The 72,089-nt window shown below is 45.2% G+C and overlaps 1 protein-coding gene and 1 long non-coding RNA gene across 3 annotated transcripts; both read right to left on the bottom strand.

Moving 5' to 3' along the window:
- Window positions 1–7,883: 7,883 nt before the first annotated feature.
- LOC140208172 (NACHT, LRR and PYD domains-containing protein 3-like) lies at window positions 7,884–36,647 on the bottom strand. Its single transcript, XM_072276661.1, has 8 exons — window positions 36,597–36,647; window positions 32,776–32,942; window positions 21,296–21,467; window positions 21,123–21,188; window positions 9,850–11,575; window positions 8,806–8,892; window positions 8,157–8,324; window positions 7,884–7,992 (listed from the first exon to the last, which is right to left on the bottom strand). Exons 1-8 carry the CDS (start codon window positions 36,604–36,606, stop codon window positions 7,884–7,886), a joined length of 2,505 nt encoding a protein of 834 aa, XP_072132762.1. The 5' UTR covers window positions 36,607–36,647.
- A 2,794-nt stretch (window positions 36,648–39,441) lies between these two features.
- On the bottom strand, window positions 39,442–58,567 carry LOC140208177 (uncharacterized). Of its 2 annotated transcripts, none has more exons than XR_011888681.1 (3): window positions 58,280–58,567; window positions 57,416–57,605; window positions 39,442–39,558 (listed from the first exon to the last, which is right to left on the bottom strand). It is a non-coding gene; the product is annotated as an uncharacterized lncRNA (long non-coding RNA). The 2 variants fall into 2 exon arrangements; XR_011888680.1 differs by lacking the exon at window positions 39,442–39,558 and adding an exon at window positions 50,674–50,791.
- Between the last annotated feature and the right edge of the window lie 13,522 nt (window positions 58,568–72,089).

Raw genomic sequence — 72,089 nt, forward strand, 5'->3', positions numbered from 1 at the left:
TGCAGGTACAGCAGGCGGTGAAAAAGGCGAATGGTATGCTGGCATTTATAGCGAGAGGATTCGAGTACAGGAGCAGGGAGGTACTACTGCAGTTGTACAAGGCCTTGGTGAGACCACAGCTGGAGTATTGTGTGCAGTTTTGGTCCCCTAATTTGAGGAAAGACATCCTTGCCATAGAGGGAGTAAAAAGATGGTTCACCAGATTGATTCCTGGGATGGCAGGAGTTTCATATGATGAAAGACTGGATGAACTAGGCTTATACTCGTTGGAATTTAGAAGATTGGTGGGGGGGGGGGATCTTATTGAAACGTATAAAATCCTAAAGGGATTCGACAGGCTAGATGCAGGAAGATTGTTCCCAATTTTGGGGAAGTCCGGAACGAGGGGTCACAGTTTGTGGATAAAGGGGAAGCCTTTTAGGACCGAAATGAGGAAACACTTCTTCACACAGAGAGTGGTGAGTCTGTGGAATTCTCTGACACAGGAAACTGTGAGGCCAGTTCATTGGCTATATTTAAGAGGGAGTTAGATATGGCCCTTGTGGCTAAAGGGATCAGGGGGTATGGAGGGAAGGCTGGTACAGAGTTCTGAGTTGGATGATCAGCCATGATCATACTGAATGGCGGTGCAGGCTCGAAGGGCCGAATGGCCTACTCCTGCACCCATTTTCGATGTTTTTCTATGTTTTCTATGTTTTTTTTGCCTGCTGCCACAACATCCGCATTCCTGTCTATGTTTCACCTATATCAGGACCATAAGACTATGAGATATAGGAGAGTAATTGGGCTTTTATGCCTATTGGCTTTACTTCACCACTTCACCGTAGAAGACACAATTTTCCTCTCAGTCCCATTCCTCGGCCTTCTCCCTGTATCCCTTCAAGCCCGGATCAATCAGGAATCTATCAGCCTGGGCCCTAAATACACATAAAGACGGCCTCTACAACTACTTGAGGCAACAAATTCCTAGACTCAGCATCCTCTGCCTGAAGAATTTACTCCTCGTCTCCGTTCTAGAAGGACGCCCCTCTATTCCGAGGCTGGGCCCTCTGGCCTTAGAGTCACCCAATTCAGCGAGCGCGTCTCCTCCACCGCGACTCCAAAGAGTTTCGATTCCCACGCCTGACTTGAGATAATATTTCACACAATTTGGGAACTTTGATATATTTCCATGAATGTGGCATAATTCATTTTTCTGCTGGACTATTTAAAACTTCATTATGAAGAAAGATGAAGGCAAATATTAACTTAATTCGTCAGTATCACTGAACATAGAAAGATACACACAGGAAATGTACTTTGTCCCACCCAGTCTGTGCTGAACGATATCAATCTAAACATTTCATGTGAACATATGAATAAAAATATGTGAACACGCAGCAGCAGTTGTTCAGTAAGGAGCTGGTTGATCTGACCGTGATCCCCATTCCCCATTCCTTCACCCGACCCCCGCCACTCCCATTGCTCTTCACTCCATTTCATATCAACAGGCCAGACAAAGTGCCTCCTTGGGTGTGTGCGGGGTCTTCGTTCCTGGAACGTCGTTCTGTGTATCAAACTGAGCAGTAAAGACCTGAGAGCTGTCTCATTCAGCCGATATGACGGCAGCATCCCGATCTCTCAACCGTGCTCCGACTTCTGTTCGCCAGGGAAAGCAGGATCTCCCAGTGGCCACACATTTTATTTCCACATCCCATTCCCATTCTGACATGTCTATCCACGGCCTCCTCTACTGTAAAGATGAAGCCACACTCAGGTTGGAGGAACAACACCTTATATTGCGTCTGGGTAGCCTCCAACCTGATGGCATGAACATCGACTTCTCTAACTTCCGCTAATGCCCCACCTCCCCCTCGTACCCCATCTGTTACTTATTTTTATGCACACATTCTTTCTCTCACTCTCCTTTTTCTCCCTCTGTCCCTCTGAATATACCTCTTGCCCATCCTCTGGGTCCCCCCCCCTGTCTTTCTTCCTCCCAGACCTCCGGTCCCATGATCCTCTCGTATCCCCTTTTACTCATCACCTGTCCAGCTCTTGGCTCTATCCCTCCCCGTCCTGTCTTCTCCTATCATTTTGGATCTCCCCCTCCCCCTCCCACTTTCAAATCCCTTACTCACTCTTCCCTCAGTTAGTCCTGACGAAGGGTCTCGGCCTGAAACGTCGACTGCACCTCTTCCTACAGACGCTGCCTGGCCTGCTGCGTTCACCAGCAACTTTGATGTGTGTTGCTTGAATTTCCAGCATCTGCAGAATTCCTGTTGTTTCCGACTTCTGTTGCCAGCCATCAGCCAAGATTTGTTCTCACGTAGATACTGTTAAGAATGGCGACGTTCTCAATGCACATCAGAGGCCTCGCATATTCAACGATTTAGTGTGGCAGTAAAAGGCAGCCGCCTCTCGGAAGATGATCCAGTCCGTGTTTTCAAAGCAGTCCTGAAATGCTGAGGTTCTTCCCTGTGGTCAGGACTTTATCTCCCTCTGAACTCGGTTCACTAGTTTCATTAGTGGTTGATATGCAGGAATCTGCAATACTGTGACTTTCCTCTGTTCGGTCCCCACCCCACAACAGCATCCAAAGTGGTGAGGGGGTTGTGCACAGGGATACTCTGCACTGGCTCCCTAACCCCTTTCCCCTTCCTGATGGTCACACAGTCTCCTGTGTCCTGCAGCTTGGGTGTAACTACCTCTCTATGTGTCCTATCCATCACCCCTCAGCCTCCCGAATGATCCGGAGTTCATCCAGTTCTAGCTCCAACTCCTTAACGCGGTTTGTTAGAAGCTGCAGCCGGATGCATCTCTCGCAGTTGTAGTGGTCAGGGACACTGGAGGTCTCGCTGCCTACCCACATCCCTGAACAGGAGCACTCAACTATCCTGCCTGGCAACTCTGCTGTACTAACTGAGCAGATGTAGTTTACCACGATATTTTAATTACTTATTTATCTCTTTTATTTCTCTGACTGAAGTTTCTCCTTGCTGAAGCCTCGAAGAGCTAAAGCCTCAAGATCACCACTTTCACTCTGTCCACTCAGACTATGGCCACTGCGACAATACACAGACACTGAATTAATTGTACAGACTGCTATAGAGTATATAAAGTTGTAACGTAACTTCATGGTCTTTTAACTCAGTGTCTCGACTAATAAAGGCAACCATGCTATTTGTCATCTGAACCACCCTGTCAATCTCTGTAGCCACATTCAGGGAGCTGTGAACTTGGACTCCAATATCCGTCTGCTCATCAACATGGTTAAGGGTCTTCCATTTGACAGTGTACTGTCTCTTTACATTTGACCTACAGAGGTGCCAAGGAGAGAGTCCAGAGGAGTTTCACAGGGATAATTCCAGGAATGAAAGGGTTATCATACAGGCTCTGGGTCTGTACTCGCTGGAATTCAGAAGGATGAGGGGGGATCTTAGTGAAACAATTCGAATGTTGAAAGACCTAGACAGAGTAGATGTGGAAAGGATATTTCATATGGTGGGAGAGTCTAGGACAAAAGGGCACAGACTTAGGATGGAGGGGCGCCCTTTCAAAGCAGAGATGCGGAGAAATTTCCTTAGCCAAAGGGTGGTGAATTTGTGGAATTTGTTGCCATGTGCAGCTGTGGAGGCCAGGTCGTTGGGTGTACTGAAGGCAGAGATTGATAGCTTCTTGACTGGACATAACATCAAAGGTTACAAGGAGAAGGCTGGGAACTGGGCTTGAGGTGGGGGGGAAAGATTAGACATGATTGAATTGTGGCGCAGACTCGATGGGCCGGGTGGCTGAATTCTGCTCCACTGTCTTATGATCGTATGGTCTTATGATCATCACCGATCAAATCTCACTGAGTTGTCTCAGGTCCTGTTGAATTTAGTGACAAGAGCACAAGTACGGGAAGGTTCAGGACAGAGAAACACTGACTTGCAGCAGCATCACAGGCAAGTACATTCAGATAACACACGGAACATCAATTATACAATTGTGTGTCATTATCAACATATAAATATACATTTTGTGTCATTAACAAGGTATAAATATAAATTTTGTGTATATATAACTATACATTTTGTATTATTAAAGATGTATAAATATACATTTTGCGTCAATAACAGACTTGGAAATGTTGAATTTGGTCCCTCAGCCAAATAGTTGACACAGTTTGGGAACAACTGGGCTCCAAGCACCAGTCCCTGCAACATCCTGCAGGCACATGAAGGGTCTGATTATTCCTTCTCTTTAAACACACAGACAACTGGAAAAAGGAACAAGCCACAGGAGATGGGATGGTGCAGAGGGCGATTATCTCAATGACTGACACTAGGCACGTGTGATGTGACGCTGTGGCGGGATCCTCACTCTGTGTCTGATGCAAGAACTTTGTAATAGGACTGCTCGGAGTGAGATTTTCTCTAGGTCTGACCCTGGGGGTGTATCGTGGGATGCTGTGCAGGGAATTCTCTGTCTCTCACTCTATGATTGGGACTGTGTGATAGGACGGTATGGGGGGAGCTTCACTCTGTCTGACCCGGGAAGTGTGTGATAGGACGGTGCGAAGGGGGCTTCACACAGTCTCTGATCTGGTGAGTGCGTGATGGGACGGTATGGAGGGAGCCTCACTCTGTGTCTAACCACGGGAATGATTGATAGGATAGTGTGCTGGGAGGTTCGTTCTGTGTCTGATCCCTGGAGTGTGTGATGGCACAGTGTGGAGGGAGATTCATTTGGCTGATCCAGGGATTCTGTAATGGGATGGTATGGAGGGAGCTGCACTCTGTGTCTGAGCCGGGGTGTGTGTGATGAGAAGGTTTTGAGGAAGCTACATTCTGTGTCTGATCCACAGAGTGTATAGTAGGTTGGGCTGGAGGGAGATTCACTCTGTGTCCAACACCTGCAGTGTTTACTGGGAAGATGACGAGGGTGCATTATCCTCTGTCTGCTCCGGGGAGTGTGAGGTACGGTGGTGCGGAGGGAGAATCTCTCAATATCTGACCCTAGGACTGTCTGAAAGGATGGTGTGGAAGGAAATTCTCTCAATATCTGACCCTGGGACAGTGTGAAATGATGGTGTGGAGGGAGATTTTCTCATTTTCTGATCCTGGAACTGTGGGAAATGTTGGTGTGGAGGATGGTTCTCTCATTATCTGACCCTGGGACTGTGTGAAATGATGGTGTGGAGGGAAATTATCTGAGTATCTGACCCTGGGACTGTGTGAAATGATGGTGTGGAGGGAGATTCCCTCAATATCTGACCCTGGGACTGTGTGCAATGATGGTGTGGAGGGATCTTCACTCCCTGTCTGACCATGGGAATGATGGCACATTGTGGAAGGAGTTTCGCTCTGTGTCTGCCCCTGAGACTGAGTGACGGGACGGTGCAGAGGGAGCTTCACTGTGTGTTTGACATTGGGAGTGTTTGCTGGGACGGTGTGGAGGGAGATTCACTCTTCGTCTGATCCGGGGAGTGTGTAATGGGACTGCGTTGAGCGAGCTTCACTGTGTTTCTGATCCCTGGAGTTTGTGTAATGGACCATTTGTAGGGACCTTCACTCTGTTTCTAGCCCCTCTAGTTTGTAGAAGATTCACCCTGCGACCGATCCGGGGAGTGTGAGGTAAGGTGAGGTGTTCTCAATGTCTGGCCCTGGGAGTTGTGTGATGCGATGGTGTGGAGGTACCATCACTCTGTGTCTGATCCGGGGAGTGTGTGATGGGATGGTGTGAAGGGAATTTCACTCTGTGTCTGGGCCTGAGTGTGTGTATTGGGACAGTGAGAAAGGAGCTTCACTCTGTGTCTGACCCCGGGAGTGTGACGGGATGAATTGAAGTTAGATTTTTCAACGTCTGACCTGGGAGAGTATCATGGGATGGTGTGGAGGGAATTCTCTGTGTCTGACCCTGTGAGTGTGTGATCCGACTGTGAGGAGGGAGCTTCACTCTGTGTCTTATTCAGGGAGTGTGTGAAGGGACTGCATCGAGGGAGCTTCGTTCTGTTTCTAACCTGGGAGTGTGTGATGGGACGGTGCGGAGGGAGCTTCTCTCAGTGCCTGACCCTGGGGTGTTTGATGGAATGGTGTGGTGGTAGCTGCTCTCAGTTTCTGACCGGGAGACTATTTGATGGGTTCGTGTCGAGGGAGTTTCTCTCAGTTTCTGAGCGGTTTGTTGGGGCGAGATGGTGGTGGAGGGAGCTGCAGTGTGTTGCTGTCCCCGGGATTGTGTAATGTGATGATGCAGATGGAGCTTCACTCTGTGTTTTAACCCTGGGAGCGTGCGATGGTATGTTGCAGAGGAAGCTTCACTCTGTTTCTGACCACAGGAATGTTTGATGGATCTTTGTGGAGAGCGTTTGGATCTGTGCCTGACCAAAGGGGTGATTGATGGGAGACACGGATGGAGCTTCACCCTGTGTCTGATCTGGGGAGTGTGTGATGATAATGTGTGGAGGGAGATTCATTTTGTGTCTAATCCAGGGATTCTGAGATGGGACGATATTGACGGAAATTCACTCCGCATCTGAGCCGGGTGTGTGTGATGGGACGGTGTGGAGGGAGCTTCACTCTGTGTTTGATCCGGGGCAGTGTGAGGTAAAGTGTTGCGGTGGGAGATACACTCATTGTCTGAGCCTGTGAGTGTGTGATGTGACAATGTGGAGGAAGCTTCACTCTGTGTCTGAACCCGGGAGTGTGAGGTAAGGTGTTGCGGTGGGAGATTCACACAATGTCTGAGCCTATGAGCGTGTGATGGGACGGTGTGAAGGGAGCTTTACTCTTTGTCTGACACAGGAATATTGTAATTCAACGTCCCGGATTGAGATTGATGGAACGATGCATACGGAGTTTCAGTCTGTGTCTGATGCCCAATGTTGACTGTTTCTGTTCCATTCTCTTCTTCGCGACTTTTGGTGACGTGGGTCAGATATTATACAGTATATGAGCTTCCAATCTCCTTTGTCGTTTTTGTCTGTGAGAGCAAGGACAGCGCGCAGGAAGGTGGGGGTCAGTATAGTGCGCGTATCTGGGGTGTGAGGAGGCAGTGGTCAGCCTGGATGGAGACGGGGAATGAAGAGATCCTGGGGACCAGACACTATCAGACTGACATCCCTCAGCCTGGAGCTGAGACGCTGCTCTACCAGTGTGAGGAGCTCTGACCCATTACTGCAGTTCACCGGGTGCGGGGGGCAGCAGTAACCCCAGGTCACTGTTTCTCCTCCAGTGAGACTCGAGTCCGACACTAAGACAGGAAATTACAGTGATTTATTGATTTCATCATGACAAATGTAAATTAAACAATGTGTGAGCTGCTGACGTGCGGGAATAAATAAGCTGCTCCCGACTCACTCACAGTCTCACACAATTAACTGACCGGCGACAATGAGTGACCGGTTGAATAATCTCACCGTCGCTCCGCATTGGGGAACCAATAATCATTAAAATCACATTTCAGAGCCATATCCGGGATCGCTGCAGATCTACTGTCACATCCAAGGTATTTGTCTATTTAACATCATTATATCGGCCAGACTGCCGAATGCACCGTCCTCAGCAAAAGGAGCAAAATGATTCTCTCCCCGGATAATCTCATCCTGGGACACCCGTGTCCCAGACTGAGACCCGGCTCCCGGGCTCTTCCTGTCTGTGCAATTCCCCGGGGTCTCACGTGGGTGAGTCTCGAAAGCGAACATCCGGCGGAAGTAGCGCCGCTGGACAGTAGGTGGAAATACGTCACTGCGGGACCGGTTCGTACGTCACACAGAGCGAGACTGGAGCCAGTTGGGTTAGAACCACTGGGAATTACACCTGGCGTGCGGCCATTAAAGGTAAGGGTGGGATTTAAAGGGGAGGGCGGGGAATCTGTCGAAATGCCCCCATCCAGCGGTCGGGAATGTTCACACATTCAGATGTTCAGACAGTCACTGTCAGTCTGGGTCTGGGTTCCCGCAGACACTCCAGTTCCTCCCAACCGGTGGCACTGAACCGATTTGCAGCCTCACTGAAAACATAGTTCCTCAGCCTGAAACAGATGGGAGAATAAAGATGAAATAAACAGATTACACAACAGTGTCAGTAACAGGGGACTGGGGTTAATGTTTCAACAACACTCACAGACAGATATCACCAGAAAAACCGCGGATCCGCTGATATTTTATCACTTTGAACATTAACACAAACACTCACCCGATCCGCTCCAGACTCGGGAGGGTCAGTAGGAGGCCGCGGAGAGCGGGGACAGATCGGTCTGTGAGCGAGTTTGAGACCAGGTCCAGCAGCGTCAGTGATGGGTTTGTACTGAGAGCGGAGACGAGATCCTCGACACCAGAATCTGTGAGGCCGACATGGTTCAGCCTGGAGATGAGAGAGAGTGATGGTGAAGGACAGAAAGAGACAGGAGACGGTACAAATCCCAAGTGTTTATCAGTAACACAATTACTGATCACATTAATGTTCAGTGTCAGACACCCAGTGACCGTAAACACAATATCCCAAAGTCCGGTACTTACCACAGTTTCTGTATTTTACACTCCGGGTTCCTCAGAGCCGCAGACACCAGTTTCACTCCTGAATATCCGAGATTATTAGCACTCAGGTCCAGCTCCGTCAGTGATGGTTTTGTACTGAGAGCGGAGGCGAGATCCTCGGCACCAGAATCTGTGAGATCGACATTGTCCAGCCTGGAGATGAGAGAGAGTGAGGGTGAAGGACACAGAGAGACAGGAGACGGTACAAATCCCCAGTGTTTATCAGTAACACAATTACTGATCACATTAATGTTCAGTGTCAGACACCCAGTGACTGTAAACACAATCTCCCACAGTCTGGTACTTACCCCAGTTTCTGTATTTTACACTCCGGGTTCCTCAGAGCCTCAGACACCAGTTTCACTCCTGAATCTCCCAGTTTATTCTCCCCAAGTCTACACACAAACAGACAAATTGATGAACAAAGTGATTCAAACCGCAGGTCTGAGAGAATTTCTATCATTCGGATATTTCTGGAAACATTACCCTTCAGTAAATCACTGGTCGGAGTTCCCGTCACTGTCAATGTCCCTCACTGCCCAGCTCCAGGGTATTCATCGAATGTCAGTAATTTAGTCCGTCGGTGTGACCCTGTAAACTCCACATATTCTGTCCTATTCCCCGATGGTTAGAAAAGTGTTACTGATCTGACAGGGTCGAAAGGGGCAAGAGTAAGGAAGGGGGATGAGGAAGAGAGATCCGACAGGAGGAAGGGGGATGGGGAAGAGAGATCCGACAGGAGGAAGGGGGATGGGGATGAGATGTCCCACAGCAGTATACCGATGGGAAAAGATAATCCCACAAGATGAGAGGATGCAGGTATAGATTGTACGGGGGAGGTTGGTCAGATCTGAGTTCCACAATCGGGAGGGGAGATGCGCCCATGGGGTCTGGGTATCTGGTGGTGAGCACAGTCACACAGGTGGACCGATGGTAATAGTCACACACGGGGAAGGGCAGAGAGGACAATCTCACAATGGTATTTATTTCCTTCTCACTGGGACAGTCTGCTGACCGTCCCTTGTCCCTCACCGGGAAGGGTGCGTGATGCTGTGACCCACCTGCTGCAGTCAGTGTCGGTCTGTGTGTCAGTAACTGAGAAGGAACATTGTCAATGGACGTGTCACAGGCAGCGAGAAACACGGCCATTCCTGTGATTTGCTACCATTAAACCAATGGCCGTTGTTCACTGATCTGATGAAGTCTCCAAAATCCCTTCACAGAGAACCACAAAACCCTCCCGTCCTTGGGGATTTGCTAACCGATCCCCTGGGCATCTGTCACAATTCTTTACATTGAAACAACACAATGGAACAGTTTCACAGTTCTGAGTGAGAGATAAATCAAGTTACCTCAACTCTTGGCACTTGTGCAGCCCGGGTCCCAGCCGCTGGATTCCTTCACACTGAATGTGGCAGTTCTCCAGGTCGAGGTGTTTTATTGTATCACAGAGTCCGATGACATGAGACAGGACCGCGCAGTCAATCAGGGTCAGTGTCAATCCACTAAATGAAAGTGTTTCCACAGATCCCAGTGCGGCCCGAGCCAGTCCACGATTCTGAGACTCAAACAGGTAGTGCAATGTGTTCAGGAGGCTCCTTTTACCAGCTTCACTCCATGTGTTTGCACTCTGACGTTTAACCTCCTCCTTCACCCAGTCAATCACCCGGCAGGTTGTTTGATGAGGAAATGGACCCAGAAACTCCTCCAGGCCCCGAGCTGTCATTGGGGAGGAGAGACCAGCAACAAAACGGAGAAATACCTCAAATCGCCCATCTGTCGTGCTGTGGGCTTCAGTGAGGAATTTCAGGATTTCCTCGGGATTTAAAGTCAGGAATTGTGAGATTGCAGCTACAAACTCTTGGATGGTGAGGTGTGGGAATGTGTACACCACACTCCGGGCAGAATCCTCTCTCTCCAAAAGCTCCATCAGGAACCCGGACAGGAACTGGGAAGGCTGCAGATTGTTCTTGATCAAATCTCCATTTGTAAACACAATCTTCTTCTTGGACACTCCTCTGAAGGCCATCTGACCAACCCTGAGTAACACATCACGGGGTCTCTCAATCTCACGGCCGTGGTTTTTCAGGATGTTGTAAATATAGTAGGAATATAGTTGCGTGATGGTCTTGGGAACTCGCTGTGGGTCCCTAACTCTTTGTGTGAAGAAGGGACCCAGTGCCAGAGCGAGGATCCAGCAGTAGGAGGGGTTGTAGCTCATGGTGTACAGGATCTCGTTCTCCTTCACGTGTTTAAAAACAGCTTCTGCCACTGTCTGATCTTCAAAATGTCTGATGAAATATTTCTTCCGTTCCTCATCAACAAATCCAAGGATTTCAGCCCAGATACCGATCTCTGCCTTTTCCAATAAATGTAACGCTGTGGGGCGGGTGGTCACCAGCACTGAACACCCTGGGAGCAGCTTGCCCTGGATTAAACTGTACACAATATCAGACACCTTGCACTTGAATTCAGGATCTGTGCATGAGTCCTGAGCTTCTTTGTCAGCAAAATCAATTTTATCTTTGAATTCATCCAAACCATCGAATATAAACAGCAGTCCCTCTGGGTTCTCCCAGACTTCTCTCAGGATATTCCCAAAGTAAGGATATTGACCTACAATCAGTTTGCTCAGGTTTATTCCACAGTCAATGGTGTTTAAATCCCGGAATTTGAAACTGAAGACAAACTGGAATTGCTGGTATATTTTCCCTTTGGCCCAGTCATAAACAATCTTTTGTACCATTGTTGTTTTACCAATCCCCGCGACTCCGGCCACTGCTGCCGAACTCCCAGATTTGGATTTACTCCGGGAAAAGCTGCTCTGGAATAACTGATCAGTCCTGATTTTTTCCAGCTCTCTGCGGAGATGTTTCTCTCTCCACTCCTCGTGGTCTCTGCCTCTTGCCAGCAGCTCATGTTCCACCAGTCTCCGATCTCGAACAGTAGAAATGACCGTGAGCTCAGCGTATCGATCAACCAGCTGGAAAACCTTCACCTTCTCCCTCATCAGGATCGTGTTCACTCTCAGTGTTTCAGTTTGTGCCCGCAGAGTCTCCATGTGTTTCTGTTGAACATCTTCCATCGGAACAAAGAACATAGTCACAATGTTAAGTACCTCAACTGACAAAAAACTTTATAACCGCATTCCAATATTCAGTGTTTGAGATTACATGAATTAATTCAATGCTTCCATGGATGTTAGCACAGAAAATAAAATTCTGTTCACAGACACCGGAATTGACAGCGATGAATGTTCCGGAAAATGTCCAATCCTCATATTCTGGCACGAATTACTTGTGAAGGTGAACATTCCCCTGATATCCTATTCCAATCCTGACTGTACTTCCGTTACAATACTTCACTATATTTGCAGCATTAACACACGATGTTAATGTTGATCTGGTGTGGAAATACGGAGAGCAGGACACTGTGCATTTTGGCAAATCTGCACACTGGGGAGTCACAGGTGTTCACAGCTCTTGCATCAATACAGGAGCAGAATATGCGGGAAATACTGAAGTCGGGCAGCATCTGGGGGAGAATCACAGAGAAGTTGCGGATCGATAACCCATCGGAATGACAAGAATGAAACGGGTAGTTTTCTATCGCAGTGATGGAGGATTAGTGGAAAGATGAAATCTCTGTTAATGGGAGAAGTCAGAAGCGTCTGTCTCAGTGATGTACATCGTGTTTGTGGGAGAGGATGGTGAAGTCTTGGCAACTGCTACTCATCAGTCTTGCTGCGGGGCGGGGGGGGGGGGACGCTGTATTCTGAGGCCTCCGTCTGTCAAAGTCGGCTATGGATAGCCTGCCCCTGCAAGCCAGGTCACTACGATGCGGAGAGGAAGCTTTTGCCGAAGTAGCAAGCTCCGTCTCTCCATGCATCTGATGAACACAAAGGAACGGCAGAGACTGAGACAGCTTGGCACCAGAGGTGTCGCAGGAGATGCCAGTCTGCGTTGAACACCATTTAGTTCTGCCTTAGGGGCTCCAGGTCAAGTATTTTCCCACTGGGTTTACTCCCAAACTCTTCCCCATGTCAGGTACAGTTGCGAGGCAGTGGAGTTTTGAGATCAGAGTTTTCCCGCTCCTGGGTGAGCTGCCAGTCACTGCCGATGAGCCCCATCTGCCCAAAGCTACTGGCTTTAAGGCACCAGTAACCCGTCTTTGCCCCTTCTCCTGTCTGAAGAAACGCTTCCACCGGGCTTAGCGGCTAAACCACACGTGAAGGCCAGGAGCTGGACTTGGTTGTCAGAGGCTATTTTAGTCTCACGCCACTGGGAGCATTTAATAGGACGTGACAGCTCATCCGCACTGCCACCCCCGGGTATAACAATCTGAAGCGACCAGAGGGCGCTGGATTATTGACAACAACAAATCGGTAAATTGATTTCTTATTGTCACATGCACCATGGCAAAATGTAAAACTTTTCTGCATGTGATCCAAAGAGATCATTACATCACATCAGTGCAATGAGGTCGTACAAGGAAAAACGGAACAGAATAGTTCTGGGAAACAGTGGTTCAGTTGCCGAAAAAATGCAGTGCGGGCAGACAATAAAGTAGAAGGCCAAAGGATAATTGGGAGGTCAGGGTTTTGTTTTTGGAACTGTGCTCCTAAACTGTACAATTCAACACCTAGAGCTACAGTTGTGCAGAACTCTGAGGTGTATATTACAACTGACAACATTTTGTCTTTTACTTTCTAGTTTGCACTTTATCCCGTTGTGATGCGGTTTGAATGGCATCGTCTGGATCAGGGGTGCTTTATAAATAAGTTATTATTACTATTATTATTCTCTTAGCCTAAACTGGTAAAGCTTGAGGTACGGGCATCACCAAGCACACTCATGTCTGAATTGATACGAAATTTCAGACTATTCTCATTGTGTATAGTATTGTGTGTTTTCAAAGATTTACACAAGTATTGCCGTGTGGGTCTAATTTATTAATACTATTGTCTAAAGCCTTTGGGACGACACCAGTTATCGATATTACGATTGGGATAATGAATACCCTGTTCGTGTTCCATAGTCTTTCACTTTTCCTTTTTAATTCAGCATATTTCTAGTGTTTTTAGTGATTCATTTCTGTAAGTTATGTGTGTTTGGAATGTTATGTGTGTGTGTATATATGAAAAAAATGTTTTTGATAGTTTATCCTGTAAAATTATATCCGAACGGTTATCATGGATTATCCTGTCTGAAATAATGATCGGTCACAGTATGATATGAAGGACTCTAACTATAAAATTGCAGCAGGTTTGTACTTATAGTGAGTTATGGTGTTTTTCATCAGTTGTAGTTTAAGCAAGATTTTTGTAAATGTTGTCCACCACTTGACTGTGCTTGTGCAGGTAATGAGATTCAGTTAACCTGCTGCAGGATCCTGTAAAGTGTTGAATTGTTTCTGGTTTCTCTTGTAATTTTCAGCATTTATCGTCTTGAATCTATTGGTCTTTTATTCTGTATTATCGGTAACTGCATGTGTTAACAACCTGGTCCTGTGTTGCTACAATGATCTCTTCTGTTTCTGGGAAGAGGTCTCCAACTCTGAGCCAGGGGCTCGACGCTTCCTTCTCGACATCTAGTCGGCTCAGATGGTGGGGATGTCTTCCATGGGGAGTCAGGCTCTTCCATTGGTTAACATTTTCTACTATTATGATAGTTTCTTCATTTTTATGAGTTATGCTTTCATTTACGTTCAGTGATGTGTACCCTTTATCAGATTTGCATATGCTTGGATACAGTGCTAAATCCTGCTTGTGTTAATGAAAATATATCTTTAAAGCTAATTGTAGATTTCAGAAAAGGTAAGATGAGGGAACACAACACAGCAATCCTCATAGAGGGATCAGAAGTGGAAAGAGTGAGCAATTTCACATTCCTGGCTGTCAATATCTCCGGGAATCTAACCTGGAGCCAATATATCGATGCAGCTACAAAGAAGGCTGAACAGTGGTTATATTTCATCAGGAGTTTCCAACATCACTCGAATATTTCTGCAGGTGTAACTTGGAGAGCATTGTAACTGGCTGCATCAGCGTCTGGTTCATGGGGACTTCTGCACAGGATCGGAGTGAGGTGCACACTCAACGATACAGGAACAGCTTCTTCTCCTCTGCCATCTAGTTTCTGAATGGACCCATCGATAGTGACTCATTAATCTCTTTTTTATTTCTATTTCTGCACAACTAATTTAATTTAATTTAATATTACATATAATCACACCGACATGCATTGCTATACATGCTGAACTTCCAGGCCATGAGGCCCTTTTGCTGCTCAGCTAGCTCCACTGGACAGGCCACGTGCCTCGCGTGGACAACTCCAGGTTACCGAAAGCAGTATCTACGGAGAACTCTCTCAGGGCAAGAGAGATCGTGGTACAAGGACCAAATTAAGCAGCAGCTCCCTCAGGCAAAATATGGAGGTGAACGAGTGGCAGCCGCTGACCCACGGCAAAGCCAAGAATTTTGAGGGACCCAGAAGAGCGACTGCTGAAAAGAAGAGGAGGAGATGCAAGAAGGGTCCAACTACCTAAACACCCGTATCCCAGCTGCTTCCGTGCTCGGACTGCTCGCACATCTGCAGATCCAGAACTGGCCGCTACAGTCACCACGATCGTGCCGTCATCCAGTACCACACACACACTCACGCGGGAAGAGAAAAGGATTTCGGGTATGCTTCATGTTCATTAATGCTTGGTGGAACCCCAGAATGGCCATGCCCTCAAATCCATTTTTCCCCCGGATCTGGAGTACCTGGTGCTGCTGTGTGGACCTTCCTGGCTGCCGAGGGAGTTCACGGCTGTTGTTATCACAGCTGTGAAATGACGACATCCCCCTGCTGCGTGTTATTATCACAGAGGGGGGATGTTTTCCACCAGAAACCGGTCAGGGCTGCCCAAAACAGAAAATCTGCATCAACAGTTCCGTGTGAACAGCACTTGCCGCGTGACCGATAGTTTACATTACCGGTAATCAGCAGGAGCTCAAGAAATTCAGCTCTAATCTGTGCAAGATTATCAAAGCAGCGAAACGACAATACAGAGATAGGATTCAGGCACAAATCTCCACCAACAACACACACAGCTTATGCCAAAGTCTGCACACCATCGCAGACTTCAAAGCTAAATACATTGGTACTGCCAACATTGCTGCATCTCTCCCACATGAGCTAAATCATTTTTACGCTTGGTTTGATGTCGCCAACGCTGAGCCCCCGAGGAGAGCCGCCAAAGCAACCTGCACATGGGTCATCTCTGCGTTTTAAGTACGCAGCTGTTTCCAATGAGTGGACGGTCGCAAGGTTGCGGGACCGGAAGGCATCCCAGGGCGGGTACTCAGGATTTGCACGGCACAACTGGCAGGTAAGTTTACGGACATTTTTTTTTTTTTAATTTCTCCCTCTCCCAGTGTAGAGTGCCTTCCTGCTTCAACTCATCCACTATTGTCCCTGTACCTAAAACAACTAAGGCAACATGTCTGGCGTCCTGTCGCTCTTACCTCAATAATAAGCAAATACATTGAGAGGCTGTTCATGGGCTACATCTGCAGCTTTCTGCCACCCACACTGGACCCCCTACAACTCACCTACCGACACAACCGATCAATAGATGACACAATAGTCACTGCTCTGCACACCGTCTTTAAACATCTGGAGAAGAGTGATGCTTATGTGAGAATGCTGTTGTTGGACTACAGTTCAGTATTCAATACCATCATTCCCTCCAGGCTTGACAAGAAGCTCAGAGACCTCGGCCTCGACCCTGCCTTGTGCAGCTGGATCGTGGAGTTCCTGTCAGATCGCCAGCAGGCGGTAAGAGTCGGCTCCCTCACCTCTGCCCCTCTGACACTCGACATAGATGTCCTTCAGGGCTGTGTCCTAAGCTCCCTCCTTTGCTCTCTGTATACGCATGACTGTGTCGCCACCCACAGCTCCAACCTGCTAATTAAATTTTCAGACGATACTATAGTTATTGGCCAAATCTGAAATAATAGCGAGGTAGCCTACATAGAAGAAGTCATCACCCTGACACAGTGGTGTCAAGAAAACAACTTCTCCCTCAATGGCGCAAAAACAAAGGAGCTGGTCGCAATGTCGCAAGAACAGGAGGAATGGAGACAGGCTAACCTCTATTGACATCAATGGATCTGGGGCTGAGAGGGTGAACAGCTTTAAGTTCCTCGGCATTCACGTTACTGAGGACCTCACGTGGTCTGTACATACCGACTGTGTTATGAAAAGAGCACAACAGCACCTCTTTCACCTCAGATGGTAGAGGAAGTTTGGAATGGGCTTCCAAATGTTAACTATTTTCTACAGGGGCACAGTTGACTGCATCCTGACTGTCTGCATCACTACCTGGAATGGGAACTGTACTTCTGTTAATCACAGGAACCAGCAGAGAGTGGTGTGGACAGCCCAGCTCATCTGTAGATGTGAACTTCCCACTATTCAGGGCATTTACAAAGATGGGTGTGTAAAAAGGCCCGAAGGATCATTCAAGACCCAAGTCTCACCAAACACCGACTATGCCAGCTGCTACCATCCGGGAAACGGTACCGCAGCATAAAAGCCAGGACCAACAGGCTCCGGGACAGCTTCTTCCACCAGGCCATCAGACTGATTAATTCATGCTGGTACAACTCTGTTTCTACAATTGTACACATATATACACGCTCACCACTCACACTTTACTGCAATTGTGCTGCTGGCGCAGAAAAACAATTTTCATGACATGTGTCCGTGATATTAACCCTGATTCTGAGAATTTTAATCTGGCCGCTGTCTCATTTTTTTAGATCTGTTATTCACCATCCTCACACTGTCCTCGTTCATATCAATCTAAGTGTGATCCAGTGCGGATGGCGTTTTCTAGAAATTGTTATTTAAATTCTTCTTTTTCTTTTCATATTGTCCAGATCTGTTTCAGACGTGAATATTATACCAAAATTATATGTCAATATGGGCATAGTGAATGTTTACCACCTTTGTTATATTTTTACTGTTCAGCTCTGTTTGGCTGATTTATTGATCCTTGATGTAAATTCAGATTTTCTTCAGCCTTGAAGTAAATTTTGTTGGAAGGATTTCCTTCATCACACGATTATCTATTTTCTTTGCTTATTGATATCCTAAATATATGTTTCATATTCTGTTGCATTGTATCCTGATGCTCTGTTTGATATTCTACTGGCTCTATTGCACCTTTCTTTATGTTTCATGTTCTGTACTTTTCTAGTCTAAAGTTCATGCTTATATCTTTGGAAATTAGTTCCGTTATTTCAATTATTTGTTTTAGCTTTATTGATGCAAGAGCAAATAATCTCAAATCATCAATGTATAGCTGTGTCAAGGTATAATTCGTATTTTTTTCTGATTTGATACCTATTTTTTGTCCATTTCAGTCAATTATGAGCAGGTTTAAAGCCAAACAAAACCATGGTGGGCTTAGTGAGTCGCTGTGGGAAATCCCTACATTTATTTTGATAATGGTGGTCGTTCCTTTGTGATTGTTAATAGGAAAATTATTTTACAGCAATGATTCATCAGATGTTGTAGAAATTTCACAAAGATTGGATAAGTTTTATAAATATTTGGAACTTCTCTTAAACACGCAAGGGACAGAATCAAATGTTTTTGATAGGCAATATAACATTGAAAGATTTCTGCTTTCCACAGGGTTTGAAACAGAATTACGTAATTTTTTATCTGTTCATATCCGAACGGTATTCTTTCTCCTCTCCTGTGAGTATATTGTGGTTATCTACATGAGTTGTTATTAGTTACGAGATGCACGATGCTACAATTTTATATATAAAATTGTCTTATTATTATTAAGAGCCAATAATAACATAGTAGGTGACCATTCAGTAGTCTTATAAATGCAGAATGAAAGCTGTCCCTGAGGCTGGTGGTACACACCTTCAACCGTTTATATCTTCTGCCCCATGGGAGTATGAAAGAGAGAATGTTTGAGTGGGTTAGGGTTCAGCAGCAAGGTTTTGGGTCGGGTTTGCGTCTTGCCAACTTGATTGAGTTTCTCCAGGAGGTGACAAAGGTGATGGATGAAGTTACACATGGATGTTGTCTACTTGTATGTTGGTAGAGTCTTTGACAAGGTCCCACATGGAAGGCTCATACAGAAAATTAATATGTTTGGGAACTGTGGTGAATTGTCCTGGCTGGTGGGAACCCACACTGGGAGAAATTTCCTTGCGCTGGGTGGTGAATCTGTGAAATTATTTGTCATAGATGGCTGAGGAAGACACTTCATTGGATATATTTAAAATGCAGGTCGGTATGTTCCTAATTAGGAATAGCGTCAACATTTACAGAAGGCAGGATAATGGGGTTGAGAGGATTTGCGATTCTGCTCCTAAGTCTTATGGTTTTAGGGTGCACCTGGAGTATTGTATTCACTTCTGACTGTCCAGCTTTTAGAAGGATTGGAGAGGGTACAGAACAGGTTCATCAGGGTGTTGCCTGGATTCGGTGGCATGTGCTACAAGTCGAGGTTTGATAAACTTGGTTTGTTTACTCTGGAGTTAGAATAGAGATCTGACACAGGTGTACAAGTTTGAGAGATAAGATTTGGGTCGACAGCCTGTACTTTGTTTGTTATTTTTTACATAAGACTGGTGTCTAATACCAGAGGGCATTTGGTTAAGGTGAGATGGGGTAAATTTACAGCAATTGTGGGTAGTTTTTTACACAGAGTTTTGGGTGCCTGGAATTTGTCTGGGTCAACATGGCTTTTTGAAGGGAGGGTCGTGCCTCAGGAGCCTAACTGAGTTTTTGAAGAGGTAACAAAATAAATTGATGAGGATAGGGCGGTAGATGTGGTCTACATGGATTTTAGCAAGGCATTTGACAAGGTCCCCCATGAAAACTCATCCAGAAAGTCATGAGTAATGGGATCAGTGGAACCTCTTCTGTTTGAATAAAAACATTGGCTTACAGGAAGAAAGCGGAGGGTAGTAGTGGAAGGAAAGTATTCTGCCTGGAGGTCAGTGACTGGTGGAGTGACGCAGGGATCTGTCCTGGGACCCCTGCTATTTGTGATTTTTATAAATGACCTGGATGAAGAGGCGGAAGGATGGGTGAGTAAGTTTTCGGATGACACGGAGATTGGAGGAGTTGTGGATGGAGCTGTAGGTTGTCGAAGGTTACACGAGGATACAGACAGGATGCAGAGTTGGGCAGAAAAATGGCAAATGGAGTTCAATCCCGATAAGTGTGAGGTGATGCATTTTGGAAGGACAAACCAGAAGGCTGAGTACACGGTTAATGGTCGTTATTTAAGAGTGTGGATGAACAAAGGGGCCTTGGGGTTCAAATCCACACATCCCTCAAGGTCGCTGCACAGGTTGATAGGGTAGTTAAGAAGGGCCATGAGATGCTCGGCTTCATTTATAGGGGGATTGAGTTCAAGAGTAGAGAGGTCATGTTGCAACTCTACAAATCTCTGTTGCGATCACACTTAGAGTATTGTGTTCAATTCTGGTCACCTCATTATAGGAAGGATGTGGAAGCTATGGAGAAGGTGCAGAGGAAATTTACCAGGATGTTGCCTGGATTGGAAAACAAGTCTTATGAGGCAAGGTTAGCAGAGCTGGGACTTTTCTCTTTGGAGCGTAGAAGAATGAGAGGAAACTTGATAGAAGTCTGCAAGATTATGAGAGGCATAGATAGGGTGGATAGCCAGTACCTGTTTCCCAGGGCACGAATAGCAAATACCAAAGGGCATATGTACAAAGATAAGGGAAGGAAATTTAGGGGAGATATCAGGGGTAAGTTTTTTACACAGAGGATTGTGGGTGTCTGGAATGACATGCCAGGTATGGTGGTGGAGGCTAAAACATTAGGGGTACTTAAAAGCCTCTTGGACAGGCACATGGAAGAAAAATAGAGGGTTACGGGGTAGTGTGGGTTTATTACGTTTTTTTTAAGGATTATACGGGTCGACGGGCCTGTACTGTGCTCTAGTATTCTCGTGTCTAGGGTCATGGGGGAGGCAACTATGTTATAGATGCTCCTAGTTATACATGAATGTGCAGGAAATGCAAAGATATGATCAATAATATCAGAAAGGATACCAATGTATTTATTTTCTTTCCCCAGATATATAAAGAGGAAAAAAACGGAAAAGGTCGATATCGGACTGCTGGAAAATGATGTTGCAGTTTCAGTAACGGGTGAAAAGGAAATGGCAGACAAACTCTGTGGAAGTCACTAGCGGAATTACAAAAAGTAAAGGGCATCCGCGGACAAAATTGTGTGTAGTGCTATTACAAAGGAAAAGGGTCTTGGAAGGTGCAAGATATGAAGATAGAAAAGTCACCTGGACTGGGTCATACAGTGTATCAGGAGCCTGCCTGGGGTGTGTAGGCATTCCCAGAGCATTAGGACCTGGAGTGAAGAGTTCAGCAGAACCAACAGCTGGATTAATAGAAAAATACAATTTAGAATATTCAGGTTGAAAAGAGAAATTCCTTGAATTGTTACTTCAATCCAGAGATCAGCAAATGGCTGATGGTGAATTTTGATTCCCAGGTTTTGCCAAGTCACAGACTAACACTTGAGATGTGGTTTGAACTGAGCATTTCATCACTCACCTATCAGTTGAGTGGGTAATTCAGATAACCCTTGGGCGATGTTCATGTATTCCTGTGGATCAGGACCTGTTTAAATATAAAAAAAAATCCATGGAAACAGAGCTAAAACAATTAAAATTACTAAAATGTTTATTTCAATGTGCCTTTGTGTTCAGTGCATGTTTTTGACGTACCAAGCTCCTGTATTTCCCTCAGTATTCTGTCCAACTTCGGTAACTCAGTCCTCCACGTCACAAAGGATTCCCACATCGCCCTCCGGGCCCGGGAGCCTTTACCCATCACCAAACTGAGGAAGAGTCTGGAACTCTCTGTCCGGTTTCCCTTCTCTGTCAGCTCAGTGACTTTCTATAAAAGGAAACAACGAATTTATTGTGGAGCAGACAGACAGCCATGGAGAATCTGGAGGAAAATATCTGTTCATGGTGCCAGTAGCTTCAGAACAGATGCAGTCACTGGGCTGCTGCCTCATCCTCCCTGGGTTCAGTCATTAATAGAGAAACAGTAACTGAAGGAAATTCTAAATCAATATTGTTTAAGATTAAGGATTTACTGACACCCTGCAGTATATTCAATGTGATTAATTTCCTCGATCTGTCAATGTGCAGCATTACATCAACAAGATTTGACAAGAAGGACGGAAGAGAGGGGAGATTGAGAGAGCAAAATAAAATGGATAGCAGGCATCACTGAATCGGGGCTGAAAGAAGATCATAATTGGCTGCCAAGCATAAATATTGAATCGAAAGGATAAGCAGGTAGGTGAAAGGGTTGGGTTGACTCCGTTGTCATTATAAATGATAGGTCCGAGAAACAGGTGATATCATATTTGCCGATGGAGATGTTAAGAAACTGCATAGGTGAAATGACCCTGATGGAAATTATATACATGCCTGTTAACAGGAACCAGGATGTGAGCTACAAATTACAACGGGAGAGAGAAGAGGCATGTAAAAAGGTGAATGTGAAAATAGTCATGGGGAATTTCAATATGCAGGTAGCTTTGGAAAATCAGGTCGGTGCTGAATCCCAAGTGAGGGAATTTATGGAATGCCTATGAGATGGCTTTTGAGAGAAGCCTGTGATTGAGCCCACTATAGGAAAGGCAAATCTGGATTCGATGTTGTGTATTGCACCAGGTTTGATTGGGGAGATTCAGGTAAATAAACCCCTAAGAGGCAGTGATCAGAAAATAGTAGAACTCACACTGCAGTTTGAGAGGGAGAAGGTAAAGTTAGATGTATCAGTATGACAGTTGGATAAAGGAATTACAGAGGCTTAGGAGAGGAGCTGGGCAAAAATAAACTGGAAAATGGCACTATCAGGGACAATGGCTGAGCAGGAATGGCTGAAGTTTCTCAGAGCAATTCAGAAGGCGCAGGACAAATGGTCACAAAGATGAAGAATTATTCCAAAGGGAGGATGATCAGCCGTGGCTGACGAGGTAATCAAAGCAGCACAAAAGCAAAGGAGAGGGCACAGATTATTACAAAATATAGTTGAAAGCTGGAGGACTGGGATGTGTTTAAGAACCAACAGAAGTCAATTAAAAAGCCCTAAGTAGAGAGAATATGAAATATGAAGGTAGGCTAGCGAATAATGTAAAATAGCTTACCAACAGGTCCGTCTGATACATGAAGAGTGAAAGAGAGGAAAGTGGATATTGGGCTGATGAAAAATGACAGTGGAGAGGTACTGTCAGGGGACAAGGAAATTGCGGAAGGTGTTAGTGAGTATTTTGCGTCAGTCTTCACCGTAAAAAACACTAGAATGTGCCAGATATTTGAGAATGTCAGGTGCAGAAGTGAGTGTATTTGCAATTATTAAGGAGAAGGCGCTCTGGAAGCTGAACGTTCTGAGGATAGAGACGTCCAGATTAACTGCACCTGATGGTTTCCGCAAGAGGAGGCTGAAGAGATTCTGGAGACATTAGTAATGACCGCTCAAAAATCACTAGATTTTGGAGTGGTTCCGGAGGACCGACCATTTCAAATTATAAGCCAGTTCATCTGATCAACGTTGGGAAGATGTCAGCAGTCGATAATTGAGGATAAGGTTTCGGGATATTTGGACGCACATGATAAAAAAAGACCAAAATCCATGGAAGGGAATCTTGCCTGATAGGCGTGTTGGAATTCTTTGAGAAGATAGCATGCTGGGTCGACAACGGAGAGTTGGTGCAAATTGTTTACTTGAACTTCCCGAGCACCATTGACTAGGTGCCACATATGACGCCGTTTAACAAGACAAGGGCCTACAGTAGGACAGAAAAGACACTAGCATGGATAGAGAATCCATGCTTTTCTCCAGACAGATTTTGTGAAGCACAGAATGGGAACAAATAAGTTTTTTTTTCTTATCAGATGTTGGTGTTCTGCAGCGGTTGGTTTTGGGACAGTTTCTTTTTCCGTTATGTCAATGATTTGAAGGCTTTATGGCCAATATTGTGGGCGTTACGAAGATATGGGGAAGGACAGGAAGCGTTGAGGAAGCAGGGATCTCACGGGAGGACATGGACCAATGAATAAACGGACAAATCAGTGGCGATTGGAATGTAGTATAGGGAGGTACCTGGCCATACACTTTGACAGAAATACTGAAGACGTAGACTATTTTTGAATCTGAGAGAAAATTCAGAAATCCGAGTTGTAAAGAGTCTCAGGAGACCTAGTGCAGGATTCCTTACAGGCTGAGTCGGTGTTAGGAAAGGCAAAAACAATGTCAGCATTCATTTCGAGAGGATTAGAATATAAGAACAAGCACCGGCTGGACCGCACTTGCATATTGTGAACGGTTTTAGTTCCCTGATCAGAGAAAATATGTGATGGCATTGTGGAAAGTCCAGAGAGGAATCAAAGCTAACAGAACCAGTGATATTGATGAGATGATTTCTGGATGCGCCTGTACTGGCCGGAGTGTGGAAGGATGAGGGGGAATCTAATTGTAACCTGTGGAAAATCGAAAGCCCTTAAGAGGATGTGGAGATGATGTTTCAAAGTGGGGGAGTCTTGAACCAGACAGCACAGCCTCAGAATAGAGGGACGTCCCATTAGAACAGAGACGAGGAGATTCTTTAGCTGAAGAGTAGTGAATCTGTAGAATTCATGGGCACTGACAGCTGCCGAGACCTGGTCATTGGGTACATTTAAAACTGAGGTTGGTACCTTCTTGATTAGTCAGGTCAGCAAAGTTCACTGGGAGAAGGCAGGAGAAAGGGGTTGAGAGGGATAGTAAATCACCACGATGTAATGGCGGAGCAGAAATTGACGGGCCTAATGGTCCATTTGTGCTTCGATGCCTTATGGTCTTATGATGCGTAAAGACAACAGAACATTAAGGGATGTCAGTGCGGCTGTCTCATGATGGAGATGGTTACTGCCTGGCATATATGCTGTAAAATGGTGATCAGTTTCTGAATGTAGGCATGGGCTTCCTGATTAACTGAAGAATTATGAGTTAAACAGTGAATAGTCTTCAAGCAACATACACCTATGATGGAATTAAGGTAATCGAGGATGAAAATGGAGATGGATGGGCTTAGGACATTGCTCTGAGAAATAAGAACAATGATGTCCTGGGTTAGAATGATTGATCTCCTATAACAGCTACAAGTAGGGAATTGGAAAGGTTTTCCATGACACGAATAATGGACAATAATTATGGGATTAATCACCATAATTCCCTGATGGTCCACTGCACTGTAAAATAATCCCTCAGTTTCACTGCTACCAGGTCTGAGGAGTTGCAGTTGTGAAAGAGATTTAAAGGTTTAACAGCAAAGCAGACGTCTTCAGATGATGAATTTATAGATGGGCATACATATTTACAGATTACTTCTCTTGCCTTTGGATAATGCCTGTCTGATTAATTACATACGGTGCCAATGAATCCCAACGAGAACAGAGTCACTCACGGGTGTAACACACTTGCTTTTCTAATACCACTCATGGCTGAGTAGTTCAGTTCTAGGACAAGACCATCACTGCTTGTGAGCTCCAAGGAGAGTGACCTCCACTGCGGAACCTATGGAAGAGAGAGGCCCTCAACCCACAGGTAGGAGGGGCTATCTCCCACGGCTAGACTTTTCTTCTAGCCCAACCCAGGGTCATCTGGAGACCCCAGTCTTGGAATCACACCTTCGTTACCCTTTTAAAAAAAAATCACGTTTCTTGGCTCTTATTTGTTCAGGGAATAGATCGATTAAGTTATATTCTGCAAATTTCAATTATATACTAACAGATAAATACACATGGCTAAGGACCAAGTAGAATTCATTTATTTTAATGTCAATGGGCTGTTGAATACAGTCAAGCACAGTAAAATTCTATCAACAATGAAAAAAACGATCAAGCCCATATAGTATATTTACAGGAACTCACTTAAGTGATAATGAGCATGGAAAATTGAAGAGAATGGGCTTCACTAATTTGTTTTTCTCTCCATATAAATGAGGAGTTGCTATTCTCAGCTCATGTAAGCTAAATATTGAAAAAAAGTATTCGAAATGGGAGATAAGGAGGGCAGATATATTCTGGTATCGGAGAATATAGATGAAAATTCAGTTACTTTATGGAATATATAGGCACCCCCAAGAAGTGATATTAGTTTCTTCCAGAAAATTCCTAATGTTATGGTAACAGAAACTGAAGGTCTATTGATATGTAGGGAGACATAAATTTACAATTACAACCACAGTTAGACTCTTCCAATAGAAAATCTATGAAACAAAGTCCTTACATAAGAAATTTAACACTCTTTTTGAGGATGTTTGTATAATTGATACATGGAGGGATCTTTTCCCCATCTCAAGGGATTAGTCTGCTCAGACCCTCCAGGGGAGGAGTTGTAAAGTTTGATGGCCACAGGCAGGAATGACTTCCTATGACGCTTTGTGTTGCATCTCGGAGGAATGAGTCTCTGGCTGAATGTACTCCTGTGCCCAACCAGTACATTATGTAGTGGATGGGAGACATTGTCCAAGATGGCATGCAACTTGGACAGCATCCTCTTTTCAGACACCACCATCAGAGAGTCCAGTTCCATCCCCACAACATCACTGGCCTTACGAATGAGTTTGTTGATTCTGTTGGTGTCTGCTACCCTCAGCCTGCTGCCCCAGCACACAACAGCAAACATGATCGCACGGACCACCACAGACTCGTAGAACATTCTCAGCATCGTCCGGCAGATGTTAAAGGACCTCAGTCTCCTCAGGAAATAGAGACGGCTCTGACCCTTCTTGTAGACAGCATCAGTGTTCTTAGCCCAGTCCAGTTAATTGTCAATTCGTATCCCCAGTTATCTGTAATCCTCCACCATGTCGACACTGACCCCCTGGATGGAAACAGGGGTCACCGGTACCTTAGCTCTCCTCAGGTCTACCACCATCTCCTTAGTCTTTTTCACATTAAGCTGCAGATAATTCTGCTCACATCATGTGACAAAGTTTCCTACCGTAGCCCTGTACTCAACCTCATCTCCCTTGCTGATGCATCCAACTATGGCAGAGTCATCAGAAAACTTCTGAAGATGAGAAGACTCTGTGCAGTAGTTGAAGTCCGAGGTGTAAATGGTGAAGAGAAAGGGAGACAAGACAGTCCCCTGTGGAGCCCCAGTGCTGCTGATCACTCTGTCGGACACACAGTGTTGCAAGCACACGTACTATGGTCTGCCAGTCAGGTAATCAAGAATCCATGACACCAGGAAAGCATCCACCTACATCGCTGACAGCTTCTCCCCTAGCAGAACAGGTCCTGGACTTATTTCCTGGCATAATTTACATATTACTATTTAACTGTTTATGGTTTTTATTACTATTTAATTATTTATGGTGCAACTGTAACGAAAACCAATTTCCCCCGGGATCAATAAATTATGACTATGACTATGACTATGACACTCATTATTCTGCCCCCCATTCCGTATATACAAGAATAGACTATTTCATAACATTTGGAAATGAAAGAGACAAAATAATCACCTGTGGAGTTGGGACAATAGATGTAAGTGACCATGCACCTATATATTTACCTGTTGATGTTGACCTACAACTAAAGAATACTATTTGGAAACTAAATTCAAGTTCACTCAATGATCACTCTTTTATGGAACAAATTAAAATAGAAATTGGTCTTTACTTAGAATTCAATGATAATGGAGAGGTTTCACCTCCCATTCTGTAGGATACTCTGAAGGCTGTCTTAAGAGGGAAAATTATAGCGATCCATCATATAAGAAAAAAAAGAAATAAATCATTAGAGGAATTACAAAATAAGCGGAAGGAACTAGAAAAAAAAACACAGATTGAGTTTGGCACAGGATATACTAGAGGAAATTTTTAAAAATGGGAATTAAATTAATAGATTGACTACACAAGAAAATAGAAAAAATGTAATGTTTCTGAAACAGAGACACTATGAAAGTAGATCTAAATCTATGAAGATACTGACGTGGAAACAAAGAAAAGATAGCAGAAAATACTATTCATAGAATAAGGGATCTAAGAACAAAACTGATTAAAAAAATAAGCTAAGTGAAATTCCAGAAGCTTTGGAAATATTTTACAAAACTCTATATTCCAAAGTTCCAGGGAGAAGCATAACCCAGACTGACACCTTCCTGAATTCTTTACAGTTACCCACTTTAAGCGAAGAACAAAATAGAACAATGACTGCTGACATAACTGAAGCTGAACTAAAAACTGCAATTAATAGGCTTAAATTAAGCAAGTCACCAGGATCAGATGGATATAGGACAGAGTGCTATAAAGAGTTTAGAAATGAGTTAATTCCTGTTTTATTCCCCACACTGAACTGGACGCTAAGAAAGGTGCAAATGCCACTCAGCTGGAAGGAGGTGATAATCTCAGCTGGACCAAATGAAGGCAAGGATAAAATGGAATGTGGGTTATTTAGACCAATATCTGTTCTTAATGTGGATTATAGAATATTTACTCCCATCATGGCCAAATGATTAGAAGAGTTTCTACCCACACCGATACATAATGATCAGATAGTTTTTATGCAACAGCGCCAAACACAAGATAATATACGAAGGACACTTCACATTATGGATCATATAAAAATGAAATTGAAGCAATAGTGATACGCGTGAAAGCTGAAAAGGCATTTGATTTGGTTAATTGGAATTTTCTTCACAGAGTTTTACATAGTTTGGTCAACATGACACAATTACTAAAGCTATACAGGCACTAAACGACAATCCTACTGCCAGGATTAAAATCAATGGATGTTTATCTAATAGTTTTACCCTGGAAACAGCCACGAGACAGGGTTGTGCATGGTCACCGCTACACTTGGCATTATATCTGGAACCATTAGCTCAATACATCAGATAAAATAAAGATATCAGGGGAACTACTATCAAAGGGAAGAGCATAAATTGGCCTGTTACGCGGATGGCATTTTGATCTGTCTAGGGCAACCAACATACTCTTTACCTAAATTGATGCAATATTTTGAACAATATGGCCAATTTTCAGGATAGGAGATGAACAGAGATAAAACCCAACTACTTTCATATAACTATAGCCCACCAAGAGAAATTGAAAGTAGATATCCTTGGGCATGGCAAACAAAATCCATCAAATATTTGGGCATCATTATGCCAAAAGATTTGGCAATATTATCAGAATGCAATTATCAGCCTATATATAAAAAAAATAAGGAGGATATAACAAGATGGAACCTAATTCCTTTTCTTGGTCTCAGTTCAAGGATTGAATCTATTAAAATGAATATACTGCCCAGACTACTATATCTCTTTCAGACCCTCCCAATAGAGATTAACCAAAATCAATTCAATGAATGGAACGAGATGCTATCAAGATATATTTGGCAAGGTAAAAGGCCTAGAGTTTGTCTCAAAACTTTGCAATTAGCCAAGGAAAAGGGGGGTGGGGCCTACCACCTCTTAGAGATTATTATTTTTCAGTACAGTTGAGAGCTGTGATATGCTGGTGCAACCCATCATATGGAGTTCAGTGGAAAAAAAAACTTTGAGGAGAAGATACTTTCCATCCCCACACAGGCAATTTTGGCTGATAACAACCTACAAAGTTACATAAATAATATTGACAACTCGTGGGTGAAATGGACTCTTAAAATATGGAAAACAATTATAAAACAATATAAACTAGAGAGAGACATTGCAATTCTTAAATGGTGTGCATATGACTCGGATATTACGCTGAATAAACTGGATGTTAAATTTAAGGACTGGACAGCTAAAGGAATAACAGCTATTTGCAATATAATGAAAGAAGGAACAATGTTCAGTTTTGAAATGCTCAAAGAGAAACAATTATTAGAAAAACAAGACTTTTGCAGGTATTTACAGATGCGACAGTATGTTAATAGTACGGTTAAAAATGTAACCAAGGCAAGTACATGTCTGATAGAGCTATTTAGAAAAGCATATCATTCACACAACAGTAGTACAATAATTTCAAGCCTTTATAGGTGTTTGTCAAATCTTAAAACACATTCGACTTCATATGTTAAAACAAAATGGGAGAAGGAAGGAGGGATAATAATATTTGAGGAAGACTGGACAATAATATGGAGGTATCAATGGAAGTGTACCAGTTCACAGAAATGGAGGGAGTTCCGCTGGAAAAACTTGATAAGATATTTTATTACACCCTCTCAAAAATCCCATTATAATAGTAACTCCCCTGCTTGCTGGAAAAATTGTGGAAATCACAATGCAAACCATTATCATATTTTCTGGGAATGTCCTGTTATCAAAGACTATTGGAGTGGGATACAATGCCCTCCAAGATGTCTTTAAATGTGAAATACCCTGAGAGAGTAAGACAATATATTTTGGGTATATTCCTCAAGAATGATTGAAAAGAGATAAATTTTAATGAATGTACTGCTGGTGGCTGGTAAAATGACCCTTACCAGGAAATGGTTATCACAGGAGAGCCCAATTTTAAATCTATGGATGGAAATTACAATGGATATTTACAAAATGGAGAAGATAACAGCGTCTGTTAATCATAAGTTTGAACAATTTTATTCATACTGGAAAAAATGGATTAACTGCATAACACCCCATAGGACTGATTTTATTCTCACAAGTGAATGAATATGTTGCAAAAAATCACTCCCTACTTCGTACATAGTTTTCTTCTTTTGATTGTTCTTTCTTTCTTCTCCTTTCTATAAGTGTATACCTCAGATAAATATTATGTGGAGATTTGTGACAAATATGATTATATGATATATCTGTACTGTATCTGAAATACATGTTCAGGAAATGTTCGTTTGATGATGAAATTCAATTAAACAATTAAATTACAAAAAAAAAATAAATGAGTGACCTGAAATGGTGTGTCCCTGCCTCTCATTAGTTAGATATTCAGCAAGTTATCAGATTTCTTTTTCGTTTTGTCTCTTCCCTTTCAGGATAACCTATTGATCTTCTTCCTTTTTAGGACAACCTGTTGATTTTTGGGATCATGAGATATCAGCTGGTCAGCAGATATATTTTATGTTTTGCGCTTTCTTCTTCCCTTTTAGGTCAAACTATTGATTTATGTGGTCGTGAAATATCAGCTTTGTGTGCATGATCTTACACATCTAACCAATCTTAGAGATTTTCAAGGAAGTTACCCGGAAATTTGTTGAAAGGAAGGTTGTGGATATTGTCTACATGGACTTCAGCATGGTATTTGACAAGGTCCCGCATAGGAGGTCTGTCAAGAAGAATCAGTTGCTCAGCATTCGAGGTAAGGTAGTAAACTGGATTAGACACTAGCTTTTTGGAAGAATGCGGAATGTTGCCATAGACTGTTGCATTTCTGATTGGCGCCTGTAACTCGTGCAGTGTCACGGGGATCGGTGCCGTGTCCGTTGTTGTTTGTCATCGAAATCTGGATGAAATTATAGTTAACTGGATCAGCAAATTTGCGGATGACACCAACATTGGGAAGGTGCAGTGGACAAAGAGGAAGACTACAAGAGCTTGCAGTGAGATGTGAACCAACTGGAGAATTGGCTTAAAAGGGGCTGATTCAATTTAATGCAGACAAGTGCAAGATGTTGCACTTTGGAAGGACCAAGCAGGGTTGATCTCACACAGCGACGGGTAGGGCACTGAAAAGTGTGGTAGAACAAAGTGATCAGGGAATACAGGTCAATAAGTCATTGAAAGTGGCTGCAAATGTGCACAAGTTGTCTATCTGAAAGAAAGTTTCTTAGCATATTAACCTTCATAAATGAAAATATCGTGTGCAGTAGATGGGATATGATGCTGTATAAGACGTTGGTGAGGCCTAATTCGGATATTATGTGTAGTTCTGCTCACCTACCTACAGGACAGATGGAAATTAGTTTGAAAGAGTACACAGAAAAAATACGCAGACCTTCAAACCCCTTATTCTACCTCCAGGTCCCTCAGTTCGGCTGACTTGGGGCCCATGGCTGTCCCACGATCGAAATTTAAGGTCAAGGGTAACCGCGCCTTTGCTGTTGTAGCCCCTAGACTGTGAACAGCATTCCCCTCCCGATAAGACCTACCCCCTCCATTGACTCTTTTAAGTCCAGGCTCAAAACTTACCTTTACTCACTAGCGTTTGAATCTTCCTGATGTGGCTGGTTTTTGGCTTGAGCTTAGGCTCAAGTGCTGTTTATTTTGTGCCTATAAGCTGTGTGCCTTGTTGTTTATATCTGCGTTTCTTGTATTTGTGATTTTAGCTACTTGTTATGGTTTCTACAGCACTTTGGTCAACATGTGTTGTTTTTAAATGTGCTTTATAAGTAAATTTGACTTGACTAGATGAGGATGTTGCCGGGACTGGAAGACCTAAGTTATAAGAAAAGAGTGAACTGGTTACGACTTTATTCATTGGAACTTAGAAGACTGAGGGGAGATTTGATAAAAGTGTGCGCAATTACGTGGGTATAGATCGGATAAATGCAAGCAGGCATTTTGTACTGAGGTAAAGAGGTACTGCAACAAGAGGTTATCAGCAAAGGGTGAAAGGTGAAAAGTTCAAGGGGTACAAAGGTGAAACTTGTTGACTCAGAGGGTGCTAAGAGCGTGAAACTAGCTAACAGAGCAGTTAGTACAAGCAGTTAAGAGAAGTCTGGAAGATCCATTAATGATAAGGGGATAGAGCGCCATGGCCCGGTGAAGGTCAATAGGAATAGGCAGTTTAAGTAGTCCGGCATGGAATGGATGGGCCAAAAGGCCTGTTTCTGTGCTGTTCTTTTCAATGACTATGAAAAGTCAGCCACAGATTATTTGGGAACTCACGGAGCCAAGACCAAATATGGTGAGCAGGTTTCCCTCCCTCAAGTACGGCAGTGAAGCCGGTTGGCCCAATTTATAATCTGACAGTTTAATATTCACCCTGGATCAATGAGATGGGGTGAATCTGCCCGACGGTTCAGACAAGATTTGAAATTAGTTTCAGAGTGAATGTCCGTTCAAAGTCCAGATATGCTGCCAGTGCCCTTATATCACACTGATAAATACAGCAGGTGGGAGAGGAAAAGGTGACCCTGAGACTGTAGTTTCCAGGGCTCCCCACCTTAACAGCTGAAACCAGATCTGTGACAGACAAGTCAGAGATCAAAGTCTCAATTCCCATGTAGTTCTGTGACAATATAGAAACTACACTCACCTCATTTTCTTCTCTACTGAAATGTCCCTCCTTTGTCAACATCCAACCAAGTCTTTCAACCTTTTCTTCAATCGCTTGTATGAGTCTGTCCCTGTAGAACTTTGTCAGCTGGTACAGTCGATATTCCTCCCCCTGTGCCAGGAGGTCAGGGATTGTAAACCTTTGTTCTGTGAATATAGAAAGGAAAATGTTGGCTTGAACTCAGCTGTCCCTCGTCTCCACCACTATCACACAACTCAAAAAAAAACGTGTCTTGAACCTGCCTACAGAAACAATGGATTAATTCCCCATCTCCAAACACCGACCTTAAAACCAACCCAACAATGCTCTGGGCATTACGTATCAGAAGGACCACATTTAATGCAAACCAGTCCATCCCCCATCCCACCCACTCACCTATTTCAATTTTGGATAGGCAATAAATGTTGGGACTGTCGGTAATATTCGATTCCCAGAGATACCCTCTCCATCCTGGAAATACTCTCCTCATCTGGAGAGCTGCATTTCCTCCAATACATAACCTGGAAATCCTCAGAGCAGGTAGTACATTTCCTGTAGTGGTGTAACGGCTGCCCACTGGACCACATGTACCACACCCACACATTCCCCCCTCCTCTGACCAGCCATCCAACAAGGCCTCACATTTACCCGCTCCCTGTCTCATTCTGTGAACACATCACCCTCATATTTCACTCATCTGCTCCTTGTTGGGGACTTGACAATTCCGTGTTCAATGAGCTTCCGAGCTGACAGACAGTCGCCTCACTTGTACCGGTTCCAGGGTCCTGCTCAGCGTCTCTGACGTCACTGTCTCTGGGCTGACAGACAGTCGCCTCACTTGTACCGGTTCCAGGGTCCTGATCAGTGTCTCTGACGTCACTGTCTCTGGGCTGACAGACAGTCGCCTCACTTGTGCTGGTTCCAGGGTCCTGATCAGTGTCTCTGACGTCACTGTCTCTGGGCTGACAGACAGTAGCCTCACTTGTGCTGGTTCCAGGGTCCTGCTCAGTGTCTCTGACGTCACTGTCTCTGGGCTGACAGACAGTCGCCTCACTTGTACCGGTTCCAGGGTCCTGATCAGTGTCTCTGACGTCACTGTCTCTGGGCTGACAGACAGTCGCCTCACTTGTACCGGTTCCAGGGTCCTGCTCAGTGTCTCTGACGTCACTGTCTCTGGGCTGACAGACAGTCGCCTCACTTGTGCTGGTTCCAGGGTCCTGATCAGTGTCTCTGACGTCACTGTCTCTGGGCTGACAGACAGTCGCCTCACTTGTACTGGTTCCAGGGTCCTGATCAGTGTCTCTGACGTCACTGTCTCTGGGCTGACAGACAGTCGCCTCACTTGTGCTGGTTCCAGGGTCCTGATCAGTGTCTCTGACGTCACTGTCTCTGGGCTGACAGACAGTCGCCTCACTTGTGCTGGTTCCAGGGTCCTGATCAGTGTCTCTGACGTCACTGTCTCTGGGCTGACAGACAGTCGCCTCACTTGTGCCGGTTCCAGGGTCCTGCTCAGTGTCTCTGACGTCACTGTCTCTGGGCTGACAGACAGTCGCCTCACTTGTACCGGTTCCAGGGTCCTGATCAGTGTCTCTGACGTCACTGTCTCTGGGCTGACAGACAGTCGCCTCACTTGTACTGGTTCCAGGGTCCTGCTCAGTGTCTCTGACGTCACTGTCTCTGGGCTGACTTTGCTTCATTTCCGCTGCGGCCGTACTGCATTCTGGGACATTGCACTCAATCTGACCCTGCTTTGGTACATTGCTTCCCTTGTCCTGATCATCTTTCCCCTACGGTCCACCTGGTAAAAACCTCTTCAGTCCTTTTTCTACTCCTTTCGATTTCCTCCCTGAAATAAGTGATGAATTGTAGGTCATATGAGTATGATTTAAATCTGAGCAAAACTGATTCAGACTGCAATGGAGCCGAGACTCTGGCTGATCAGATCTGGAGTGGGGCTGTGCTGGTGAATGTGAACCGTACATCCTGCCAGGTGACCATCACGATAAGCCGGTGTCTGGACACATTCACTCCCAGTTAAATAACAGGAGAGACACAGTAATACTGATCACTGAATTCACAGCAGTTGAACACACGGATGACCACGGGATCTTAATACAGTGGTGTCCGGTGATACTGGGAAATATCACTGCGATTATCTTCCACAAGCTAAAATCTCCCAGGGCCACTTACTGTCCAGTAGTCAGTGTCACACACAGACCAGCAACGGGATTACACATGGTCCAGTTTGCTGGATCACACATTCTCCAATCGCTTTGACACACGATGTCCAGTCCCCTTGGTCACAGACTGACCATTCCCTGGAGACGCACATCGTCCAGTACCCTGGGTCGCAGGCTGACCACTAACTTAGGTATTTATGCTGTCCGCTCCCCTGGTGCCCTTCTTATCCCCCGCCTGATGACGTCATGTAACAACTATGCAAGTCATTGGTAATGTCTCGCTCAGAGAGCTTTGTGTGTAGTTGCAGTTGCTAATCTATAGGATGGAGGTGATTAAGCTGGAAAATGTGTGGTGAAGAATGACCACTACGGTACTGGACTAGTGTGTTGCTTTTTTTGTGTGTTATATGGTTCGGCTAGGACGGTTTGCCCTGGAGCTCACGAGCTTGAAGGGTGACCTTATATGAGCATAAAATAATCCAGGGCGTAGATAGGGTAGATAGTCACAGTTTTTTTTTCTTTTACCAGGGTAGAGGAGTCTAAGATTTCAGCGCAGACGTTTAAAAGGGACCAAAAGTGGCTTTTTTTTTTCACGTGGCGGGTGATGAGTATAAATTGCGTGCAGTCAGAGGAGGCCGCAAACACAAATCAAATGACAAAATTGAGAGCATGCGGGTAGGAAATGGGATAGAAGAAGTTTACAAGGGAAATTTGGGAAAGGCTGCAGGAAAACGGAGCGAGCTCAGACATTTAGATCAGCATGAATTAGATGGGCCGAAGGACCCGTTTCCAGGCTGTAATACCTTTTTTATTCCACCTGGAATCACAGATTTGAGCACAATCGCAACTTCTATAGGTGACAGACATTTGGTCATTGGTTATGCCGGGTTTCCCAGCAGAGATCCTGGGAATTTAAATTCAGCTAGAAGATTACCTCAGTAGGAAAATATTTAGAAACTCACGTTCACCATTTCTCCACAGCCCAGACATTCACTGGGGTATTAAAACACGGAAGCAGACCACAAATTTATCTGCAATGAGCTGCATCCTGATCCTCAGCCATTCCCAACACTAGTAATGTTCTCCGCTCTGCTACAGAAAACAGATTTCGGAAACATCCTTATTCTTCTTTGCGCCGCGGCCAAGGAAAGCCAGAGGGTGAGTTGATAGCTTTGCTTCCAAAACCTGAAATGTTTGTTATCACGGAATCTCTGAAGTCCCGGAAATGCTTCTATTATCTGGTTCTGAATTTTATAAATGATAGTTGGAGATATTTTACACCTCAGAACTTGTCTGGAGGTGAAACTGACCCTGACCTTGAACATTTACATTAACCACAAGACCGCTGTCACATTCCTTTCTGTGTTTCAGTCACAACCACCTGATTCAGGGTCTCCTGCTCCTTTCACTCAGGTGGAGCTTTGCCTGGTGAGCGGAGTGATTCGACCATTACTGGTGTCAGGTCCCCTGCGCTGGAACTGTTAGATTGATCAATTACTCAAGGCTGCTCTACCAGTGGGATAAATGACACTGCTTAATGAAACTTTTCTATGCCCTGTTAACATCTGTGGAAGTTTCTTCATCTGAACTACTGTGTACAAACGCGACAGAAGTTTAATTCAAAGATCCCTGTGATCATACCTGTGTCCATTCTGACGATTGCTGATTGTCGTCGTCTTGTTTACACTTTGGTCGCGGTGCAGGACAGCTCCCCCTGCTGGTGATGCCCTGAATTACACAACAAGCAGACAGTGAGTCAGAGAAAGTAGATTACTTTTCAAATATGACACTATTTCCATCCCCTGTATCAGAGCAGCAGTTGGCTTAGGGACCAAATATTCACTGTTAACATCAACTCCTACACCATTCTGTATGTCTATCCAGTGATACCAGGCGCATCTGCTGACAGAGTCACAGAGCAATAGAGCACAAATACAGACCGTTCAGCCCAACGAGACAATGCCAACCACAGCGCCCATAAAGATGGCCACAATTTCCTGTGATGGGCCCATTTCCCTCCTGGCCTTTTCGCTCCATCTACACCTGCTTTTTGAATTATGCTACTGCGGCTGCCTCATCCCACTTCCTCTGGCTGTTTCCTCCACATAATCCCCAACATCTGCATGAATCCGTTGCTGCTCGGGTTGGTTTTGCAATCTCTTTACCACCTCCTGTCTATTTAGATCCCCTAAATGCTACGATAATCTTCCCTGTGAACAGCAACTACTAATCTTGTGCATTCTGCGAATTTACCAGTCAAATAAGCCTTGTGCAATCGCATCCAAATCATTGCTATAAAATAACGAATATCAAAGGTCTCGACTTGTAGCCTCGCGGCACACCACAAATTACTCATCTCCATTGCGAGGAGAAACCTTCAACCAGTACTCTTTGCTTGCTGCCTTGAAGCTAATTTCGAATACATCCAACTTGCTTTCTCCGGACACCATGGGACCTAATCATCGAGACCGAACTGCCATGTGACACCTTGTCAAAGACTTTGCTGGAGTCTGATGTACAACATCCATGGGAAAATTACTTTGAATTTCCACCTCTACTTAATGTCACGTTCGCAGGTTCTGACAATGTAATTAGTAGAAAGTACTTGATGAGACCAAGGTATGTAAATCTAAATTAATGGTTGCCATTTGCTAGTGAGGACTGAATAAAATGCAGTGTTGGGACATTTTGCTTTAAAACAGGTCTGTTCTCAGCGCAGGCCTACACGACAATATATTCGAGGGCGAGTATACAATAGTCAGAGGAGATGACAATAGCCAGAGGAATCAATGGCATGTTGCTGCCGTTCATGGAAATTCCACATTTCTACAATCACTACAGCACAACGCACTCGGGGCTTCTTATAAAGGGAGGAAATTGGCAACGCATTTTGAGATGATTATAACGTAACAAGGAAAGGAAACATCAGAACTGACCAAAAGCTACTTCAGATGATGCAGGACCTTCAAATGAGCAAACACTGAGAGAATGTGAGTGAGTTTAAAGAGCTGGGATACTGACAGTACGTAACGAGACCTGGAGTGATTGTATCTGGGTCAGACAGAGGCATAACCGTTATCTCTGGGCACATTCAGCCCACTCCAATTATTTCGTACCTTCCTTCGTACGGGTATGTAATGTGTAAAGGACCCGTGTTTGAGTGAATGAGACTCACCAAACTTGCTCCGGACTGAATCAATGGAAACTCTGAGTCAGAAGGGTTCTCTCCAGTTGGTGCTCTCAGTCCTCGGGCTGGTTCACTTGCTGCTGTTCCTTCATCATCAGTCGTGGTTCGCTTCCAGTTGTGGGCTTTTCTTCCAATAAATCTCTCACCGCTGGTCTAACTTTAACATGAAAGATAATGAAGCACATTAACAATACAAAGAGCAACATATTTCTGCTCAATGTTCCAAAAGCAAATCTCACTGAAATTTGAACGCTGAAGGCAAATAAAAGGATTTCAGTGAACAAATCTGTAATTGGCCCTCACACGTCACAAATCCTGATATGGCATACGAAGGACTCATCATTCAGTCATGGTAAGACATAAGGAATAGGAGCAGAATGAACTGATTCGGTCCAACGAGTCTGCTCCATCATTCAATCGTGTCTGATTGTTTTTTTGTTTTTTTTTCTCGCCGCAATGTCATATTCCTGCCTTCTTCTCAGAAAGTGCTGGAAACTCGGTACATCGGATTGGATATGTGGAAAGAGAAACTGTGGAAGACCCAGTATCAGAACTGGAATTGTCCAAGATGCTGCCCGATCTGCCGAATGCTTAATTGTGCAATTTGGCCCAGATCTCATCCTTGCTCATACCTATAATGGGGGAGGTACTACACCCAGTGTTCTGAAAAGGTTGTAAAAGTGATTATCGGGGCATTAAAAGTGATCGTCCGAGAAACGAAAATGAAAAGCTCTTCAATTTATAGTAAATGGAACGTCTAGTTATTCGCTGCTCAACATTAGTTCTGTATTGTTAAACACTTGAGCCTCATTGCCTCACAGTACGTTCCCTCAGACAAGGCGAAATCATTATTCATTTTTCTTGCTTTATTCATTACTATTTCCTGGATACCAGAGGGGCTCCCAGTGAAACAGTTTTGTCCACTCTATTGACTTTTAACATCCCGTCTGTAACTGGAAGAGCGATAATGTACCATATTCAATCGTGTTCAATATGTATAGAATGTAACGTGGTTCTGTCTCCAATATTCGCACTAATTACTATCTTTGCAGCTGCGTGGATCAACCATTGCTCTGAGCTGGAAATTTTCACACGGCCTGAAAAAAGCGTGACATCATAGATATATCCTTTCTTATAATGTGCATCTATGAATATTTAGGCTGAAGACAGAAGAAAAAAAGTATTCTTTTGATTTTAATTATTAATTAGAGGATATGATAAAATGCAGTACAACAAATAAAAACATTCAGGTTTCATAAACGTTTATCTGACAGTGTTTAATTTCATCTGCGCTGCAACAAAGGCTTCGTTCGTGGGAGGATTTTGGTTACGCAGACGCCCAGTTTAGAGGGAACAGTGACGGGCCTCTCTCTCCAAGTTACCCCGACCTTATAACACCGCCTTGCCAGCGACAACCTGTTGTGGCAAACATGCAAATCGTCAATAATCAGGCCTAAATCTCATCCGTGTTCATATTCGAGATGGGTGAGGGTTTGTCTAAATGGGAAATGCACTAAATGGCCTCTTTGTTAGCTACAACTGTATAGCAGCTCATTAATGCGAATCTGTTAATCATGTGGCAGCAACTCAAAGCATAAACACATACAAATATGTTCAACAGGTTCAGATGTGATTTAGGCCAAACATCGGAACAGGAAATAAATGTGATGTAAGTGACATGACCGTGGAATGATCGCTGGTGTCAAACCGGGTGGTATGAGTGTTACGGAAACTGCTCAACTACTTGTATTTTCACGTATAAACCTCTCGGTTTACAGAGAATGGTCTGGAAACAAACCAAAGGGAAATCCAGTGAGCGGCAGTTCTAAAGACCTCGTTAATGAGAGAGCTCAGTGAGATTGGACAGACTGATTAAATCCGACAGGACATGCACTCAGTGCCACATCATTAGGTACGGGGGTACACAAAAACGTTCCCACTGTGTGTAGACTTCCATACTTTTATCAACTGCCAGTGAGATTTATTACAGGAATTTTTAACCTAAATATCACTGCCAGGTTTGCTAAAAAATACACAAACAGAATAAAACACACATATTCGTTAATCCACGCAATCGTAAGGACAATATGGAACTGATAGAAACATTAGCAATAGTAGCGCGACCAGTGGGCGTAATAAAACACCATAACATTTCCCCCTGTAGCCTCTGTTCTTACCTGGTACTGTACTCCTGAGTCTGTTTCCAAAGAATCCGGGCATCTGAATTTTATTGTCCCTAACAGTAATTTAACACACCCTGAGCAATGTTCTGTTGATAACTCGTTCATTAACCTGAGCTTCAGTCTATTCAGCACGTAACGCCTCACCTTGTTCCTCAATGCTTGTGTTAAACCACATACGAGCTTAATTTCCATGAACAAGTCACTCGTACAAGTGGTCTGAACCAGAATTAATACGACAGTGCAAGCGGTGCAGTAATTTCCTCTCTCTAGAATATTTGATCTGCTCCAGAGAGAAATCACAACCCGCATCCTGGTTCGGTTCCGTTGGTGTCGTCGCTTTAATTTATTGTTCACCTTGGGACCAGTTTATTGTCAGGTTATAAACCCCGGAGACAGCTCGGGGCAAAGATCGCTGTGGGTTTATTGCACAGAGACAGCAGAAGGAAGGGCGCTGTGAGCTCTGATGAAGTATTATGTATTTGGAATAATGTTCTCTTTTGAATGGGAGCCATTCTCTTTCTCTGGATTTTACTGTGCCCCCTCTGCCTGCAGCTGAGTTCAAGGTCACCCTGTTTATAAGGAGCCATTTTTAACAGTTGCCCGCAGTTGGCCCATTACAATAATGGACCAACTGGAGAGCAACTGTGCGGAGATAACCATCTCCCAGAGATAACAACCGGTCAAAGTCGACAGCGAGATAAGGATGCCCTTCTCCTTCAGTTTATTGCTCACTGACTGGAAACAGGTCACCATGTCACAGCAGCAATCAGATGAAATTATGACCATTTCCCGCTGACGAATTTGCCTGGCAACCCATTTACTTCACACATACATCAACCGGAATCACATTTATTTTGCAAATACTTGTACCGTTCTTCGTCAGAGAACCCAGGCAAAAAAGAGAATTCCGAAGACACACTTGTTCCACCTCAGAAAAATAACCTCATCTCTCTTCACCTGTTTCAGTTCTCTCCTCAGTAGCAAACATGTTCTCCACATTCCTGTCCAGACTCAGAGTGATGTTCAATGTCCCCAGCAAGGGCTCAATTCAAAGGATCTAACCACGAGCGGATAAAACCTCCTCACCTCCTAAATAACAGCGAATGCAATCAACTCCCCGTCTACATCGAATACCAGCGAATACAGTGTAGTGGTCAGTATTGAAGTGGACGGTAGCGTGGTGGTCAGTATTGAACCGGACGGTAGTGCAGTGGTCAGTATTGAAGCGGACGGTAGTGTAGTGGTCAGTATTGAAGTGGACCGTAGTGTAGTGGTCAGTATTGAAGTGGACCGTAGTGTAGTGGTCAGCATTGAAGCGGACGGTAGCGCAGTGGTCAGTACTGAAGCGGACGGTAGCGTAGTGGTCAGCATTGAAGCGGACGGTAGCGTAGTGGTCAGTATTGAAGCGGACGGTAGCGCAGTGGTCAGTATTGACGCGGACGGTAGTGTAGTGGTCAGTATTGATGCGGACGGTAGCGGAATGGTCAGTATTGAAGCGGACGGTAGCGTAGTGGTCAGTAATGAAGCAGACGGTAGTGTAGTGGTCAGTATTGATGCGGACAGTAGCGGAGTGGTCAGTGTTGAAGCGGACGATAGCGCAGTGGTCAGTATTGAAGCGGACGGGCAACATCAGCAGAATCCCCCGGACATGCTCTCAGTGGACACATTATTAGCTACAGGAGGTACATGGTAAAATGCCCACTGAGTGGAGAATTTGCTATTTTTATCTACGGTCAGTGAGAATTACCACAATATTTGTTAATATAAATATCATTTCCAGATCTACCTCGTCTTCGCTAAAAAAAAATACGCGTACAGAATAATAAAGCAGACAGATCCGTAAAGCCTTGCAAGTTCAACGATAATATTGACATGGTAGAAATATTAGAAATGCTGCCTTTACAAGTGTGCTTATTAAAACACCATAACACTGCCGAATATAGTCCATGCTCCTACCTGACGCAGAACTCCTGGGTCTGGTTTCAGGGAATCCAAGTATCTGAATTTTCTGGACACTAACAGTAAGTGAACACACCCTGAGCAATGTTCAGTTGATAACTCGCTCATAAACCTGAACTTCCCCCTATTCAGCAGGTAACGCCACACCTTACTCCATAACGCTTGAGTTAATCCACACAAAGACTCACCTTGCTTGAGTAAGTCTTTCTAACTTGTGGTCCGACCCAGAATTAATACTACCGTGTGCAAAATTTTACCACCTCCAGAGAGGAATCACAATCCGCATCCCGGTTCTGTTCGGTTGGTGCCGTCGCTTTGAGTTATTGTTCACCTCGGGACCAGTTTATTGTCAGGTTATAAACTCCAGCAACAGCTCAGGGCAAAGATCGCTGTTGGTTTATTGCACAAAGTCAGCAGAAGGAAAGGAGCCGTGAAGTCTGATGAAATATTCTGCATTTGGTGTTTGTTGTTTCCCTTTTGAACACTGAATATTCTCTTTCTCCAGATTTAACTGTGCCCCAGGCATCAGGAACTGACTTCGAAGTCAGTCTGTTTGTAAAGAGCCATTTTTAACAGATGTTGGCAGTTAGATCATTCCAGTAATGGGCCGATTGTGGAGCAACTGTACCGAGATAACCCCCCCCCCCCGAGATAACAACCAGTCAAAGTCGACAGCAAGATGAAGTCAGATCCCGGTGTGGGGGGTGGGGAGACTTGCGTTTTAAAATAACTAAATGGACGTTTAATTTGATTTCCGAAGGAAAACAAAATCAATCATGCGATTCGCCTGGCTGCGCCGTGTTACTGGTGGAATGGGAAGCGGGCTGTTTGTTTCCAGTTGCGTCACAAATTCTCAATTTTTTGGGGGAGGACCTTCTAGGCTGAAACTGTTTCCTATAGTTTTAATCGGTGCAGTGTCTCGTTGTTCAGTATCTTGAAAAAACAGCTGATATACTAATGTAAACCAGAATTGCCATCGGAGTCTACACACTGTGTATTAGACAACAGAAGACCTCTCATTCCTGCAGTCTTTAAATCCTTGTAAACTGACCACTCTGACAATGTGGACCATAGGGAGCCCTTTCTCTAAAACCCAGGGGATCATTCAGACAGCTGATCGCTGAGAGGAATTATGCTGTTGATTGTTAAAATTTTCCCAGAGTCGGATGAATAGAATTGATGTGGAGGTCGGGAGTGTCACAGAGAACAGGCCGGACAGCCGAGCCCTCTCCGTTGTCCTTCCAGCTTCCGACCAGTGGCGGCGATGTGGGGACCTGCGGCCACGGGGTACTCTGCGGGGATCCCTTCTTAATTCCCCAGGAATATTCTGACAGTGTGGATATGATTTCAATATCCATGGATGTATCAATATCCAGCAAATTGTTCCTTTCAACTAACCCCGCTCACTTCCCCATACGCGAGCTCTCGCTGATCTTTCGTAGCCATGGCAACGCATAAATTGCGTTAAGAACTCAGCAGTCCTGGCAGCACCCGTAGAGGGAAATAAACAGTTGACATGTCGGGCCGAAACACTTCACCAGGACTGGAAAGGAAGCAGGAAGGGCCAGGAGATTGATTGACTGATTCGGGACGTGCGGATTGTAGCGCTGTGAGACTCGGTCAGTGTCTCAGCAGCTGCCTTTCCACGCTCATTCCTCACACAGGGTGTGGCCTTTCTGCTGAAATTTATTCCAATTTATCCCACAATTCACTCTCATTAGGGACTGAGCAAAGTCGTTTTAACGCTTTCTCCTGCAGGGAAACCGATAAAACCTATACCCTGCTATAGAAGACACCATTTACATCTGATGCTGTAACCAAGCAGCGTTCAGTATGGTCTCGGGTAACCACAGTCTGACCTCCTGGATGGGCGACAATGAACCTGGATCAGTGTGCTTAACCTGCACGGATGAGGCATCAATTGACATTTTCCGACACCAGTAGAGCTAAATAATTTACACGTCACCTGACGACAGTTGTCCAGCTGATTTCCCAAATAAAATATTTTAAAAAAAAATAAGTTTTCTTAAAGGGTCTCAGTGTGAGCCCGGGAGCGCGAGGGTAACGAGCTCTGCGAGAACGTGCGTGTCGGGCAGTGGGCTGGGCGGGGCCGTGAGTTTGAACACGAGATCCCCAGGGTGTCTGCGCCGGGATTAACAGCGAACGGGGAGCGTGTCTCTCGGTCCGATACCGTGATGTTCAGCTCACCTAGTTAGTCAAAATTTCGACCCCCGAACGCAGCTAGGGCACATAAATTACGCACAAAGCTGGACATAGATAATTTATGTCTGATTTTAGTTCAAATACAAAAAAAATCATGTTTCCCTTCGCATGCAGTCATTATACCAATTTACGTTAATTGAATTGTCAGAGCTTTTCGAGTCAACATAGCAACACGCATAACTGGACCACACGGGCCCCTCGAAACTGCTGCAGCAGATCATGAAATCATGGCTGATCAGATCTAAAATTTCATTACGTATTCCCCCATGTCCATTCCAGTAACACTTCAAACCCGTTGTTTATCAAGAATCTCGGCCTTAAACAGTGTTTGCTTCCACTGGCCATTGACAGGAGGATTTCAAATTGCTCACAATCGACACAGGAACAATAGATGTATTGGACTGAAATAAGAAACTCTGAAAACGGAACAGGTGTTTGCTGTACAGCTCCCGCACCTTTGCTTTGAAACAGAAGGCCATTGTTCTGGAGCTGATCTTAATCTTTACCTAACCTGGGGAAAATGTAAATCATGCAAGCAGGCAACAGTTGGAACACAAAAGGCACCACAGCCAGAAGTGGCTTAAAAAAGACAAATATCCCCTTGATTGCAGATCCAAAGCACAGACAACTGGTTGTTTCGAAATAAATATCAGAAGCTGAATTATTCTCAACATAATTCCCCAGAATATTCTGACAGTGTTGATGCTGTATATCTTTTCTTACAAATAACCCCATCCACCGCCCCACGCGGATCTCTCGTAACCATGGTAACAGACACAACACCGGAGGAACTCAGCAGGTCAGGCAGCTCTATGGATGGGTGTAAATAGTCGACGTTGCGGACCGAGTCCCTTCATCAGGACTGGAATGGAAAGGGGAAGAGGGCAGATGGTTGACTGATTTGGAAGGTGCGGCTTGTTGTTCTGTGAGACTCGGTGCTCAGGGTCTGTGTGCAGGCAGCTGCCTGTCCCGGCACATTCCTCAGAACAGGGAGCGGCCGTTCCGCTGAACTCAACTCCAAACCGGTTCGACAAAATACCGTCATTCAAGAGTGAAGAAAGTTTAACCCTTCCTGCTACAGAGAAGAGCGACAGAACCAATGACGAGATATAAAATACATAAGCTGGGCTCTCGAAGGTCGACTTTACTCTTTTCCATAGATGCTGCCTGGCCTGCAGATTTCCTCCAGCATTTTGTGTGCATTGCTCGGATTTCCAGCATTTGCTGATTTTCTCTTGTTTCTGACGGGTGACGGGTCACTGCCCCGTAGGATGTTTCATATGTCACTACCGGGGTGAAAGATGCCTTCTGCTCGCACTTAGTAGAAACCACCCTGGAGAGTATTTCTGATTGACGGCAACGACGTCGTTTCTCTTAATCCATTTGGACAGTAATTGACTCGTTAACATCAACATGTCAGTGCTCCCTTCTCCCACTAAATTCACTCCCGATCCCGACCAAAGCCGAACCTCGCTGTACACACTAAATGGTTGCGCAGAATCATAGTCAACACTTACCTCTGATGTTGTAACCGGACGGCATTCACTGTGGTCCCGGGAAATCACAGTCTGACTACCCGGGTGACCGACAACGTTCCTGCAAAGGTGTTCTCACCCTGTACGGAGAGTTGAGTCTGAGCTGTTGCTCCCGAGGCCACTCGGCTGTGATGTGTCCGTCGCTCATTACAGATGAACAGGGCCGGGTGAACCGGGGTAGAGCGGGACTGCCGCAGTCCGGGTCACACTAACTCTCACCGGCTCAGGACGGGTCTGACAGCGGGAGTGGGATCAATGTAGCAACCATAAAGAGGGAAACAAACCGACTGCGTTAACCTTTCTGTCTGGAGTTCCGTGCAGATCTCTCCTTTTTCTTTCATACAACCACTGGGGCGGGGTTTCTCTGTTTAACTCAGCGAGTCCCAGGCTGCGAATTTGATCCAGCCCGGGTTCTGGGAGGGTCTGATCTCCGCCCCGTGTGTAAACAGGACTGTCCGGCGTAGCTATAGTTTCAGCAAAACGTCCCTCACCTGTTCAGGCACAGGGGATCGCATTTCTGCTGAAATTAAACCAAACACGTTCGACTATATATTTCCACCAATTTGAAAGAAAACTGGGAGAGATTATTGCATTTCCGTCCGGACAACTATTGTCCCAAGAAACCTCCTCGCCCACGGTTAACAGCGGGTTTCATTTCACAAGCAGAGGTTGTTGATCCACACCCCGCCGGAAATACTTGTAGAATTTATTTCTCTTAAAAGTAATTTATTCCAAATAGCCAGAAGTTTTACCGAGGGAGGGAGTGACGCACTCACTGAAAATTCACATAAGTTGAAATGGCCGACAGGGAGGGAATGATGCTCTGATAGAAAATGAGCACGGGGGGAGGGGGGAGTTGTGTGCTGATTAAAAAGGAAGCCTGACTCCTCTCTATCTGCTGACCTAACCCTCACTTTCCCCATACCTCTACCCATCTATCCTATCTATACTCCTCATGATTTTGCAGACCTCCATCAAATCTTCTGCGTTCCAAGCAATAAAGTCGTGACCTATTCAATCTTCCCTTATAACTTGGGCCCACCAATCACGGCAACAACATCCTTGTAAATTTTCGGTATACTCTGTCACCCTTATTTACATTTTTCCTGTGGGTGTGTTACGTAAGCTGCACACGATACTCCAGATCAGGCCTCATAACCATCTTAAATCATGCGATCTCATGTACTGAATACTTAAATTTATGAAGACCAGTGTGCCAAATATTTCTTTACTACCTTATCCAGGTGTGCAGTCACTTTCAATGAATTGTGGACCTGCATTCCCGGTAGCCTTTGTTCTACGGCACTCCTCAGTTCCCTACCGTACACTGTGTAAGAGCTTCTCTGGTTGATCCTACCGGTGCAACAGCTCGCAGGCCTGCGTTCAATTCCATCTGCCATTATCAGCCCATTTCCCACCTGATGCAGATCCCGCTGCAAACTCTGATAGTCTTCCTCGCTTCAAATACACCCCAAACCATGGCGTCATCCGCAAACTTGCTGATCCGTTTCATCTGATTATCATCGAGATCATTGATATAGAATCATGACAACAACGGATATCAGCACTGATCCCTGCGGAATTCCACCAGTCACAGGTTTCCAGTCAGAGAGGCTACTATCTGCTACCACTATTTGCCTTCTCCTCCATGCCAATGTCTACTCCCATTTGCTACCTCACCTTGAATGCCAAGAGAATTAACTTTATTGGCCAGCATCCTACGCGGGACCTTGTCAAATGCCTAGCTAAAGTCCATATGGACAACATCTATTGCCCTGCCTTCATCAACTTTCCTGGTAACATTCCTTGAACCTCAATAAGATTTTCTAGAACATACAAAGTCATGTTGGATATCCCTAATCAGTCCTGTTTATTTAAATACTCGTATATCCGGCCCTTCCAATATCTTCACATGACTGACATCAGGTGCACTGGCCTATAATTTCCTGGTTTAATTCTGGAGCCTTTTTTAAACAGCGGATCAAAATTAGCCATCCTCCAATCCTCTGATACCTCCCCTGTCTTTGAGAATAATATAAACATATCGGCTACGTCTCTGCAATTTCTGCACTCTCCTCCATCGGGGTCCAAGGGATCAAGCTGTCAGTCGCTGGGGATTTATACAGTCGAATTTGCCCAATATGCCAAACATCCATGGACCCACTTCTCCTTTGCTTAATTCTATAGATTCTTTTCCCAAGTGAACACAGAAGCAAAAATCCACTTAAGAACTGCTCTGTCTTTTACGGGTCCATGCAGACATTACCATTCTGATAATCCAGACGATCAGTTGTGTCCCATGCAATCCTTTGGCTTGTAAAATATCTGTATAATCCCTCACCTTGTCTGCTATGACAGCCTCATGCCACCCCATAGCCTTCTGGGTTTCTTTCCTCAATGTTATCTTGCATTTCCTCGACTCCATAATTACCTTATTTTTTCCTACCTGCCTACACCTGTTATGCACCAATTTGCTTTCTATACCAGGGCCTCACTATCTCTTGAAAAACTGGCAAATTTACCTTTTATTCGGACAGACACATAAATACCTTGAAGTCGACAAATTGTATCTTTCAAGGTCTCCCACTTACCAAGTATTCATTTGTCAGAATATAGCCAATTCACACTAGTCAGATCCTTTCTGATACCATCAAAATTGGTCTTTCTCCAATTTAGCATCTCAGCCCACGGAGCAGATTGATGTTCTCAGCTGCGTATATTTCAATGCAACAAGTATTGAAGGAAAGACAGATGAGCTTAGATCATGGATCAACACGTGGAATTCTGATATTGTCACCATGATTGAGACTGGCTTGCAGAGCGCTGGCAGCTCGATTTTCTGGGGTTATGTTGTTTTATACGCAGCTGAGAACATTAATCACAACATGGTTAACCTTCGATTCCTGACTTTGTTTGAGGTGTTAACAACATCCGTTTGAGAAGCTTGGATAGGTACGTGGATGGGAAGGAATGGAGGGCAGGTCAATGGGTCTCGATGGATTAACAGTTCGACACGGAGACCTCGAACTGTGCACAGAAAACTCCCGGTGTGGGAAGGGAGAATAGGAATCATTCGCAGTAAAGCAGCCGGTTGCGAAAAGATCTCCATGTGGGATTGGAGACCCGGAAACGTGCGTGGTAAACACCTCTGCTGTGGAATACCAAGACCGGGAACCACAATCTCACGGTAGGTTTGTTCAGTAACTTCTGATCAGCTATGATGAGCATCCTTGCCATTGTGGATGAATAAATATTTAATCCAATACTTCTGGCCTCCCTCACTCGTCTTTGCCTCCTCATCACCGCTCTTCACCCTGCTCTCTTCTCCATGCCTCCACCTCACCCTCCACACTCGCCCCACTCTACTCGCCACCCATCAACCTCGCCGTCCTTTCTCATCATCCCCCCTAGTGCTCACCCTCCTACCCCTCCGCACCCCACACCTTCACTCCTTCTACCTCAATCCAGTCTCCCTGACTGCTCTGTTATTGATGTCATTCTCACTCGCCCGTCTTTCCTCATTGTCCAACTCAGTCACACATCCTCCTCAATGCACAGCCCACCGCCCCTCCCTACTCACTGCTGATATCACTCACCCCTCCCTCCTTGCCAACCTAGTCACACTCCTCCTTATTAGCTGTACCTCTCGCTCATACATTCCTTCTTCGACATCGCACTCACTCACTCCCTCCTAGACACCACTTATTCCACTTTCCCCTCCTACTCCGCTTAACCCTAGCTCCTACTCCCTGTCATTCCCTCACTCTCCCCACCATTTACTCCTTCCGCACTCTCGCTCCTCTCCCTCTCTTTGCCTCTTTCCTTCATCCTCTCTCCTATTCCACTCCCCTCTCTCTACTCCTCCCATTACCTTCTCACCCTCCATCCATCCCTCTCAATCCCTTTCTCTCAGTCACTCTCCCCACGCTTTACCCCCTTTGTTCCTCCGTTTCTCCGCCCTTTCTTTCCCTCTCCGACCCTCTCACCCTCTCTGTCCCTCTCTCTCCTCTTTCTAGACCTCTCATCCTGCTTTCCTTCTCCCCACCGCACTCCCCCTCTTTGCACCTTCCCCCTTCTTTCCCTCCCCACGTCTCACTCTGTTAGTCCACCTCTCTCTTGCCCTCTTCCCTTATCCCCCATCTCTCACTCCCACTCTCTCTACTTCCCCCTCTCCAGTTTCCACACACTCACCCTGCCCTTCTCCTTACCCTGCTCTCTCCATCACTCTCCTTCTTAACCTCACAGTCTCCCCCTTGCACTCACCCTTACATCAACAGCAATTAAACGTTTAGTGGGATCTGTGACTGCGAACGCTGCAGGTTCCATACCCGAGGGTAATGTTCTTTAATTTAAAAAATGTCCCAGTTGGGAATGGCACGGACTGGTTTAAATGAAGGAATCTTGAAACAAAAAGTAACTACGGATGATGAGAGTTGAGGTAAAAATAAAATTTTGTAAACTCACAGAAAACAGGGCAGCAAATTTAACTGGTAACGTGACAGGTTCGAGACCCTAGTTCATGTTCTTTATATCATATTAAAGGCTCTATCATTCTACACTTCAGCAGAAATGGTTACATACAATATTAAAGTGACTTCATTCACACTCCATTGAGAGTGATTGGTCGAACCGGTTACATTTGATTTCAGCAGTTGTGAAGAAAGTGTATGTGGCAGTTTGCAATGACGTCAAAACGCTGTTGGACTATTCTTGGGGAATCATTCAACTTTTGCCATTTATCAAAAGTTCCTGTTAAAAGAAAGGACGGGGATGAAAAGACAAGAGAACATTAGATGGCCGGGGGGGGGGGCGGGGAGGTGATACATTTGGTCAGGAAGGAAAATGAAACGTACGTAATGCTTCAGATGTTAGGATCAAACAAAACAGACGAGGAGTGTAAAGACACCAGAACATAACTGAAAAAGGGAATTACGAAAGACAAGAGGGGGTCATGAAAAATTCTTGTTAAGTTCGATTAAGGTGAATCCTAAGGCATTCTATACATTCATCAAGATCAGGAGAATAACTAGGGAGAGAACCCTAATGCATTCTCTTCAGTAGCCAGCTCTAATCACGTCAGGCAGGCACCAACCGCATCATTCACAAAGCTACATGTCATATTATAACAAAAAACACCTCAGAAGTAATTTCTTTGGAAAGGATCTCCATTTTAGCAGATGACCTGAAGCATTGTTGTGCCTATTTTAAAACACAGAAAGCAAAGCAACTTTATCTCACAAAATAGAGGATATAAAACAGTTCCACAAAATGGCAGCTTCCATCTCCAAGCACGTGGCAGGAGCAAAGACAATTCACCTGTCTGCTTCCACTGTCCTTGACCCATTCGAGTTCGACATTTTCTTCCAGATATTAAAACCACCATGGCCAACAAATTGACAAGAATGAGTTGAATTGTTCAATTTCCATGTTAAATGGTTAAAATAATACGTTCCAATCATCACTGTCATTCTGCATTTATTATAAAATTACATCACAGCAACGTGTACCAACATCTCTGCAGATCCAGAGTCAACTGTTGAGATATTAGTCAAATTAACCTTATACAGACAGGCTGCAGTCGGGACAGCAGTAGACAGTCCAGATACATACAACTCATGACCTGGCCAAACGGTTCTCGCCCCGGATAACCACGCCCTTGCGATACTAAATCCGATCACTGTTGCCCCATTCTACGCCCCATCCTGCGACACTGATGGCATTACTAATGTCTCAGACCGAGCCCAACCCGGTTCTCTGAATACCATTACTGGTGTTCCATTCTACATCCCAACCTGGGACAGTGATGGCATTACTAGTGTACCTTACTGAGACTAATCCTGGGGCAGGAATGAGATCGTGGGAAAAATATTTGTTTTTCCATCGATTTCGGGAGAGTGAGGAAGTGGTGGGTGCAGTCGTCACACAGATTTACAAGGGATTTCAGCCACCCCAGAACAACAAGAGTTGTGTTCTATGAATGTTTCGGAGATGCGGTCATTTTTGCTGCAGTTGGAAGTTTCCACATCCCTTAAAAGGGTAACAATCATACCAGTGCCCAAGAAGAGCAGCATGAGCTGTATTAAGGACTATCATCCATAGTACTCACACTACTCTGAGAGGTTTGCGATGGCTACAATTAGCTCTTCTCTCAGCAAGGACTTTGGCCCACTGTCATTTACCGGCATCCACAATAGGCAACAATGCGATTTCATCGGCTCATCACGCCGCTTTGGATTACTTTGACAATACGAATACTTATATCAGAATGCTGTTTCTCGACCAGAGGTCAGCCTGTAACGCAATTATTCCTAGAGATCTGATCAAAAGGCTCAAACCGCTGGACCTTTCTACATCCCTCTGCAATTGGATCCTCGATTTTCTCACCAGGAAACCACAATGTGTGCCGATCTCCACCTCGCTGACAATCAGTACTGGTATACCTTAAGGATTTGCGCTTCGCCCACAGCTCTATTCCCTCGACACCCATGACAATGCGGCTAGGCTCAGCTCAAATACTGTCTATGAATCTGCTGGCGACACAACTATTGTTGGCACAATTTCAGAAGGTGAGGAGAAGGCAGACAGGAGCGAGATAAATCACCTAAATGAGTGGTGAAGCAGCAACAACCTTGCACTCAGTGTTGGCAAGGCCAAAGGACTGACTGTGGACATCAGAAATCGTAAGACGAGGTCACACACACACCAACAGTCATCGAGGGATCAGCAGCAGAACGGATGAGCAACTTCAAGTTCCTGCGTGTCAACATCTCTGAGGGTCTGTCCTGGGCTCAACATGTCGATACAGCTTCAAAGGAAACACGACAGCGGCGATATTTCATCTGGAGTATTACGAGATTTAATATGTCACCAAGGACTCGCAGATCTCTACAGTTGCACTGTGGAAAGTATTCTAACCGGCTGCATCATCGCTCGGTGTGGTGTGGTAGGGTGGGGGGAGGGTTGGAGCATCATCCCTCGGTGTGGTGTGGTAGGGTGGGGGAGGGTTGGAGCATCATCGCTCGGTGTGGTGTGGTAGGGTGGGGGGAGGGGGGAGCATCATCGCTCGGTGTGGTGTGGTAGGGTGGGGGGAGGGTTGGAGCATCATCGCTCGGTGTGGTGTGGTAGGGTGGGGGAGGGGTGGAGCATCATCTCTCGGTGTGGTGTGGTAGGGTGGGGGGAGGGGGAGCATCATCGCTCGGTGTGGTGTGGTAGGGTGGGGGGAGGGCTGGAGCATCATCGCTCGGTGTGGTCTGGTAGGGTGGGGGAGGGGTGGAGCATCATCTCTCGGTGTGGTGTGGTAGGGTGGGGGGAGGGGGAGCATCATCGGTCGGTGTGGTGTGGTAGGGTGGGGGGAGGGGTGGAGCTACTGCACAGGATTGGAAGAGGCTGCAGAAAGTTGAGAATTCAGGCAGCTCCATCACGGTCAGTAGTCTCTGTAGCTTCCAGGACATCTTCATGGATAATGACTCAAATGTCAGCATCAATCATTAAGAACCCGCATCACCTGGGTCATGCGCTCTTCTCATTGATCCCATCAGGAAGGAGGTACAGGAGCTTGAAGGCACACATTCAACAGTTCAGGAACAAATTCCTTCCCTCTGCCACCCAATTTCCGAATTGGGAATTTCACTAATTTCATTTTTTGCAATATTTATTTATTTAGTTTCACTTTTGCAGATACTTACTCTAATACTGTGTTGCCTATTATTATGTATTGCATTATACTGTCCCCACAAGGCAAACAATGTTCTGATGGTTCTGCGGGGATTAATTCCGCAGGGCACCAGTGGACAGAGACGCCACTTCCTGTGCTTTTCTCTGTTCCCCAATAAGAAACAAAGATCACATCCCCATCGGCGGTATCCAACAGAGGACGGAAGCCGCCATGGGATAGTAATGCCACTGTTCCGCTCGTCAGTGATGGGAAACAATCTCTTTCGATTCGCGTTTCGGAAAGTCGGTCTCTAGGCACTGCGGACTTGGGCCAGTGCTCACAGGTCATCTAAGCGTTTTCGAAGCAGACTCGCTAACTCTCCCTGAGAAGACACGGAGTGAAGACGCTTCTGCAGCAGCCCCAGGGGCATCAAGTCCTGGACTCGGACACTGGACACTGGCGAGAGGTACAATTCCACAAAGTCTTCCTCCACTTCATAAATTTCATGGTCATGAAAGTAATATCATTCCTTATTGGTCTATTCTGTTTTTTTTTATTTTGGCATAGAATTTAAATTGTTAACACCCTGCCCGCAGATTAATGTTCTGAGTGACGGAGAGGCTCGGGAACAGGAGTAAGGGTAAGGTGTTAGTGTGGGAGGGATACAGTAAATACAGATGGACGGACAGAAGGTAAAACGAAAGTCCTTGAGCCAAATCACACATTTCCCATTCTTCTAGGTCAAGGGATTAATCATCTAATCCCGCACTAGTCTAGTATTAAAGCCCATGTCGCGATTGTCGCAAAAGTCGGACCACAGCATCACCACAAATCCTATTTACAAATGCACTATGTTCCAGTGCTACCTCATGCCATGACCGGGCTACAGATAACCGGAGGCCCAGTGACTCAGCCCCATTCGGCGGAGCCTGATCCCGAGTCTTGCCCGACGCCGGCTAACTCGGCCTGAGTCGACGTAGTAGTGATCCCGCGTCCAACAGTATGGAGCCACTCACAATGTTTCTTATGTGTTCATATTTACTGCACTAAAGGAGCAAACCCAAAATATCTATTTCCCACAAAGGTTTACAACGCACACTCTAAAAAAATAATAGTGACAAATTGCGGTATCCTTGTCAATTGGCTCATCTGTCAATATGTAGCTGCAAAACTTCAAAAGCCACTTACCTTCACCCAATCGACAGATCTTATTTTGGGGTCTATGACACTGAACCCGTAACAACCACAGAATGCTGGAGGAAATCATAGGTCAGGCAGCATCTATGGAGAGGGGTAGACATACGACGTTTCGGGTCGAGGGAATCCTCTTCATAGACGTTGCCAGGCCTGCCGACTTCCTCCAGCATTTCGCGTGCGAATCTCTATTTTTTTCTCGCATCTGCAGAATTTCTGGTGTTTACTACCTCCGTAGTCTCCTTTTCCCTGCTATGAGGTATTTAAAATCACATTTACTCTATATTACTACTACCTCTATATCGCGATTAAAGGACATTTGGAATCCTTAGTTAACATCTACGCCGAGTTTTCCCCTTTGAGCTGCTGTTCTTTCACAGCACCGTGTAATCTGTAATAATGAGCATCTAGACCCGGTCATCTCAAAATCACATCTCAGCAGTGCTATTAGGCCGGCCTCAGATGTGATGCTTTCGGAGTAGTACAGAAAACAATATTAATGTTTTCTGATGGATACCAGAAGAACTTAGACGACGGATATCATTTACTTGGATGTTCAGAAGGCGTTTAATAAGGTGCCACAGATGAGGCAGGTTAACAAGATAAAATCCGATGGCGTTACAGAAAAGATACTGGCATGGACAGTAGAATGCCTGACAAGCAAGAAACAACGGGTGGGAATGAAAGGGGTCATTTCTGGCTGGCTGCCGCTGATTAATGGTGTTTCTCACGGGGTCAGTATTTGGGACGGCTACTTTTCACATTGCTCGTCAATGATTTGGATAATGCAATTGATGGCTTTGAGGCAATGTTTCTGTATAATGCTGAGGAAGCAATGCGATTGCAACAGGGCTTAGGCAAATTGGAAGGATAGACATAAATGTGGCACATGGAATACACTGTTGGGAAATGTATGATAATGCATTTTGGTAAAAAGGAACAATAATGCATAGTATTATCTAAATGCAGAGAAGTTTCAAACATCCGAGGTGCAGATGGACTTAGGAGTCCTCGTGCAAGACTCCCCGAAAGTTAGTTAGCAGGTTGCGTCTTTGGGTAAAAGTAAATGCAATGCTGGTATTTGTACGAAGACGAATAGAATATAAAAACAATGAGATTATGCTGAGCCTTTATAAGACACCAGTTCAGCCGCACTTGGAGTACTGCAAACCGTTTTGGACTCCATATCTCAGAATGGCTGTGATGTCATTGGAGAGTCCAGAGGAAGTTCACGAGCATGATTCCGGGAATGAAAGGGTTAACATATGAGGAGCGTTTGGCAGATTTGGGCCTGTACTCAATGGAATTTAGAAGAATGCGTGTGGATCTGATTAAAACCTACTGAATGCTGAAAGTACTAGATAGGATGGATGTGGAGGGGATATTTCCGATGGTTACGGTACCCTGAATTAGAGGGCACAGCCTCAAACCTGAGGGGTGACCATTTAGAACAGAGATAAGGATGATTTTTTTTAATAGCCGGAGAGTAATAGATCTATGGAATACTTTGCCACGGACTGCAGAGGAGCGGGTCCGTGCGTATATTTAAGGTGGAAATTGATCGCTTGCTGAACGCACTGGGTATTAAAGGATATGGCGAGAAGGCAGGTGTATGGGGTTGACTGGGATTTGGGATCAGCCATGATGGAATAGCGGAGCGGAATCGCCTAATGCTGCTCCTCTGTCTGATGGTCTGAGGTTCAGGGGCCTGGAGATGCTGGATGTGCTGATAAATTGGCTTCGCCGTCGGCTTCGCAGGAGAGGCCAGCAAATGCTGAAAGATGGTTTGACCCTCTGACTGGAGACCAGTGGGTAGTGGGATGCCCCAGGGACCGGCGCTGGGTCGATTGTTGTCTATCATCCGTGTCAGCGGCCTGGATGATGTAATTTCCGCAATGATTGGCTTTGTTTCAGCTACAGGAAATTTACATATGTTGTAGTCTGTCCGCATTAAATTGATTTACGATAACTGTAGTCAGAGCTTTTCTTGTGAACATACCACACAGAAAGTGACCACTCAGCCCATCGAGCCTTCTACCCCACCGAGTGAAATCATGGTTTTCGTTTTGCAATACCGCCTGCCGCATTCTGTAACTGTTTCCCCAACCCCACCCCGACCTGTTTGCAATGATTCGAGGCCTTAAGCAAAATCAAAGTCTTTGCTTCTACATGACGTTGAGGAGATCAGCTCGAAACACCCACAATAAACACAGTCAGAAAGAGGAAAGAACATGCATTCATCTGAAATGACAAGTTTGCAAACGGAACCCTTGTTGGCGAAACAGCTTTTCGCACGCTGGCTTTGAAAACGTAACCCCTGGTTCGAGAACTGCTTTTAACCATGACATAAATTGTGGAAAATCTCTCACGTGCAGACGGAAAACTACAGGATCGCTAACACCACCACCGCCCGAGGAGGGTTGCAATAGAAATGATGACTTCTTGGTCACTGATCCAAAACACAGATAACGTGCTGATTGGAAATAAAGATCCGAAATAAATAACAGAATCTGAATTAAGCTCACCTCAACTCAGCAAGAATGTTCTGCTCCGTGTCGATATATTTTCAAATGGTTTTCTGCTAACTTCATTCCAACCAGTCCAGCGACAGATATTTATTATCTATGGGGGAGGGCCGGGTGTTGCTGTTCTGTGAGACTCACAGCGCGATTTTCTGTGTGTAAGCGGCTGCCTGTCCACAGGGCGGATCCTCTGCTGAAACCAAACAAACCAGTTCAACTCCACTGCAGCTGTGCACAAAGGTGGCTTAATATTGTATTTAATTATTTCTGTTACAGGAAAAAAAAACAATAAACACCCGTTGATATAGAAAATAAAGTTTCCCAGTGTCTGCAGTCTGAATGATTACTTGTTCCGATTGCGACCAGACTTTGTGAGATTCGAGCATTTAATTTTACCACAAACTGCCATCATTTGTAGTTTTCATATCATACTTTGCGATTTAATTAAATAAATTGCTCTGTGGCATTCTCCACCGTCACGTCCCGAACAGTAAAACAGTAACATCTCACGCTCACCCTGTTATTCTGGGTAGTTAGTTTTAATTGTGTGTGCGTGTATCTGTGTCTCTGTGTGTGACTGTGAGAGAGAGTGAGAAATCGGAGAAGGGACCCGGTCCTGCCCCGCGGGACATTTTGGATATTATTATCCGTGAACAAGTTTCAACTGTACTGCCTCAGTAGAAACCGCCCTAAAAAATGTGTATGACTGAAGGTAACGATGTCGCTTCTTTTAATGCATTTGGTGAATAATTACTTCGATGAACGTGTCAGAGCTGCCTTCGACCCTTGTATTCCCTCCTGATCCCGACAAAAGCCGAGCCCCGCTGTAAACGCACACTGATTTGCAGAATCGGAGACAACATTTACCTCTGATGTTGAATTCGGACTGTGTTCAGTGCTGTCCCGGATGACAAATGTGCCGGCTGTGCACCGAGAATTCAGTCTGTGATGCCGCTGCCGACCCTATTCGATTATAGAAAGTCAGTCGCTGATTACAGACAGACAGGTCCGGATGAGCCGGGGTTAATGGGGCAGTCCGCCGCTCTGGTCCCACACCTCCTCACCGGTCTGGTACAGGTCGGACAGCGAGAGGAGAGGGGACTAGGACAAACGCAGAAAACACAGACCGAATTACAGAGGCTGTGTGAACCTTCCTTCGCTGTCGCAAGTAGTTTCTGTCTGGATTTCCGTGCAGATCTCTCTTTTCCTGCTTATTCCTCTGACGCAACCAGCGGGGCGGAGCTTCTCCGTTTTATTCAGCCAATCCCAGGCTGTGAATTTGATCCAGCCGGGTTGAGGCTCCACCCTCTGTGTGAACGGGGCTGTCCGGCGCAGGGCGAGTTTCAGCACAAACACTCCACACCCGTCACAGCTATTTCGGCGAACCATTCTTTAAGGCGTTTCTGAGCAGGAAGGATTAATGAAGGAGAGGTGGCGTTACCAGTCAGAGAAACTGTCACGGCAGTGTTCCGTCAGGAGAAATTGTAGAAACCCGACTAGTGAGGCGTTCTGTGTGGAAATGAGAAATAAGTAAGGTATGGCCACGTTAATGGGGCTATATTAAAGACAACCCAACAGTCCTCGGGATTTAGAGGAACACATTTGTAAGATCCCAGACTGTTGCAAGAACCTTGTAATTGTTATAGTAGGTGATTTTAATTTTCCACATAATGGCTGGGAATCCCATATTGTAAATGAACTAGGTGGGATAGAGATTGTCAAACGTCTTCTTCATCGGGAAGCAGAAATCCCAACGAGCGAGCGTGAAATACTGAATCTGCAATGAAGCAATGGGGCAGGGCAGGGGACAAAAGTTTGTGTATGGGGACACTTTGTATCCACTGACCACGATGCCATAATGTGCACGTAAACATGTAAAATGTTAGGTCTGACCTGTGGGTTGAGATTCTATATTGGAGAAAACACAATTTTGATGTTATCAGAAAGGATTTGGCAAGTGTGGATTGGGACAGGCTGCCTTCTGGCAAAAGTGTACTTGGATGGTGTGAGGCCTTTAAAAAAATAAATGTTGGGACTACAAAGCCTGCAAGTGGCTGTCAGATGAAAGGGAAGAATAACACGTGTAGGAATATTGATAGCCAGGAGATATTGAGGCGCCGGTTAAAAGAGGAGAGGAGATGCACAGCAGAGAATGGCAAGTAGGATCACATGAGGTCCGTATGGAGTATAACAAGTGCAGGAGAACGCTCAAGAAAGAAACCCGGGAGGCTAAAAGAAGGCATGATGTTCCTCTAGTAGACAAGGTGAAGGAAAATCTTTGGGAATTCCACAAACATGTTCAGAGCAAAAGGATTGCAAGGGTTAAATTGGACCTTTGGAAGACCAGACTGATAATCGGATATAATCCGATGTTGCAGTATTTATGTGGAGTCAGGAAAATTACATTGGAATGAGAGAGTAGCTGGTCAAAGTAAATTGGATGGAGCTGCAGGCAGGGATGTCAGCAGAGCAGCAATGCAGTGCGTTTCTGGGGGAAAAAAAAGAGGATTCTGCAGGACACGTGTATTCCAAAAATGAAGAAATACTCAAATTGCAAAATAGTACAACTGTGGCTGACAAGGAAAGTCAAAGCCATTGTAAAAGCAAAAGGAAGGGCACACAACAAAGCAAAAATTAGTCGGAAGATAGAGGACTAGGAAGTTTGTTTTAAAAAACCTACAGGTAACAACTAAAAATCACTAGAAGGAATCGAATGAAATATGAAAGTAAGCTAGAAAATAATATCAAAGTAGATAGTAAAAGTTTTTCAAGTATGTTAAAAATAAAAGAGAAATGATAGTGTAGTTGGTGACACAGGACAAGATAATCTTGCCTGACGGACCTGTGGAATTCTTTGAGGAAATAACAAGTAGGATAGATAAAGGGGATGCTGCGGATGTTGTATATCTGGACTTTCAGAAGCCTTTAACAAGGTGCCACACATGAGGCTGCTTACCAAGTTAAGAGCCTATGGTATTGCAGGAAAGTTAATAAGGTGGTTGGAGCCTTGGCTGATTGGTAGGAGGCAGCAAGTGGGAATAAAAGGGTCATTTTTCTAGTTGGCAGCCAGTGACTAGTGGTGTTCCGCAGTGGTAGGTGTTGGAAGCATTTCTTTTCCTGCTGTATATTAAAAATTTAGATGGCAGAACAGATGGGTTTGTCGCCGAGTTTGCAGATGATACAAAGATTGGTAGAGAGGCAAGTAGAGTTCAGGAAACAGGTAAGATGCAGAAGGACTTAGACAGATTAGGTGAATGGGCAAGAAAGTGGCAAATGTTCGAACATGCATGGTCATGTACTTTGGTAGTAGAAATAAATGTGCGGACTATTTTTATACCGGGGAGAAAATCCAGCAATCTGAAATGCAGATGGACTTGGGAGTCCTTGTGCAGAACACCCAGACGTGTAACTTGCAGGTTGAGTCAGTGGTGAAAAGGCAAATGTCATGTTAGCATTCATGTCAAGAATTCTAGAGTACAAGAGCAACGATGAGACATAACAAGGCCCGGGTGAGGCCTAACCTTGAGTATTGTGAACAGTTTCGGTCCCTCGGCTTAGAAAGGATGTGCTGGAATTGGAGAGGGTCCGGAGGAGCTTCACAAGGACGATTCCAGGAATGAAAGGGTTATCACACGAGGAACGTTTGATGACTCTGGGTCAGCACGCACTGGAATCCAGAAGGATGGAGGGGGGCGGGCGGTGGGGGGAATCTCATTGAATCCTTTCTAATGTTGAAAGGCCGGGACAGAGTAGACGTGAAAAGGGCGTGGGGGAGTCCAGGACAAGAGGACGCAGCCTCAGGATAGACAGCCGCAGGGATCGGTGCTTTGTCGTTTGTTGTTTGCCATCTCTATCAATGATCTGGAGGATAATGTGAGCAGATTTGCGGATAGCACCAAGTATGGGACTGTAGTGGACAGTGAGGATGGCATCATGGCTTGCAGAAGGATCTGCATCAGCTGTAAAGATGGGCTGAAAAATGGCTGATGTAAATTAATACAGAAAACAGCAAGGTTTCGCACCTCTGTCGGACCAGCCAGGCTAGGTCTTACACAGTGAACGGTGGGGCACTGAGGACTGTGATTAAAGAAGGGGATCTGCGAACATAGAGCCATAATCCATTAAAAGCTGTGCCACAGGTAGATAGGGTGGTAAAGAAAGCTTTTGGCACGTTGCCATTCATACGTCAGTGTATTGAGTACAGGAGATAAAAAGTTATGTTGAAGTTGTATAATACGGTGGTGAAGTCTAATTTGGAGAATAGTGTGCAGTTTTGGCCACCTACCTGCAGGAAAGATGCAAGCAAGTTTGAAGGAGTACAGAAAAAATACAAAAATGTTGCAGTGTCTGGGGGAATTTCAGTTATAAGGAAATGTTGAGCAGGGTAAGACTGGATTCCTTAGAAAGTGGAAGGGGGATTTGATAGAGGTATACACAATTACAAGGGGCATAGATGTGGTAAATGCAAGCAGGCTTTGTCTGTTTAGGTTGGGTAGGGCTACAATCAGGGTGAAATGTGAGAAGTTTATGGGGAACGTGAGAGGAAACAGAAACATAGATAACCTATAGCACAATACAGGCCCTTCGGCCCACAAAGCTGTACCCAACATGTACTTACTTTAGCAATTACCCAGGGTTACCTCCAGGTAATTGTTCTTCACTGAGAGGGTGGTGACAGGATGGAATGAACCTGCAGCACAAGTGGTGCAGGCGAGCTTGATTTCAACGTTCAGGCGAAGTTTGTATCGATACATGGATAGTGGGGATATGGAGGGTTATGATCCCGATGTAGGTCGGTGCGGGTAGGCAGTTTAACTGGTTTCGGTATTGACTAGATGGGCTGAAGGGCCTGTTTCCGTGCTGTCGTTTTATATGACTCTATGTTCCGGGACACGTAATTTCATCCTTTCTTCTAGAAACAAACCAAACCCGTTCGCCCGTGTACGAGTCAGGAATGTTTATGTCTATTCATTTATTGATATCAGTATTAACTGATTATTGTATTTCAATCAGGGCAATTCTTGTCAAAAGAAACACCTTCGCCCTCGGTTAACCAGTGAGTTGTTGATTCACACTGCGCCAGAAAGATTTGAGAAATTTATCTTTCTTGAAAGACGCCCATTCCAAATGGTCAGAAACTGGACCCATGTAGGGAGTGACAGGTTGTTTGGGAATGAGCGCTGTTGAAGGTGCGATGGTAGTTGGATGTGGATTTGATTTCCAATAAGGAGACACATCTATTCTGTGAAAAAACCGCCTATTCGCATCGACCTGCCCCGACCCACAGCCGTCCATGTCCCTAACATCCATGTACCTATCCAACCTTCTCTGAAATGTTGTAAACGAGCATGCATGCAGCAACTGCGGTAGCAGCTCGTTCCACATTCTCACGATCCAGTGAGTGAAAAAATTTCCCCTCATTTTCCTCTTCAGCTTTTCAACTTTCGTCCTTCTGCCATGACCACAGACTGTAGTCTCGCCCAACCTCAGTGGAAAAAGAAACACGATAAAATCTGCAGATGCTGGAAGTCAAAGCCACACGCACACAATGCCACTGGAGCTCAACAGACCAGGCCGCATCTATCGAAAAGAGTAAACATTTCAGGCTCAGTCCTGATGAAGGGTCTCGGCCCGAAACATCGACAGTTTACACTTGTCTACAGATGCTGCCTGGCCTGCTGAGTTCCTCCAGCATTGTGTGTGTGCGTTGCTCAGTGGTAAAATCCTGCTTGCATTTACCCTATATGCTCCCTTTAGTATTTATTATGCCTCTGTCAAATCCCCCTCTATCTTCTGCACTTCAAGAAATAAAGTGCGAACCTGTCCAATCTTTCCTTATAACTCAGGTCCTCCAGATCCGACAAGATCCTTGTAAATTTCCTCTGAACCGCTTCAAGCTGATTTATAGCTTTCTTGTTAGTAGATGACCAAACCTGCGCACAATACTCCCAGTCAGGCCTCAATGGCGTCTCATACAACTTCAACATTACATCCTGTCTCCTGTAATCAGCACTTTGATTTATGAAAGGCAGCGGGCCAAAAGCTTTCATTTCGACCCCTATATACCTCTACAGCCACATAAATGAATTATGGACCAGTACTGCCAGATCCACTTGTTCCACCGCACACCCCAGTGCACCGTTCACTGGGTAAATCTCACCCTGGGTGGTCCGACTGAAGTGCAGCACCTCACACTTGCCAGCATTAAAATCCATCCACCGGTTGTCCAGCTGGTCCAGATCCCGCTGGAATCCAATAGTCTTCCTTGTTGTCCACTGCACCCCCAATACTGGAGTCATCCGCAAATGTGCGGATCCAGTTAGCTGCATTATCATCTGGATCAATGATATAGATGTCAAACAACAGCGGAACCGGTATCGATCCCTTTGGCACTCCACAGGCCTCCAGTCAGAGAGGCAATCACAATCTCACTTCTCCCGCAAAGCCAATACTTCATACAATTTACTACCTCTCATTGAATGCCAAGCAACTGAATTTCATTGACCAGCATCCCATGCGGAACCTTGTCAAATATCTTGATAAAGTCCATGCACACAACATCCACTTCCTTGCCTTCATCAACATTCCTAGTAAATTCCCCTTAAAACGCTACCATGTTCATTAGACACGACTTGCAGGGCACAAAACTGTGCTAACTATCCCTAATCAGTCCCTGTCCGCCCAAATGGTCATAGACCCGACTCCTTAGAATACCGTCCAATATCTTTCCCACGTCTGACATGACTCACATCAGGAGAGAGCCTTTCTTAAACAGCAGAACAATATTTCACATTACCGATCAACACGATGGGCAAGTGACCTAATGCTGATCGTTTATCTCAAGGTCGTGTAGATTGAGTCAGAGAGGGTAACTAGATCAGCCAGGATGAAATGGCAGTGCCGACTCGATGAGCCAAATTCCCCAATCTGCCCCTTTACCTTATCGTCTTATTCATTATTCTCTAATTTTTTTGTTGTCTTACTTGCTGCTGAGGATGGTTTAATTATCTCTGCTGGATCCCGAGCAGATTCTGCACTTGCCATCCACAAGTTCGGAAGGAACCCTTTGGCAGGACCTGGAAATTCGTCAACCGATTTTGCCTCAAGGCAGCAGCATGTCCGCCTCTGTAATAAGTATATGTTCCATGAGCTGCTTCACCTGACTTCTATATATTCTGTGTAGATTCTGCCTCCGACTCCCGAATAAAACCGATAATAACCACCCCACCCAATAACTATTGGCTTCATGCGTTGATTACCATTCCGGTCTTCCAGAGGACCAATTTTGTCCCTTGCAATTATTTTGTTCTTTACATTTCTGTAGAATCCCCTTTGGATTCTGGTTCACTTTGTCTCCTTGGGCAATGTCATGTATTCTTTAACCTTCCTGATCTTTTCTTAAGTGTTCTCTTGCATCTCCCATACCCCAGAAGTAGCTCAGTTGTCCCTACCTGACGATACCTGCTAAGGAACTGCATTTATTTCTTCAATATCTGCCTCAATATATCTTGAAAACCAAAGTTCTCTAAACTTGTTATATTTACTTTTTTTTATTCTGACAGCCACATTCACGCTTGGCACTCTCAAAATGTCGCTTTTGAAGGTCTCCCGTTCACCAGTTACACCATTGCCTGATAACAGCGAGTCCCAATGCACAATTCTCAAAACCTTTTTAGATACCATCAAAATTGGCCTTTCCCCAATTTATAATCTCAGCCCGCAGGCCAGACCGTTCGTTATCTATATTTACTTCTAAAATAATGGCATTATGATCGCTAGATGTAAATATTTGGCATACAGAATCTTCAATCACAAGCCGTGTCTAATGGGGAATCAAATTTCGCAGACTCTCTCGTTGGGACTTCCATGTACTGATGAAGGAAACTTTTTCTGATCACATTTAACAAACACGACCCAGTCTAGGGGTTTTGAGCATGGTGGGAGACCCAGTCAATGCGTGGAAAGTTAAAATCACCTACTTTCACAAACTTATGTTTCTTTGAACAGTCTGTGATCTCTCTACAAATGTGTTCCTCAAAATCCCTCGGACTGTAGGGTGGTCTGTAATATAGCCCCAGTAACATGGTCCTACCTTTTTTGTTACTCAGTTTCAACCATAACGCCTCACTAGAGGAATTATCCAGTCTGTCAATAGACAATAGACAGTAGACAATAGGTGCAGAAGTAGGCCATTCGGCCCCTCGAGCCAGCACCGCCATTCACTGTGATCATGGCTGATCATCCACAATCAGTACCCCGTTCCTGCCTTATCCCCATAACCTTTGATTCTGCTGTCTTTAAGAGCTCTATCCATCTCTTTTTTGAAAGCATCCTGAGACTTAGCCTCCATAGCCTTCTGGGGCAGAGCATTCCATATATTCACCACTCTCTGGGTGAAAAAGTGTTTCCTCAACTCCGTTCTAAATGGCCTACCCCTAAATCTTAAACTGTGGCCTCTGGCCTCTGGTTCTGGACTCACCCATCAGCGGGAACATATCAGTGTCCTGACGGGTCACTACCATCACGTTTTCCCCTGACTGATAAAGCCACCGCTCCTCCTTTAATCTGCCCCACTCTGTGGCGTCTAAAACAACGGAACCCTGGAATATAGATCTGTCAATCCTGCCCGTGTCATAGCCAAGTCTCACGAAGGACTATAATATTGTAAATCGTGTCGATTCATGCCCTGATTCTCATCTGTCTTTTCTTCAATAATTCTTGTATTCAAACATACGCAGCTCAGAACATTAGTCGCAACATGCTTTACCGTTTGATTCCTGACTTTGTCTGAGGGTTTAGCATCTGTTTGAGAAACTTAGATAAGTATGTGGATGGGAGGGCTATAGAGAGCAGGTCAGTGGAAATCGGCAGGTTAATAATTTTGCACGCAGACGGGGAACAATAAAGCTCCCGGTGCGGAATATAGAGACGGAGAATCGTGTGCTGTAAAACTCCGCGCTATCAGATATGGAGACCAGAACCGTTCGCGGTAAAACTCCCGACGTGGAACCGTAATCCCACGGTGGATATGTTCGGTGACTTGTGAACATCTATGATTAACGACCCTGCAACTGGAGACTGAATGAATAGTTCGTTGAACAATTCTAATCAGGCGCACCATCTCCTCGCATTTCTCCCTTACCCCTGGCTACTTACCCCGTCTCCCTCCTCACAGTCTTTCTTCATTATCCGGCCCTCTACTCCAGCCTTCCCTTCTTACTCCCTGTCTTCCTCATCGTGTCGTCTCCCCCTTCGTGTCGTCTCCCCGTTATCCCTTATCCCCCTTATCTCCCCCTCATCGCCTCTCTCAATCATCTTTGCTTCCTCACCGTCCCTCTCCCTCCCTTTCCCTCGTCTCTATCCCTCTCAGGTACACCACTACCTCGACCAGTCTCCCACTGTCTTTCATCCTTTTCCTCGCTCTCTCCTCTGTTACCCCTCTCTCTACTATTCTATCAACAAATCGTACTCCTCTCTCCTGTCTTTCTTCACTCCCTCACTCTCTCATGTTCTCTCTTCATTTCTCTCACACTCTCTCTCTCCCCTTCACCCTTTCTATCCCCTCAGATTCTCTTACTCTTCCATTCTCATTCCCATTCCACAATCCCTGTCCCTACCCCATCACCCACCATCTCACTCAGTCTCAGTCACCCTCTGTCTCCCCCTCTCCATCTCTCACTCTCTTCTCCCTCTAACTCTTCTCTCTCACTCCCTCACCTCTGTCTCTCTGTAACCTCCTCCATCTCCAGCTCTCTCCCTCTCTATATCTCTCCCTATGTCCCACCCTCACCTCCTCGCTCTTCCAAACACGCTCCCTGCTGGCTCCCGTATCCCACACTGTCCTACCCTCTCTCTCACCCTCTAAATGCACCGCTCACCCCACGCGTTCTCCCTCTTTGCTCTCTCTCTCTTACTGTCTCTCAACTCCCCTCTCTCTCAATCTCTCTTTCACGCTCTCCCTTCTCTCTTATTCTCTCTCTCCCTCTCTCTCTGTCTCCTCTATCCCTCACTCCCTCCCTCCCGTCATACCCCACGCTCTCCACCTCATCCCATACATACATCAACAATATTTAAATATCAAGTTGCATTTATAATAATGCTCTTTGTATGTTCCGGATCTTCAGTAATGGTCTTTATATATGAGGATCAGAGGGATCTTGGGGTCGGAGTCCATATGACACTCAAAGTTTCATCGCAGGTTAACTCTGTGGTTAGGAAGACATACGGTGCATTGGCCTTTGTCAATCATGGGACTGAGTTTAAGAGCCGAGAGGTAATGTTGCAGCTTTATAGGACCCTGGTCAGACACGACTTGGGGTACTGTTTTTAATTCTGATCGCCTCACTACAGGAAGGACGTGGAAACCATAGAAATGTTGCAGAGGAGATTTACAAGGATGTTGCCTGGATTGGAGAGTATGCCTTATGAGAATTGGTTGAGTGTCCTCGGCCTTTTATCTTTATAGCGACGGAGGATGAGAGGTGATCTGATAGAGGTGTACAAGATAATGAGAGGCATTGATCGTGTGGATAGTCAGAGGCTTTTCCCCAGAGCTGAAATGGCTAGCACGAGAGGGCATAGTTTTAAGGTGCTTGGAAGTAGGTACAGAGGAGATGTCAGGATTAAGTTTTTTTTTACGTAGAGAGTGGTGAGTGCGTGGAATGGGCTTCCAGCGGCGGTGGTGGAGGCGGAAACGATGGTGTCTTTTAAGAGACTCCTGGATGGCTACATGGAGCTTAGAAAAATAGAGGACGATGGGTAAAGTTTAGGTAGTTTTAAGTTAAGGACATGTTCGGTACTGCTTTGTGGGCCAAAGGGCCTGTATTGTGCTTTAGGTTTCTATGTTTCTATATTATGGAATGCGGCAGTTGGGAATAACGTTGTCTCATTTATTTAAATCAATCGTGAAAAATATTTTTAAAACAACTGCAGAAAATTGTAATCTGAGTTAAAAATGAAAAGAAGGCTCTAATAGATATAGATTCTATTGCTCTTCCCTCCTGCAAAAAGGGTTAAATACAATATTAAAGCGACTTTGCACACACCCTAATGAGATTAATTTGCGGAACCGGTTCGATTTCATTTCAGCCCAAAGGCGGCTCCCTGTTCTCAGAAATGGGAGCGGACAGGCAGCTGCTTACACACAGACTCTGGACTGCGAGTTTCACAGAATAACAACCCGGACCTTCCAAATCAATCAATGATCTGACACCTTCTCCTTCCATTTCAGTCCTGATGAAAGGTCTTGGATCGGAACGTCGAGCTGTTATTCCCAGCCATAGATGCTGCCTCGCCTGCAGCGTTTCTCCGGTATTTTCAGCGTTGCCCTGGTTACGAATGATCCGCGAGAGGGAGCGTGTGGGGGGGGAGGGGGCAGTGGGCGGGGCTAGCTGAAAGAATCGACTTCAAAGCACCCATCCTCTTAGGATATTCCTGAGGAGTTAAGATGAGAATAATTCATCTTCTTATATGTATTTTGTATCTTTATTTACAAACAACCCGTTGTCTGTGTTTCGGATCAGTGATCAATATGTCATCACCTCTCTTCTAAATCTCGCTTAGTGGAGATTGTGTTTGCGTTCCGCTTGTTTCCTCTTTGTACGGTTGAGATTTTCCAGAACTTATGTCAAGATTAATATCAGTTCTAAAAGATGGGGGAACGGTTTAAAAGCAAGAGTTGTATTAACGACAGCTGATCCGGTTTGAAAGGGTTGCATGTTAAGTACGTTTTTAATCTCTCTTTCTTTTTTTGTCTTTTTTGTTATGTTTGAAAATCCTCTCAATGGTCAATAGAACCAAGGTTTTCGATTATATTCAAGACCCAGACGCTTAATATAAAGTTTGGGAATGCAGACTGAAAGTTCAGATGTGTTCAGCTATGTTTTTTAAGACCATAAGACGGCGGAGCAGAATTAGGCCATTTGGCCCATCGAGACTGTTCCGACATTTCCCCATGGCTCATCGATTTTGCATCTCAGCCCCAAACGCCCACCTTTTCCCCGTATCACTTCATGCCCTGACCAATCAAGAATCTATAAACCTCTGCCTTAAAAATACATTCAGACTTGACTGCACGGTTACCAATCACTGGCTAAAGACATTTCTCCGCATCGTCGTTCTTAAAGGACGGCCCTCTATTGTGAGACTGAGTCATCTGGTCTTAGACTCTCCCACCACAGGAAACATTCTCCCCGCATCTACCCTATCAGGACATTTCACCATTCGATACGTTTCAATTAGGTCACCCCTTATTCTTCTGAATTCTGGTGAATACAGGCCCAGGGCACGAAACGCTTTTCATATGACGAGCCTTTCAAACCTTGAATAATTTTTCTGAACCTCCTTTGAACCCTGTCCAGTTTCAGCACAACCTTTCTACGATAAGGGAGACGAAACTGCTCACAATGCCCCAAGTGAGGCCTCGCTGTCGCCTGCCAAATCATTCCGTCAGGTCGCATAGGCAGCAATTCAGAGATTACTACCTGGAAGTCCTGTTTCTCAGGCTTTTAAACATCTCCCTAAATCTCTCTTCAGGATCTTATCACCTTGTCTACCAATGCCGTTAGTGTCAATATTCACCAGACCTCGGCCTGCTCACGCTCGCCCTTGAGAGTACCATAGACCCGACCCGAGACACCCCTGATCCCGGAACCAGGGAGGCAACATCCATGTCGATTTCTCTATCACTCCTACAGAACATCGTCTCTGTCCCTCCGACTAAGGAATCTCCTATCAACACTGCAATTGTCTTCATCTCTCTGCTCTTCTGAGCCGCAGCACCAGACTCAGTGCCGGAGAGCCGGTCACCCTGACTCCTTCCGGGTAGGTTGTCGCCCTCAATAGTATCTAGTTGTGTACTATTAATGAGGGGGACTGCCACACTGGCTGTGTATTTCCCCTCATTCTCCTGACAGCCGCCCAGTTACCCATCTCCTGCAACCTAGAGGTCACTACTTCCCTTTAGCTCCCGTCTATCACCCGCTCATTATCCCGTATCAGTCGAAGGCCATCGAGCTGCAGCTCCAGTTCCTTAACACCTTCTGTCAGGGGGCGCTACTCGGCGTATCTGGCGCAGATGTGTTTATCTGGGGGACTGGAGGTCTCCCAGACTTCCCACATCCCACACAGAGTAGAAAACACTGCCCAGGAGCCACTCGCTCTAATCTGTTCTGCCAAAACAAATGGGGAATGAACAAGTGAGCGCACAAAGCGAGTAACTTACAGGACAATGTACCTCACCCTAAGCCCGATGAGATAAAGCCATTCTTATCAGTGACAGAATGAAAAAGGATGGCCGCTCCGCTCGCGCTTGGAGTATTCGTATTGGCCCTCGGGTTCAAATCAGATTTCTGCCTGAAGTAGCCGATTTGAGGGGCTGGCTGGCCTACAAATGCACATTGCGCTGTTCACAAGAGAATCGGTGACAACTGATTTGGAGTAAACCAATCGAACGAGTACTTGCGAATGCACATGCAAATTTTTAGTTGGCAGAACGTAAATTTAATATTGCACTAATTATGTATTTATAGTACATTTTCAGTGTGAATTCCGGACCCCAGCAGGGGTTGGGGAATTGAACGGCTGCTGGGCAACACGGTCTGGGAAGAGAAGACGAGCTTCCCGTTCACTTTCACTCATCCTGCAGATCCCCCATCGCTCTCGTGCGTCATTACACGGCCCCGCCTACTGCACCACGCGCGCCCTCTCACGGAGCTTCGTCAGCCTCGCGCTAACAATCCGTGCTCCTGTCATCTCCCAGGCAACGTGCCACTTCTCGTCAAATGACTACCGCGATATTTTGCTTCCATTGGTATCAGATAATGTCAATCTAAGGTACCAACCAATAGGAATACGAGATTCGTCAAGAGGGCGTTCCACCCTGTGGAAGAAAAATAGTCAGACATTGTGGCGAACGTTAAGGGGTTAATGACCTTCTTGTAGTGTGTGAATTCAAAGTCTGTAATCACTTATCTGCGGCTAATGTACACGGTGTGACTGAAATGTGCTTTGTAGACGGGATGGGAAAATAACTATGTCTGTGCTTCCTTGTTCTAAGAATCATCACATGCCTGCGCTTGGGAAAGCCTGATTTACTGTCCTGATATACCGAGCTACAAGTAACTGACTCGCATGCTGGCTGTACTTTGAGAAAGAAGTTTCTCTCTGGAATCATTGTTCCGTAATCTGCCCTAACACAGCAGGCAGAGTAATTTTTAGGCTGATTGGTGTTTCGGGTTATCAACTAGATTTAAACCGTTACTCATCGTTTTAGAACTGATATTAATCTTGACATAAATTCTGGAAAAACTCAACCGTGCAAACGGGAAACAAGAGGGACGGAAACACAAACCCCGTCAGGCGACATTTAGAAGAGAGGTGATGACATAAGACCATAACATATAGGAGCAGAAGTAGGCCATTCGGCCCATCGAGTCCGCTCCGCCATCCAATCATGTGCTGATCCAATTTTTCCAGTCATCCCCACTCCCCTGCCTTCTCCCCATACGCTGTGATGCCCTGGCTAATCAGGAACCTATCAATCGTTGCCTTAAATGCACCCAATGACTTGGCCTCTACAGCCGTTCATGGCAACAAATTCCACAGATTTATCACCCTCTGACTACAGTAATTTCTCCGCATCTCAGTTCTAAAAGGACGTCCTACGATCCTGAAGCCG

The sequence above is a fragment of the Mobula birostris genome, chromosome 13, assembly GCF_030028105.1.
Source record: "Mobula birostris isolate sMobBir1 chromosome 13, sMobBir1.hap1, whole genome shotgun sequence".
Taxonomy (NCBI): Eukaryota; Metazoa; Chordata; class Chondrichthyes; order Myliobatiformes; family Myliobatidae; genus Mobula; species Mobula birostris.

Coding starts and splice junctions, on each gene's coding strand:
- LOC140208172 (XM_072276661.1), bottom strand. Junction 21,189..21,295: donor GAGGGAAATACAGGAGCTTG/GTACGTCAAAAA, acceptor ATATTTAAACAG/GTCCTGATCCACAGGAATAC. Junction 11,576..21,122: donor ATTACCCACTCAACTGATAG/GTGAGTGATGAA, acceptor TTCCGATGGAAG/ATGTTCAACAGAAACACATG.